At 37.9% G+C, this 72,089-nt stretch overlaps 3 protein-coding genes and 1 pseudogene across 5 annotated transcripts; 2 read left to right on the forward strand and 2 right to left on the reverse strand.

Moving 5' to 3' along the window:
• Positions 1 to 2,499: 2,499 nt before the first annotated feature.
• Positions 2,500 to 4,686, forward strand: LOC142164036 (TATA box-binding protein-associated factor RNA polymerase I subunit B-like; annotated as a pseudogene).
• Positions 4,687 to 30,639: 25,953 nt separating this feature from the next.
• Positions 30,640 to 34,833, reverse strand: LOC107805656 (3-methyl-2-oxobutanoate hydroxymethyltransferase 1, mitochondrial). The gene is made up of 5 exons (XM_016629728.2): positions 34,108 to 34,833; positions 32,574 to 32,780; positions 32,346 to 32,492; positions 31,209 to 31,262; positions 30,640 to 31,105 (listed from the first exon to the last, which is right to left on the reverse strand). Exons 1-5 carry the CDS (start codon positions 34,531 to 34,533, stop codon positions 30,884 to 30,886), a joined length of 1,056 nt encoding a protein of 351 aa, XP_016485214.1. The 5' UTR covers positions 34,534 to 34,833; the 3' UTR covers positions 30,640 to 30,883.
• A 1,391-nt stretch (positions 34,834 to 36,224) lies between these two features.
• LOC107805655 (putative amidase At4g34880) lies at positions 36,225 to 41,726 on the forward strand. 3 transcript variants are annotated; one of them, XM_075221874.1, is made up of 7 exons: positions 36,225 to 36,534; positions 36,646 to 36,929; positions 38,047 to 38,261; positions 39,228 to 39,455; positions 39,548 to 39,743; positions 39,860 to 39,937; positions 40,848 to 41,392. In XM_075221874.1, the coding sequence occupies exons 1-6, from the start codon at positions 36,291 to 36,293 to the stop codon at positions 39,920 to 39,922; spliced, it is 1,230 nt and encodes a 409-aa protein (XP_075077975.1). In that variant the 5' UTR covers positions 36,225 to 36,290; the 3' UTR covers positions 39,923 to 39,937; positions 40,848 to 41,392. The 3 variants fall into 3 exon arrangements, with proteins under 3 accessions (XP_075077975.1, XP_075077974.1, XP_016485213.1); XM_075221873.1 differs by having other exon boundaries at positions 39,860 to 41,392; XM_016629727.2 differs by lacking the exon at positions 39,860 to 39,937 and having other exon boundaries at positions 36,226 to 36,534; positions 40,848 to 41,726.
• Positions 41,727 to 42,642: 916 nt separating this feature from the next.
• Positions 42,643 to 45,619, reverse strand: LOC107805658 (uncharacterized). Its single transcript, XM_016629732.2, has 2 exons — positions 45,358 to 45,619; positions 42,643 to 43,562 (listed from the first exon to the last, which is right to left on the reverse strand). The coding sequence occupies exons 1-2, from the start codon at positions 45,470 to 45,472 to the stop codon at positions 42,814 to 42,816; spliced, it is 864 nt and encodes a 287-aa protein (XP_016485218.2). The 5' UTR covers positions 45,473 to 45,619; the 3' UTR covers positions 42,643 to 42,813.
• Positions 45,620 to 72,089: the final 26,470 nt, after the last annotated feature.

A 72,089-nucleotide genomic window follows, 5' to 3' on the forward strand; every position in this document is an offset into this window, starting at 1 on the left:
ACAAAATATATACAATTTATTAATGTCTTTTTTTTTGAATTTCAATTTAAAATTTTATCCAAACAAACTCGAACCTTCGCCAAATTTCTCAAAATTAAGATACAAACTCTAAAGGATACTTTCAAACATTTGCAACAATATCCAATCCAAACAAAAAACTGCAAACTAGATTTTCGAATTCAAAGTTTTAAAACTTTTTAATGGTTGTCAATGGAATTTTTGTGATGATTGTATTTAGTGAATTTGTAGTTTTTGAAAATATAATTAAGTAATAACCTCTCTAAGTAGGGTAAATAATTTTATAATACAGCCTAAATAGGTAAAAAATTGTTAACTTGTAAAGCACAAAATACGAACCAACAAGCACACTATACGTATTCTACACTGCTCTAAGATAATTTCTCATTCTGTATCCTTATTCTACACTGCTCTAAGTTGCATATGTTAAACTTTATTCTGTGAGTGCCTACCATCTATACGTACTGGTTCCTATAGAATTAGAGTATGTATGGAAGAAAAATGGGGTCATAGCTAACTTTTGTGTCCATAAACCTAGACGGAAAGTCCAGAGGCGGAACTAGAATTTGAAATTTATGGGTTCTGAATTCGTTATCGAACTCATAGCTCTTCTTAATTACTGGGTTCGCCATTAAATATTTATGCATATTTTTTAATATTCTAATACAATTACAGGGTTAAAGCAAAAGCTATATTGGGTTCGTTCGAACTTGTAGCGAATGCTCTCCCTCCGCCGCTGAGCGAAACTCAAAGGTAGTGGTAGAAACTGAACGATTTTGAAGTGAAGCTCACAGTTCACGGGAAATTAAAAGTGTTAAACATATATTAATTTGTTACCATAATAATCAAATTGTAATTAACATCCAAGGATGTGGCCTAGTGGTCAATGAGGTTTTAGGAGAATCATGAGGTCTCATGTTTAAATTTCAGCGAAAGTAATAAAAGACCAGGTGATTTCTTTCCATCTGCTCAAGCCTTGTGAATAGAGTTACCTTGTAATTATGCTGATGGGAGATAGAAGGTACTCGGTGAAATTAGTCGAGGAGCACGCTACTGTCATAAAAAGAAAATCAAATTGCAATTGAAATAACTAATTTTAGCATCCAATGTAGAATAGTTTCGATATTAATACAATTCCTCCATGCTATGATTCAAAGAGCTGATCACTTCTCATTGAGATTGGTTTGCACGTCATTGTTTGAAGCATACACTTCACCATGAAGCGTTAACCTCCCGCTTCACATCGCCTCATCATTTTAACCGATGAAGCATTGACTTTTAATAACATTATGCTTGCCTTCTAAAATGCAATCGACTGTGGGATATTGTTTTTTAGTTGGAAGTAATTTGGTGTCTTTGGAAGGCAAAAAAAAAAATGAGGTTGCAAGATCCAGCGCAAAAGCAAAATAGTGGATCATGTCAGTGGCAACTTGTGAACTCACATGGATCGAACAACTGCGAAGAGTTGAAGTTCGAAGAGAATAGTTATATGAAACTTGTGTGTGTAATCAAGATATATGAATATTTCATATTGCATGGAATGGTGCTTCAAAGAACCAAACACAAAGATATTGATTGTAACTTTATCAAGGAAAAAGATTCTCTTGCGAGACATTATGGCGATGTTCGCAAAATATTGCAGACTTATTCACCAAGTCCTTGTTGTTCCCTGAAGTACATACACATGTAGCCAACTTGTATGCAATTGTCTGCACCTGCCTGAGGGGTGTTACTGTTAGATAACTATATAAGTAATTGTTCTTTGATATAATATGGTAAAGAGTGTAGTAGGTGTTCCACACTGGATACTGTAACTATGTATGTTGAAATTTTTGAAAATAAGATGAGAAAATCCTTCTCTTCACGTGTTCTTCCAATTTCCATTTTATTCTCATGATATTTCTCCTCTTTAATTCTCCTTAATGTACGAAAGGTACTGCTGTAGTCAGATTACAAAATTTTGGATCTTTCTCTTTTCCTTTGCTGGTGCAAGTGTAAAACTTGATGATCCAAGCAATCCATCTTGTTATACATGTGGTGGAATTGGTTTCTGGCATCGGAAACTCAATGGTGGACTTCGATAGCTTCATACTTACGGACAATAGAGATAGAGATAAGAGAATTGAAAATGGATATCAAATGTCACTTTCGGGTCTAATTTTGTAAGTTAGGTTATGTTATTTTCTTTTGTCAAAAACGATTGGAAGTTTGAATAAGTATGATTTCCTTGATAGAGTGCTCGTGCATTACTCTAACTCAAACGAGGTAGGGGTAAGGTCTGCATATACACCACCCTCCTCAAACCCCACTTGTGGGATCATACTAGGTATGTTGTTGTTGTCGAGTGCTCGTGTATTAAGCAAGATCTAATTTTAATTAATTAAACAATTTAACCTCCTTGATTCGACCTAGTGCCACTCGACTAAATAGCTGGTGCTTTGACGCTGCATCTCTGATGAATGGCCCATACAATTAATTAGAATGACAGAGAAGATTCGAAGGTGCTGTGAGGTTTGTAGCAATCTATCCTTTAATGATGTCGTTGATGGATTCTTCTATTGCACTCGTTGCGGCTCTCAAGCGAATGACATCATTGACACAGGTGTTGATGATGACGACCTATTCAATGATGGGGGAATATACTCTGCTAGTCAGCGCCATCAATATTCTCAGGTCAATCAACCTGAACTCTTATCTCAGGTAAAACTTACCCAGCATTTAAAGACTTAGAAAACCTTAGATGAATATGACGAGCATAATGGAGGTGATGGAGTTGGGCCTGCTGTGCTTAGTGATTTTGGATCGTCTCAAAGCTCTTTGACTTATACAGACTATTATTCAGAGATCCAGTTGAGGTATATTATCGGGGTACAAGTTATGATCCAGTTGCAGTGCAAGGCTCGGGTGGAGAAATTTTACATAAGCCCTCTGATTGTTGCGCTTGCTAGGCCTATTTGATTGAGACTCGTGGCACATGAAAAGGTATGAGTCATGAGTGGGCAGACAATGTCATTCACGAATCAGAGTCTCAAACTCAAGGTATTATTTTGATTATCTTTATACACACAAGGTTGGAAATCAGGATATTTTCATTCTGTTCTTGTTTCCCTATGATTTGTTAACAACCATTAGTCACCGAAGCTGAAGTTTTATCGCTGAATTTTAGCCTAGCTAGCATTGCACGTTTGACTAAGTAGTTGCTATGCTTGTTGTCACTTGCATTATACCGAAACACAACTTGTAAAGTGCAAGACTACTGATTCAGCATAACTACTTGGTTCCTAGTGGGCAAACGTGTGTAACGAGAATGAAATGTCATTCTTGAGTGTTGGTCCTTCACTTTTGAATTAATTTATTAAACATGAAGGAACGACATGATCTGTCCTCTCTTACCTCCGGTTTATGATAGGTGGCTGGATTTATGACAAACATCTGAAATTCTGAATCATATACTCAGGCAAAGTGGGTTCATTAAGTTGTGTATGTCTTTAGTGAGAGATTGGGTGTGAAACTCTATGATACTCTGCAGGTTGAGTTTCCTTACTTCACTCAACTTTCCTTTTTTAAGGCCCAAATTTTACTTGGAAAGCGGGCAGTAACCATATGGCATAAATCTTTGAGCAGCAGGATTCCTTTACCTTGTTCTCTGGCTATCTCATAGGGAAGCAATCTTGCCGACAGACATATTGAAGGAAAGCTCCCATATTTTGCTGCTTTTCTTGATTTAGAGAAGCAGCTGGAATTGCCTCCAGTGAACTTCCATGCTATAGCTTCCCATGAGTGGTCTATGCCTCCGATCGAAGTTGTATTCATCAGATAATGAGTTCATTCTGCATGCCTTCTTGTGTTTGCATGATGTCTATACTGATTGTGATAATGAGGATTCTTTATGAGCTCAATGGTGGAAAATGGGGAATGATTTCTTCTTGTTCCAGTGGTTTAGCGTTTGCTGATGAGAATGGAGCTGGAGAATGTAGTTTCAGCTGCAATGCAAGAGGTGCTGCTGCTGCAGACGATTTTACTTCATGTGATTCAAATCCTCATGATAATACATCAGATGTGTATAAATCTACTTTTGATGTTTCTCTCAGTCCTATACTCATCTTTGTTTGTTTAATACTCCATTTAATAGCTGAATTTTACATTATTTTTAAATAAGGCTGGCAAAGCATCAGAAGATGGGAAAACAGACTCCCACACTTATAACGGTTTTCGACATAGTGGATCCAAACATGGCTGCAGCAGCACAGCAAAAGAAAGTGAACGGATGGTGGTGTTTGTAATGCAATTAATTGCTCGCAATGCCGCTTGGAGGGTAAGGCCTATTGCCCTAGTAAAGCATATGGAGATCAACCTTCAGCAGAGTCTTGGAATGAAACGGCATTGAGGCAGCTGAAAGCAGATATTGAAGAAAATCGATTTGTTTATAACCGACAAAGGAAATATGTGAAGAAGGAAAACGGTACATTAGGTAGAAAGAAAGAGGAAGGGGCTTATGTGTATGTTTACTTCGATCTTGTGCTAAGGTTGCACAAATAGATGTTAGGACTATGCATGTTGGAGTATTCGCTTTTGAGAAAAGATTGGAAATGCTAGAAAGAAGAACAGATTATTGCTTATTTAAGAGACTTGCTAATAGATTTTTGTGAATTTTGTCGCAATGAGTAACGAAAATCATCATGGATGAGCCAGTTTTCTTTGGTTTTGTCGAAAGCGTGTGAATTTTGTCGCAATGAGTAACGAAAATCATCATTGATGAGCCTATTGAATTTGCTATTGTCGCAAGCATAAGTTTTGATTTTGGAGTTCGTTACAAATATTATTTTAATTGTATACCCGTTTCATAAGAGATCCTTTAAAAAAGGGTGATGGTCCAAAGTCCAAACTATGACAAACAATTCAGATAATTAGGGTGGTGGCGCAAACTGGACTTTTGACAGCAACGGCTCCCCTTGCCGACCAGAGGTTGAAGCACTGCTCTGTGAAGACAGCACCAAACCAAAGTCAACCTCTACAAAGTCACTTCCTTAGGGAACGTGACATGCCAATATTGCTCCCAAAACAGCATAAACAACCCCCCAGTTATCATTGCTGGCCCAACCAACCAAACTACTTCTGGCAAGGGCTTTATTTACAGTGTCCCAACACCTTGATGTCCCCACTTGGGTAACAAGCTTGCGCTACTAAGCTCGACAATTTTAATGTCTTGTTGAGCACTTTATATACTGGCCCTATTGCTGGTTTGTAGACGGTGTGGTACAGTAGAAGGGGCTATTCGTTGCCTGGTGGACGTGAAATTGCCTGTTTGGCCAAATTTTTGGAAGCCAAAAGTTCGTGCTTATTTTACATGGTTAAGGTATTTGGCCAAGCTTTTTAGAAAAATAAATTGCTAATCTGATATTGGAAAAATGCTTTTTAAAGTGATTAGTCAAAACATAAATTGCTAGTTTCCAAAAGTATTTTTTCAAAAAAACACTTTTAACCAAAAAGAAAAAAGAAAACATAAACCCAGCGTAATCCCACAAATGCGATCCAGATAGGATAGTGAGTACGCAGTCTTAGACCTTGTGCAGATAGAGATTCTATTTTCGATAGACCCTCGGCTCAAAGAAAGCATGACTTTTAACAAAAAAAAATACTTTTTAAAATAAGCACATTTTGAAAATTCGGCAAACAAGCTATTAATTGGAATAATTCTATTCCTTCTAAATTTTGAAAGCCTAAAATCTGTATTTTATTCGAGAGAAAAACAAAAGAATATAGGAGAACTAGGACATGACTCCAATTTCACTAAACATGAAAATACAAGCAAACAGTTTTCCAATAACTTTTTAAAAAAAAATGTGTGTAGAATTTTATCTTGATCTTTTTTAAAGTGGGGTCTTGAACGACACTGAAAGTTCAAGAATTCATCCACTATGGAACAAAAGCTTTACTATGATCATCTACATAAAATCTGTTCAACCGAAGATCCAAATTAAGTTATAAGTCATTGATCTCTTTCTGTCTTCTCTGTTAAATGGATTTCAAGCTCTTCTTAGTTTTTTTCTTTTTTTATTTTGCGACTTTTGTTGGTTCAAGGACGAATTTACTATTAAATTTTCTGTCCTTGAGAACACACAACTTCCACTATATTCCGAAGATAATTGAATTTTGTTGTGAAATGTTGGGCTCAAGTTTAGGAGCAATTTGAGAATAGACATTTTCTTTTGTAAGTGAACATATGAGATCATTTTCTCAAGCGGTTACAAGCTTAAAGGAATGCTTTGGAATGCGAGTTTTATATTCTTTTAGTGGTTTTTGACTCACTGAAATAATTAAGTTAAAGTTAATATTTCTATAGGAAATTTATGGGAGCATTACTACAATCTTGTGCTAAGGTTGCACAAGATGTTAGGGCTATGCATGCTGGAGTATTGACTTTTGAGAAAAGATTGGAGATGCTAGAAAGAAGAATAGGTTATTAATTGCTTATATTAGAGACGACTTCCTAATGATTTTGTTAATGTTTCTCAATGAGTAAAGAAAATCATCATTGATGAGCCAGTTGCCTTTGGTTTCGTAGCAATGTGTGAATTTTATCATCATTGATGAGCCAATCGGTATTGTCTCAAGCAGGAGTTTTGGTTTTGTAGTTCGTTACAACTGTTATTTTAGTTATATACCTTTTTCCACAAGAAATCAATAAAAAGTAATATAGGAAATCTATAGAAACAACACATGAGATCTATGCTCTTTTAATCGATATAATACAGGAGATCTATATGCATTAGCTTTTCGAGGAGGATATTGTTTTGCCAATTTATGATTAACTCTAATTTTAACTGGGATGATTGCATAATTACATATCTGTTTACTTAGAAGTCGTCATTCTATCTATCATGAGTGTCGGGGATATATTAAATATGCACTAAATCCAATTTCATATTTGATAATTTGAACATATTTTTGTGAATGTTATTTGATATAAAAATATATAGCATTTGATATTCTTTTATCATAATTATTATTAATTGCTTGATTAATTTGATAAGGTCCTTGATTAAATTTTGAGACTTGTCATCGTGATGGAGATCATGATAATGAGAGTGAAGTTTCTTATAATTTAATCTAAATTTGCTCTTGATTTTAGGATTATTAATTTGGACATTAGTAATCTGGTTTGATCAATATTTATGTGATCGTCTTTATGGGATAAAGATTAGGTGACACTCGTTAACTAAATAACATAAACAGATGATGCATATAGAGATATGATCATTGAACCGATTTATTGGATAATTTCTAATGGTTAGAATTACCATAAACTGTCAATAGGATATTCTTTTGAAGAATGTGATGTAAGAGTTTCCTTTGACCTGATATCATCATAGTAATTGATAAGTTATTTATTGTGCTTTGATACTAGACACATATGGCCCTAGGGCGATAGTTGAAAGGATATTGGGTACGATTAAATACTTGTAGAATTAGTGATTGATCAAGATGAAATCTGTCAATTCTTGGTAATGATTTTAAGCTCCATGTTGTCATGAATTATAACCGACCAAATTAATATCTTGGCCAGGGCGATTGAATGAAAGTAGAAAAGAGTTTCTTAGGTCATTCAATGGTCGATTATTTTTTACATTAACAGATAGTTGATCGCCTATTAGGATTTGACAGTTGAACCATATCCTAGGGTGATCCAAAGCTATAAGAACAGAAGGAATTAATGCATTATTCTTCTACGGGTTCTTGAGAGTAAATTGTATACTTCATGATATCCGGTCATTGAGGAGTGTTGCTAGACGACACCCTTAATTAGTATATTGATGTGATCAATTTACTACCGATTTAGTATTGATAACGAGTGTTCTGATCTTTGCTTAAGGATGAATTACTTTATTATTTGATAATTAAATTAAATAATTTAATTTAGTCAAATAAATTTAGTTATTAGTCCAAATGAAATATTGTTATATTCTTTGCTAGCACAGAGAATATAATTAATATTGTGAACAAATTGAAGTTTTATATTTGGAATACAAAATTAAATTATATCACTTGACTGAAATATATATATGTGTGATATATATTTGGTACTTATAATTAATATTTATTTATATATGTGTCACGACCCGAAATTTTCCACCGATGGGACCGTGATGGCGCCTAACATTTCACTTGCCAGGCAAGCCAACGTTAGAGAATCATTAAACCAATTCCTTATTTCCATTCAATAAATAACAATAATTAACTAAAATAAAATATAATACGTGCAAAATATATATAAAAAAACTATATTAATTACTACCACCCGGATCTGGAGTCACAAGTCACGAGCATTCTAAAATTGTACTACAAGTAATAGTCTGAAAGAAATATAACTGTCTGAATGAAAGAAAACATTAGGACATAAAAAGATAGATGGGGACTTCAAGGTCTGTGAACACCGACAGATCTACCTTGAGTCTCCGAAAAGCGGACCAATAGCAAATCTCGATCAACCTGAGCCAGTATCAAAATCTGCACAGAAATTACAGAATGCAGCATCAGTACAACCGACCCCATGTACTGGTAAGTGTCGAGCCTAACCTCGACGAAGTAGTGACGAGGCTAAGAAAAGGCACCTACAAATCAACCTGTATAATTTAACAGTGTATACGCAAATAACAGGAATGAAGAACTAAACAGAAAATGTCGGGAGAGAAAATATACTGAGGGGAATAAAAGATAAAGAACTACAACAGAATGATCACCGGAGCAGTCAATATACCATGAATCAATAGGAATAGTGAATACAGTAAGGAAAAATGCACGGCATTACCCTTCGTGCTTTTACTCTCAATCTCACCATAAGATTTATAGAAACGGCACGGTATCACCCTTCGTGCTTTTACTCTCAATCTCACCATAAGATTTATAGAAACGACACGGAATCACCCTTCGTGCATTAACACTCACAATATGACACGGCATCACCCTTCGTGCATTAACACTCACAATATGGCACGGCATCACCCTTCGTGCATTAACACTCACAATATGGCACGACATCACCCTTCGTGCATTAACACTCATAATATTGCACGACATCACCCTTCGTGCATTAATACTCATAATATGGCACGGCATCACCTTTCGTGCATTAACACTCACAATATGGTACGGCATCACCCTTCGTGCATTAACACTCTCCCTTACCATAATGCAATGCATAAATAATAACAAGGAGATAGAATAATAAGTACAAACCTTACTTCAACATTTGGTTCCATAATATCAATCTCAACTTTGAAATAAAAACTCAATTATCACCAGAAAAATCCGTAAACATAATAAGAATGATAATTTGGACAACACTAGTATAACACGAAGCAATTTGACATAGGAATGAGACAATATCAGAAAAACAGAGAAACATAGAAAAACAGGTAAATTGGCGGCGCATAGGTACTCGTCACCTCACATATACGCTGCTCACATGAATTTCACTTAGCAAATAATCTAAGGTTCCTAATTCCCTTAAGTCAGGGTTAGACACAACATTTACCTCGCTCTGAAGGCCACTTAATTCTCAATCACAGATTTTTCTTTGGAATTCACCTCCAAACCACTCGTATCTATTCAAAAATGACTCAATAATATCAAATATTGCTAAAGGAATCAATTGTATTGCATAAATTAAAATTTTTAATTTTTCCTCCAAAAAGTCAAAAAATCGATCCCGGGCCCGCTTGGTCAAAACTCAAGTTTCGGACCAAAATCTTTTTACCCATTCACCCCTGAGCCCAAATATGTAATTAGTTTTGGAATCCGACATCAAATTGAGGTCTAAATCCCCAAATTTCCGAAATCTCTATTTTATACCCTAACCCCTAATTCTACCATGAAAACTCTATCTTTTAGGTTGAAAATTCTAGAAATGTAATGGGTAATTGAAAGAAAATAGTTTAGAATCACTTACCAACAATTTGGGCGTTTGGTTTTTGAGAAAAATAAGTTTTTTGGCAAAAATCCCGTTTGGATTCTGTTAAGTGCTGGGCTACAGTGTTTATCGCGTTCGCGAGAGCACTGTCGCGTTCGCGAAGTGTATGGCCTGCCAAGCCTTCGCGTTCGCGAGTCAGTGCTCGCATTCGCGTAGGCTACCCCTCCCTGGTCTTCGCGTTCGCGAGACATTGCTCGCGTTCGCGATGAAGAAAAGGCCGACTCCCCCTCCCCAGTGCCTAACGCTACGCGTTCGCGAAGGGTAATGCCCCCATCGCTTCGCGTTCGCGACCAAGCCTTCGCGTTCGCGAAGAAGAAATCCTCAGCTGCCCAGTTTACTCTTTGCTTTTGCGAGATTACCTTCGCGAACGCGAAGAAGGACATGCCAGAACACAGATTCTGCAGAAAAACCAGATTTCCAAAAGTCAAAACATCTCGTGGCCTATCCGAAACTCACCCGAGCCCTCGGGGCTCCAAACCAAACATGCACACAAATCTAAAAACATCATACGAACTTGCTCGCGCGATCAAATCGCCAAAATAACTCCAAGAACTCTAAATTTAGCACCAATTCAAATGAAATTCTCAAGAACACTTTAAAACTTCTAATTTCTCAACTGAACGTCTGAATCACGTCAAATCAACTCCATTTCTCACAAAATTTCACAGACATGTCTTAAATATCATAATGAACCTGTAACAGGCTCCGAAACCAAAATACGGACCCGATACTAACAATGCCAAATATCAATCAATTCTTAAAAACAAATAATTTCTAAATTTTTAATTTTCATCAAAAATTCATAACTCCAGGTAGGGACCTCCAAATTCGATTCCAGGCATACGCCCAGGTCCCATAATTCGATACGGACCTACCGGGATGGTCAAAGCATGGATTCGGGCCCGTTTACCAAAAATATTGGCCGAAGTCAACTAAAATTAATTTTTAAGGCAAAAAGTCTTATTTTCATTAGTTTTCAACATAAAAGCTTTCCGGAAACCTGCCCGGACTGCGCATGCAAATCGAGGAGGATAAAAATGAGATTTTTAAGGCTTAAGAGCACAAATTCGAGTTCTAAAACATAAGATGACCTTTTGGGTCATTACATTCTCCACCTCTAAAACAACCGTTCGTCCTCGAACGGACATAGAAAAATACTTGGGCTGGTGAAAATGTGGGAATATATACTCCGTATATCGGACTCGGACTCCCAAGTAGTTGCCTCAATAGGCTGATCTCTCCACTGCACTCGAATTGAAGTGCAACTCTTTGACCTCAACTAACGAACCTGCCGGTCTATAATGGCCACGGGCTCCTCCTCGTAAGTCAAATCCTTGTCCAACTAGACAGAGCTGAAATCTAACATGCGGGATGGGTCACCATGATATTTTTGGAGCATAGACAAATGGAATACCGGATGAAATGAGGTTAACCCTGGAGGCAACTCAAGTTTATAAGCTACCTCCCCCACTCTCTCGAGGATCTCAAGTGGCCCGATATACCTAGAGCTCAACTTGTTCTTCTTCCCAAATCTCATAACACCCTTCATGGGCAATACCCGAAGCAATATTCTTTCTCCAACCATGAATGCAATATCACGAACTTTACGGTCAGCATAACGCTTTTGCCTGGACTGAGCTGTACAAAGTCGATCCTGTATAATCTTGACCTTGTCCAAGGCCTCCTAAACTAAATTTGTACCCAATAACCGAGCCTCCCCCGGCTCGAACAACCCAACTGGCGACCTACACCGTCTACCATATAATGCCTCATAGAGAGCCATCTGAATGCTCGACTGGTAGTTGTTATTGTAGGCAAACTCTGCTAACGGCAATAACTGATCCCAAGAACCTCCAAAGTCAATAACACAGGCGCGGAGCATATCCTTCAAGATCTGAATAGTACGCTCGGACTGCCCGTCTGTCTGAAGATGAAATGTTGTGCTCAACTCAACCCGCGTACCCAGCTCATGCTGAACTGCCCTCTAAAAGTGCGAGGTAAACTGCGTACCTCGATCAGAAATGATAGACACAGGCACATCATGAAGACGGACGATCTCACGAATATAAATCTCTGGCAACCACTCCGAGGAATAGGAAACTGCCACAGGAATGAAATGCGCTGACTTAGTCAGCCTGTCCACAATGACCCAAACTACATCGAACTTCTCTCAGTCTGTGGGAGTCCAACAACAAAGTCCATTATGATACGCTCCCACTTCCACTCAGGAATATCTAACCTCTAAAGTAAACCACCAGGTCTCTGATGCTCACACTTTACCTGTTGGCAATTTAGGCACCGAGCTACATAGGCAACTATGTCCTTCTTCATTCGCCTCCACCAATAATGCTGTCTCAAGTCCTGATACATCTTGGCGGTGCTCAAATGAATAGAATACTGAGAACTGTGGGACTCCTCAAGGATCAACTCACGAAGTCCATCCACATTAGGCACACAAATATAACCCTGCATACTCAAAACTCCGTCATCTCTAACAGTAACCTGCTTGGCACCACCGTGCTGCACTGTGTCTCTAAGGACAAGTAAATGAGGATCATCATCCTGCCATTCTCTGATGCGCTCAAATAACGAAGACCGAGAAACTATACAAGCTAGAACAAAGCTGGGCTCAGAAACATCTAACCTCACGAACTGGTTGGCCAAGGCCTGAACATCCAATGCAAGCGGTCTCTCACCAACTGGAATATATGCAAGGCTACCCATACTGACTGACTTTCTACTCAAAGCATCGGCCACCACATTGGCCTTCCCGGGATGATACAATATGGTGATATCATAGTCTTTCAATAGCTCCAGCCACCTCATCTGCCTCAAATTGAGTTCCTTCTGCTTGAACAAATACTACAAGCTCCGATGATCACTGAGAACCTCGCATGGCATGCCGTAAAGATAGTACCTCCAAATCTTCATCGCGTGAACAATGGCTGCCAGATCTAGATCATGAACAGGGTAATTCTTCTCGTGAACCTTCAGCTGTCGTGAAGCATATGCAATAACCTTGCCACCCTGCATCAATACCGTACCCAGACCAATACGAGATGCGTCATAATATACTGTATAAGATACTGAACCTGTGGGTAACACCAATACCGGTGCCGTAGTTAAAGCTATCTTGAGCTTCTGAAAGCTCGTTTCACATTCGTCTGACCACTTGAACGGGGCACCCTTCTGGGTCAATCTGGTCAACGGGGCTGCTATGGATGAAAACCCCTCCACAAATCGATGGTAATAGCCCGCCAAACCCAGGAAGTTATGGATCTCTGTAGCTGATGTGGGTCTAGGCCAATTCTGGATTGCCTCAATCTTCTTAGGATCCACCTGAATACCCCCATTTGATACAACATGACCCAAGAAAGCAACTGAACTCAACCAAAACTCGCATTTTGAGAACTTAGCATATAACTGGTTGTCTTTCAGAGTTTGAAGAACGATCCGAAGATGCTACTTATGCTCCTCTCGACTGTGGGAGTAGATCAATATATCATCAATAAACACAACCACAAAGGAATCCAAGTAGGGTTTGAACACCCGGTTCATTAAATCCATGAATGTTGCTGGGGCATTTGTCAGCTCAAATGACATCACTAGAAACTCATAATGCCCATACCGAGTCTGAAAAGCTGCCTTAGGAACATCGGATGCCCTAATCCTCAACTGATGGTAGCCAGATCTCAAATAAATCTTTGAAAAAACCTTGGCACCCTTAAGCTGATCAAATAAATCATCAATCCTCGGCAATGGATATTTATTCTTGATGGTGACTTTGTTCAACTGCCGATAATCTATACACATCCTCATCGATCCATCTTTCTTCTTCACAAACAACACAGGTGCACCCCAGGGCGAGACATTAGGTCTAATGAAGTCCTTATCAAGCAAATCTTGCAACTTCTCCTTCAATTCTTTCAACTCTGGCGGGGCCATGCGATATGGCGGAATGGAAATAGGCTGAGTGCCCGGAGCCAAGTCAATGCAGAAATCAATATCCCTATCGGGTGGCATCCCCGGCAGGTTTGCAGGAAATACCTCTGGAAACTCACGAACAACCAGCACTGAATCCATGGAAGGAACCTTCGCACTAGAATCGCTGACATAAGCCAAATAAGCTAGACACCCCTTCTCGACCATATGCTGAGCCTTCACATAAGAGATAACCCTGCTGGCAGAATGGCCAAGATTCCCTCTCCACCCTAATCGAGGCAACCCCTGAAAGGCTAAGGTCACCGTCTTGGCGTGACAATCTGATATAGCATGATAAGGTGATAGCCAATCTATACCCAGTATGACATCAAAATCAACCATGTCAAGAAGTAAAAGATCTACACGATTCTCAAGACTCCCAATGGTGACCACACACGGACGATAAACACGATCTACAACAATAGCATCTCCCTCTGGTGTGGACACATACACAGGAGCACTCAAAGAATCACGGGGCACAACCAAATAGGAAGTAAAATAGGATGACACATAGGAGTAAGTAGATCCCGGATCAAATAGAACTGAAGCATCTCTACTGCAAACTGAAACAGTACATGTGATAACAACGTCAGATGACTCAGTCTCAGGCCTGGCTGGGAAAGCATAACACCGGGGCTAGGCCCCACCACCCTGAACTACGTCCCTAGGACGGCCTCTAGTTAGCTGGTCTCTACTTCTAACGGCATGACCTCCACCTCTAACTGTCTGGCCCCTACCTCTGGCTGCCTGACCCCTACCTTTGGCTGGCTGAGCAGGTGGTGCAGCAACTGGTGCCGGAACCATGGCACGAGAACTCTGATATTGTGAGTTGCCCGTTGCCCGAGGGCAAAATCTAGCAATGTGCCTCGAATCACCACAAGTATAACATAACCTCGGCTGCTATGACTGCTGACCCTGAAACTGACCCTGTCGACCTGAATAACCACCCGGATAACTCTGGAGTGGAGGTGCACTAATAGGAGCTGATGGTGCACTATAGGCTAGCTGGTCGGAATAATGCATCTGAGGGCCACGACCACCTGAGGCACCGTGGGATGCCTGGAGCACTGAATGAAATGGCCTGGGAGGATGGCCTCTACCAAAAGTACTCATGCCTCTAGATGAGGCACCGCTGAACTTACCGGAATGACGAGGCCTCATGTCAGACCCCTGGCCTCCCTGAGTAAGAACTATCTCGACTCGTCTGGCAACATTAGCAGCCGCCTGAAAAGAAATCTCACTCCCAGTCTCCTTAGCCATATGCAATCTGATAGGCTGAGCAAGTCCATCATTAAACATCCTCACCGTCTATCTCTCGGTGGGAAGCAGAAGAATGGCATGACGGTCCAAATACATAAAATGGGTCTCATACTGAGTAACAGTCATACTGCCCTGCTGGAGACGCTCAAACTGACGACGACGTTCCTCTCTCAATGTGATAGGAAGAAACTTTTCCATGAAGAGCTGAGAGAACTGGTCCCACGTAAGAGTAGGCGACCCAGCTGGTCTAGTCAATAAGTAATCTCTCCACCATTTCTTGGCGGAACCAGTCATCTAAAATGCAGCAAAATCGAACCCATTGGTCTCCATTATATCCATGTTCCGTAGGACCTCGTGGCAGCTGTCAAGATATTCCTGGAGGTCCTCTGAAGGAACACCACTGTAGTGAACAGGAAAAAGCTTGGTAAACCTGTCCAATCTCCAAAACGCCTCAGAAGACATAGCTGGCCCATCTCCGACCTGTGCCGCAATAACTAATTGAACTAATCTGATTGGCTGAGCAACTAGAGCCTGATACTGGGGAGCTATCTGCTCCGGAGCGGGAGTGGTAGGAGTCTGGGATCCTCCTCCAGCCTGAGAGACTACTGGTTGCATAGGAAATGCGCTAGTCTGGGCCACACTCTCCATAAGGCCCACCAAACGGACCAAAGCGTGCTGAAGTACCGGAGTAGCAATGAACCCCTCCAGAACCTGAGCTGGTCCGACAGGAACAGTCTAGGCTGGAACCTCCTCGTCAATCTCTATCTGAGGCTCTACTGCTGGGGCTACTGCTCGGATTCTAGGTTGAGCCCTGTCCCTGCCTCGGCCTCGACCTCTGCCCCGCATAGGAGCTATCACTGGAGGCTCTGGCTGTTGCTCAACTGAGGAAACAGTACGTGTTCTCGTCATCTGTGAGAAAATAAGAGTAGAAGAGTTCAATCAGTATTGAGAAAGCAAAATCGCACGACAGAGAAGAATAGAAGTGAAACTTGTTCCTAAATTTCATAGCCTCTGGAAGATAAGCACAGACGTCTCCGTACCGATCCTCCAGACTCTACTAAACTTGCTCGTGGATCAAGAGACCTAGGCAACCTAGTGCTCTGATACCAACTGCCACGACCTGAAATTTCTCACCGACGGGACCATGATGGCGTCTAACATTTCACTTGCCAGGCAAGCCAACGTTAGAGAATTATTAAACCAATTCCTTATTTCCATTCAGTAAATAACAATAATTAACTAAAATAAAATATAATACGTGCAAAATATCAAAAAATAACTGTATTAATTACTACCACCCGGATCTGGAGTCACAATTCACGAGTATTCTAGAATTGTACTACAAGTAATAGTCTAAAAGAAATATAACTTTCTGGATGAAAGAAAACAGTAAGACATAAAAAGATAGACGGGGACTTCAAGGTCTGTGAACGCCGACAGATCTACCTTGAGTCTCCGGAAAGCGGACCAATAGCAAATCTCGATCAACCTGAGCCAGTATCAAAATCTGCACAGAAAGTACAAAGTGCAGCATTAGTACAACCGACCCCATGTACTGGTAAGTGTCGAGCCTAATCTCGACGAAGTAGTGATGAGGCTAAGGAAAGACACCTACAAATCAATATGTACCATTTAACAGTGTATACACAAATAACAGGAATGAAGAACTAAACAGGAAATGTCGGGAGGGGAAACATACTGAGGGGAATACAAGATAAAGAACTACAACAGAATGATCACCGGAGCAGTCAATATACCATGAATTAACAGGAATAGTGAATACAGTAAGGAAAAATACACGGCATCACCCTTCATGCTTTTACTCTCAATCTCACCATAAGATTTATAGAAACGGCACGGCATCACCCTTCGTGCTTTTACTCTCATATCATGGCACGACATCACCAATCGTGCATTAACACTCACAATATGGAACGGCATCACCCTTCGTGCATTAACACTCACAATATGGCATGGCATCACCCTTCATGCATTAACACTCACAATATGGCACGACATCACCCTTCGTGCATTAACACTCACAATATGGCACGATATCACCCTTCGTGCATTAACACTCACAATATGGTACAACATCACGCTTCGTGCATTAACACTCACAATATGGCACGGCATCACGCTTCGTGCATTAACACTCTCCCTTACCATAATGCAATGCATAAATAACAACAGGGAGATAGAATAACAAATACAAACCTTACTTCAACATTTGGTTCCATAATATCAATCTCGAATTTGAAATAAAAACTCAGTTATCACGAGAAAAATCCGTAAACATAATAAGAATGATAATTTGGACAACACTAGTATAACACGTAGCAATTTGGTATAGGAATGAGACAATATCAGAAAAATAGAGAAACATGGAAAAACAGGTAAATTGGCGGCGCATAGGTACTCGTCACCTCACATATACGCCGCTCACATGAATTTCACTTAGCAAATAATCTAAGGTTCCGAATTCCCTCAAGTCAGGGTTAGACACAACACTTACCTCGCTCCGAAGGTCATTTAATTCTCAATCACAACTTTTCCTTTGGAATTCACCTTCAAACCACTTGTATCTATTCAAAAATGACTCAATAATATCAAATATTGCTAAAGGAATCAATTATATTGCATAAATTAAATTTTTTAGTTTTTCCTCCCAAAAGTCAAAAAATTGACTCCGGGCCCGCTTGGTCAAAACCCAAGGTTTGGACCAAAATATTTTTACCCATTCACCCTCGATCCTGAATATATATTTAGTTTTGGAATCCGACCTCAAATTGAGGTCTAAATCCCCAAATTTCCGAAATCTCTATTTTTTACCCTAACCCCTAATTCTACCATGAAAACTCTAGATTTTAGGTTGAAAATTCTAGAAATGTAATGGGTAATTGAAAGAAAATGATTTAGAATCACTTACCAACAATTTGGGGAAGGATAACTCTTGAAAAATCGCCCATCACCGTTTAGGTTTTGAGAAAAATAAGTTTTTTGGCAAAAATCCCGTTTTGGATTCCGTTAAGTGCTGGGCGACAGTGTTCATCGCGTTCGCGAGAGCACTGTCGCATTCGCGAAGTGTATGGCCTGCAAGCCTTCGCATTCGTGAGGCATTGCTCGTATTCGCGTAGGCTACCCTTCCCCGGTCTTCGCGTTTGCGAGACATTGCTCGCGTTCGGGATGAAGAAAAGGCCGACTCCCCCTCCCTAGTGCCTAACGCTACGCGTTCGCGAAGGGTAACGCCCCCATCTCTTCACGATCGCGACCAAGCCTTCGCGTTCGCGAAGAAGAAATCCTCAACTGCCCAGTTTACTCTTCGCGTTCGTGAGAGTACCTTTGCGAACGCGAAGAAGAACATGCCAGAACACAGATTCTGCATAAAAACCAGATTTTCAAAGTCCAAAACATCCTGTGGCCTATTCGAAACTCACCCGAGCCCTCAGGGCTCCAAACCAAACATGCACACAAGTCTAAAAATATCATACGAACTTGCTCGCGCGATCAAATCGCCAAAATAACACATAGAACTCTAAATTTAGCACCAATTCAAATGAAATTCTCAAGAACACTTTAAAACTTCTAATTTCTCAACTGGACGTCTGAATCACGTCAAATCAACTCCATTTCTCACCAAATTTCACAGACATGTTTTAAATATCATAATGAACCTGTACCGGGCTCCGGAACCAAAATACGGAGATACTAACAATGCCAAATATCAATCAATTCTTAAAAACAAATAATTTCCAAACGTTTAATTTTCATCAAAAATTCATAACTCAAGTTAGGGACCTCCAAATTCAATTCTGGGCATACGCACAGGTCCCATAATTTGATACGGATCTACCGGGACCTTCAAAGCATGGATCCGGGCACATTTATGAAAATGTTGACCGAAGTCAACTAAAATCAACTTTTAAGGCAAAAAGTCTTATTTTTATTAGTTTTCAACATAAAAGCTTTCCGGAAACCTGTCCAGACTATGCACGCAAATTGAGGAGGGTAAAAATGAGATTTTTAAGGCTTAAGAGCGCAGATTAGAGTTCTAAAACATAAGATGACCTTTTGGGTCATCGCATTCTCCACCTCTAAAACAATCGTTCGTCCTCGAACGGACATAGAAAAATACCTGGGCTGGTGAAAAAGTGGGGATATCTACTCTGCATATCGGACTCGGACTCCCAAGTAGCTGCCTCAATAGGCTGACCTCTCCACTGCACTCGAACTGAAGGGTAACTCTTTGACCTCAACTCACGAACCTGCCGGTCTAGAATGGCCACTGGCTCCTCCTCGTAAGTCAAATCCTTGTCCAACTGGACAGAGCTGAAATCTAACACGTAGAACGAGTATCCATTATATTTTCGGAGCATAGACACATGGAATATCGGATGAACTGAGGATAACCCTGGAGGCAACGCAAGTTTATAAGCTACCTCCCCCACTCTCTCGAGGATCTCAAATGGCCCAATATACCTAGGGCTCAACTTGCCCTTCTTCCCAAATCTCATAACACCCTTCATGGGCGATACCCGAAGCAATATTCTTTCTCCAACTTTGACTTGGAAAGGAATTAAAATACCATTTTAATTCTTCCTTTTCCATTCACTTATATATAGAGATATATTTGTGAACTTAAAATATATATGAAATCCTATAAGGTGTATGTGTTCCCCAAAAAATCAAAAGAAAATATTATTGCGAGAAAATTATTTCTTGTTCTTCTACCTTTGAGTTGAGATTTTTGAGAAAATTTCAAAACAATATTTTTTGTTCAATTTGTTCGCGGTTTTTATTGATCAAAGAGTTGGCAGTAAAGATCGATCTCGGTGTGGATACATATAGAGTCTTCGCACTATCGAAGAATATTTGAAACGAGACTCTTTTCACCAGGTACGTCTTAGATCCTATCTTTGACATGTAAATTAATTTTAAACACGAAAAGATCTTCCTAGGATTGTTATCGTCTTCCGCTGCGTGTTATGAACACCCCCCGTAATCCTACAATGAGAACATCTTAAAAACCTTATATGGTTGATAGACACCCATTCTTGTTTGGTTTTGACATCTAGGCCCCTCTCTTTCACAGAATTTCAGCTACACGCTTATAGTTGTTGAAATACATTAATTTAAAACCTTTTGGCATTCGTAAATATACACGACAGATAAAGTATGCCATGACATTTTTTTAATTCTTCCTTTTCCATTCACTTATATATAGAGATATATTTGTGAACTTGAAATATATATGAAATCCTATAAGGTGTATGTGTGCCCCAAAAAATTGTAACGACCCGACCGGCTATTTTGAGTATTTACGCTCCTTTCAACTATTTAAAGTCTTGAATAACTTCCTACGAGGTATCATGACTTGTGTGAATTATCGATTTTGATTTTAAGGTATTTCGGGGTTAGCTTGGAAGAATAAAATTTCATGTTGGAAGCTTAAGTTAAAATAGTTGACCGGATGGTGACTTATGTGTAAACGACCCTGGAATAGAATTTTGATGATTTCAATAGCTCCATATGATGAGTTTGGACTTAGGAGCGTGTCCGAAAAATTATTTGGAGGTCCGTAGTGGAATTAAGCTTAAAATGCCGAAAGTTGAATTTTTGGGAAGTTTGACCGGGGAGTTGACTTTTTTATATCGAGGTCAGAATCTGATTATGAAAATTTTAATAGCTTCATTATGTCATTTATGATTTGTGTGCAAAATTTGAGGTCAATCAGACTTGATTCGATAGGTTTCGGCATCGAATGTAGAAGTTGGAAATTTCATAAAACTAAAGTTTCAAGTGAGTTCGCACAAGACCTAACTTAAAATGAGCATAACTATCAGGACACGAAGTGTTATATCGTGTATTACCTATAAAATGAAATATATTTGTGTCTAGTTTCTAACGCTTCAAACCGTTCGTCATTTGGACATTCCTACAAGACGTTATGACCAAATTACTAAAAGCTGGAAAAATGCAATTCTGCGACCAATTATGCAATCGCAAAACAGTTATGCGATCGCAAAACTGCTTCTGCGACCGCAAAAATAAGTCGCAGAATGGACCAGAAGAGCCCAGATTTGGGAACTGATTGTGCGATCGATTTTGCGGCCCGCATACCTATTCTGCGGTCTATTATGCGACCGTAGACCTGCTTTCGGAGGGTTAATTTTTCTATTTTCATAACCCGACCCCATTTTAATAAATAGGCTTTGGGGCTCATTTTGGAGCAAAAATCTGACATTTTTAGAGAGAAGGGAGAGTGTTCTAGAGAGAGGAAGAAGCTCAAGTGCTTTGTTCATCAAGATCATGTTCAAGCTTTGAAATCCAACAAGGAAATATCACAAGATCTTCACCCAAGAGGTAAGGTTCTAACCCCTAGTCTTCAATTTCGAGTTTGGGTAAAGATGGGTGATTAAGAGTGATCCTTGGGTGTAATAATATCATTTATACATATCAATAAGGTTTATGGAAAGATTGTTGAGTTCAAATGGGTATAGATTGGGTTGAAAATTGTAGAAATCTTTAAAAACTTTAATTGAAGATTTGAGGGTCGAGTTGATGTTGGAATTTGGTGAAATTTATATGGTTGGACTCGGGTGAGGACGAGGTTTGTTATTCTGCCATTTTTGACTGGTTTCGAGACGTGGGCCCAGGGGTTGGGTTTGAGCTAAATTTCAGATTTTTATGGGAAATTAGTATTTTTCTTATAGAATTAATTCCAATAAATGTTATTGATTGAATCAAATGAATTGTGGATAGATTCGAGGCGTTTGGAAGCCAATTCACGAGGCAAGGGCATAGCGGAGTAAAGAATTACACGATTTGAGGTAAGTAACACTTCTAAACTTAGTTCTGAGGGTATGAATCCCCGAATTTGGTATGATATAAATTGTTTGGAGGTGGCATACACGATAGGTGACGAGCGCGTGGACGTGCACCATATAAATTGTATCTTGAATAAATCATGTGCAGTTGTAAAGATTAAAGAATCATGTTATTATCTGAACATATGGCACATGTTAGAGGAATTAAGCTGAGGCTAGTAATAAAGATCATGTTTAGGCTATATGCCGATATTTTAGTACCCATGGGGTCGTGATGCTGTTGAATTAATTATTCTAAAATATATATTTCACACTCAGTAATAATTGTCCATTGTGAGGATATTTATGGGATTGAGCTACGCAATGCAACATGCCATTTGGCTTTATATATGTTATTATTAAATGGATCGGGGCTGCCCGCTTGTAGCATGCCAGAATGGCTTTATACATTATTATTATATGGATCGGGGCTGCCCGCTTGCAGCAGGTCTTATAAGCTTTACTATTTTTGGATCGGGGCTGCCCGCCTGCAGCAGGCCTTATAGGCTTTGTTATTATATGGATTGGGACTGCCGCCTGCAATAGGCCATATTGGCTTTGTATTACGCTTGGGCTGAAGGAGCCCCTCCGGAGTCTGTACACACCCCCAGTGAGCGTAGATGATCATCGATATTCGGGATGGACTTCCCAGGGCATGGACTTGCCTAACTTACTGCTTATATATATATTTGGGATGGATTTTTTCAGGGCATGAACTTGCCTTACTTATTTGTATTGTAATGAGTTATGTGGATATGGATCTTGTCATTATCATTTATATTTAGGGATAAATTATCCGAAGGCTGGATTGGCCTTATACGGTACTGGATGACTGATTGTCAGTCGATGTGCATATATATATACGGGTTGGAATACTCCTTGGATGGATTGGCCATAAACAGTACTAAGTAACCGGTTAATTTATGACCAGTATTTACTTGAGGTCTTTCTACTGAGATATCATATGCCTCATATCATGCAGTATTGATCTATTTCACTTGTACTGAGTTTACTGTTGAACTTGAAAGCATGCCTATATTTCTGTACCATTATTTTTACTGGACTGTACCTGCGTAGCTCATCATTTCTTTCAGCCCAGAGGTTAGTCTTGTTACTTATTGAGTTAGTTGTACTCATACTACACTATGCACCTCGTGTGCAGATCCAGGTGCTTTCGGACACGAAGATTGTTAGATTTCAGAGTACTATCAGTTGGAGACTATCAAGGTAGCTGTTTGGCGTCCGCTGACCTTGTCTCTCTTTCCTTCAGTTATTGTATTGTTATATACTTTCAGACAGTGGCTTTTTATCAGTCAGACATTGTATTCATATTAGATGCTCATATACTCAGTGACACCGGGTTTTGGGAGTGATATATTTGAAATTTTGAGATTTCTTCCGCTGAATTAATTATTTTATTTTCAAATTTAAAAGAAATGGTGGTTTATTGGGATTTTTGGCTTGCCTAGTATTGAGATAGGCACCATCACGACAGGTAAGATTTTGGGTCGTGAAAAAAATCAAGAGAAAATATTATTGCGAGAAAATTGTTTCTTGTTCTTCTAGCTTTGAGTTGAGATTTTTGAGAAAATTTCAACACAATATTTTTCGTTCAATTTGTTTGCGGTTTTCATTGATCAAAAAGTTGATAGTAAAGATCGGTATCGGTGTGAATACACATAGAGTCTTCGCACTATCAAAGAATTTTTGAAACGAGACTCTTTTCACCATGTACGTCTTAGATCATATCTTTGACATGTAAATAAATTTTAAACACGAAAAGATCTTCCTAGGATTGTTATCGTCTTCCGCTGCGTGTTATGAACACCTCTCGCAATCCTACAATGAGAACATCTTAAAAACCTTATATGGTTGATAGACACCCATTCTTGTTTGGTTTTGACATCTAGGCCCCACTCTTTCGCAGAATTTCAGCTACACGCTTATAGTTGTTGAAATACATTAATTTAAAATCTTTTGGCCTAAGTAAATATACACGACAGATAAAGTATGCCACGACATTTTTTTTGACAAACTATTTTCTATCCACATCATTTTAGTTCCTTCAAAACAAGATTAAAAAGGTGATGGTTCAAACTATGGCAAACCATTCAGACAGTATGGTGTTGGCGCAAACCGGTTTTTGACAGCAACTACTCTCGTCGCCAAACAGAGGAAGAAGCGCTGCTGCTCTGAGAAGACAGCAATAAGGTGTGCTACTAAAGCACCAAACCAAACTCAACCTCTGCAAAGTCACCTCTTTAAGAGGGACGTGACATGCCAGTATTGCTCTCAATACTGTGCTGCAAGTATTGCTCTCAATACTCGCCCAGTGCCATTGCTGGCCCAACCAAACCACTTCTGTCAAGGGCTTTATTAATAGTGTCCCATCACCTTAATGCCCCCACTTGGGTCACAAGCTTACGCTACTAAGCTCGGCAATCTTTCTGTCTTGTTGAGCGCTTTATATAGTGGCCCTATTGGTGGTTTGTAGACGATGTAGGACAGGAGAAGGGGCTATTCGTTGCCTGGTGGACATGAAATTGGTGTTTGGCCAAATCTTTTGGAAGCCAAAAGTGCTTATTTTAGAGAATTGAGGTATTTGGCGGAAAAACAATAAATGTTTCCAGTAGTAGCATAAATATTTAACCAAAGCTAAAAAAGTAAGCCCCCACCCCCACCCACCCCTCCCCCGAAAGCACTTTTGAACCTTAGCCATCACAAATTGCTAATCTAATATTGAAAACCTTTTTAAAGTGATTAGTCAAAACATAAATTGTTTGTTTCCAAAACTATTTTTTTTGAAAAAGTACTTTTAACCAAAAAAAAAAAAAAGAATCCCACAAGTAGGATCTGGGTAGGATAGTGAGTATGGTGTTATATCTTGTACTGATAGAGTATCTGTTTTCGATAGATCCTCCTCTCAAAACAAGCATGACTTTTAACAAAAAACACTTTATAAAATAATCACATTTTGAAAATTCGGCAAACAGGCTATTAGTTGGAATAATTCTATTCCTTCTAAATTTTGAAAGCCTAAAATCTGTATTTTATTCGAGAGAAAAACTAAAGAATATAGGAGAACTAGGACATGAGTCTAATTTCACTAAACATGAAAAGGCAAGCAAACAGTTTTCCAATAATTTAATATATAAAAAATGTGTGTAGAATTTTATCTTGATCTTTTTTAAAGTGGGGTCTTAAACGACACTAAAAGTTTAAGAATTCATCCAGTGTGGAACAAAAGCCTTAGTATGATTTATCTACATAATATCTGTTCAACCAAATATCCAAATTAAGTTAGTCATTGATCTCGTTCTGTCTTCTCTGTTAAATGGATTTCAAGCTCTTAGTTTTTTTTATTTTTTATTTTGCGACTTTTGTTGGTTCAAGTCTGAATTTACTATTAAATTATCTGTCCTTGAGAACACACAACTTTCACTATATTCTGAAAATAATTGAAACTTGTTGTGAAATGTTGGGCTTAAGTTTAGGAGAAATTTGAGAATTCACCTAGTACGGAGACATTTTCTTCTATTCAAATTGTAAGTGAACATATGAGTTTATTTTATCAAGCGATTCCAAGCTTAAAGGAATGCGAGTTTTCTATCCTTTTAGTGACTTTTGACTCACTGAAATAATTATGTTAGAGCTAATATTTCTATAGGAAATTTATGGGAGCATTACTACAGTCTTGTGCTAAGGTTGCACAAGTTGATGTTAGGATGCATGTTGGAGTATTGACTTTTGAGAAAAGATTGGAGATGCTAGAAAGAAGAATAGGTTATTGCTTATTTAAGAGATTACTTCCTAATAATTAAATTTTATCGCAATAAATTGGTAATCCGGTGCACTAAGTTTCCGCTATGTGTGGGGTCCGGGGAAGGGTCGGACCATAAGAGTCTATTGTATGCAACCTTACTCTGTATTTCTGCAAGAGACTGTTTTCACGGCTCGAACTCATGACTTTCTGATCACATGACAGTAATTTTACCAGTTACGTCAAAGACTACCCCTTCAATGAGTAAATAAAATCATCATCATGAGCCAATTGCTTTTTGTTTTGTCGCAAGCTTGTGAATTTTGTCGCGATGAGTAAAGAAAATCATCACTGATGAGCTAATTGCCTTTGGTATTTGTCGCAAGCAGAAGTTTTGGTTTTGTAGTTTGTTATGAATGTTATTTTAGTGAGCTTTTTGATCAATATTGTCCCTTATCTTTGAGGGTAGGTCTATTTTGGTCCCTCAAATATAACCCTGAGCATATTTAGTCCCTTAAGTATGCTAAAGTGGAGCACCTTTAGTCTCACTGACACAATATGTTCAAAAACTAACGATATTACCCAACTCTGATTCATGAAGCAAATCTTCTGCTCTGAAGCAAAACGTTTCCTCTCCTTTTATTGAATAACACAAATTATCACTTTAATTCCTCATTTTTAGATAATGTCTTCTAAAATTTTGACCTTGAAAATATCCCCTTTTGTGTCAGTTTTCAATAAGAAAATGACACTGTATAGTCGCTATAAAAATAATAGCCGAAAAAATATATAAAATTTGTATACTTTTTTGTATATATATATACATTTAAAAATTTCGATTGAATTTTCCAAAAAGAAAAGTTAAAATTTGAAGGAAAAAAATAGAGCTGCCAGGATCACTTCTAGGCATATTATTGAAGCAAACGAATAACCAGGTTGTATTATCACTTTTAACTCGTGCCAAAAACTATATACATCTGGTAACGGAAAAAGTATATATATATATATATATATATATATATATATATATATATATATACATACATATTTTTTCAACTATTATTTTGAGAGCAGCAATATCATTTTCTCATTGAAAACTGGCACAGAAGAGGATATTTTCAAGATCAAAATTTTAGAAGACATTATCTAAAAATGAGAAATTAAAGTGATGATTTGCGTTATCCAATAAAAGGAGAGAAAACGTTTCGTTTCAGAGCAGAAGATTTTCTTCATGAATCAGAGTTGGGTAACACTGTTAGTTTTTGAACACATTGTGTCAGTGGGACTAAAAGTGCTCCACTTTAGCATACTTAAGGGATTAAATATGCTCAGGGCTATATTTGAGGGACCAAAATAGACCTACCCTAAAAAATAAGGGACAATATTGGCCAAAAACTCTTATTTTAGTTATATACCTTTTTCCAAAAGAGATCAATAAAAAATAACATAAGAAATCTATTCGTCTCCGTTCCCTCATTTATTGTTTCTTCTATACTCATTTGTTATTATGTAACTTGTCGGGATGGTTGATTTGGTTCCGAAAATATTTCAGAATGAATTGGATACTTGGAGGATAAGTTCATCGGTTTTCGATATTTTGTGCAATAAGAATGTGCCGTATAACAAAGAAAGTCTCTTGAAGAGGAAAAATTTCTTAAAAGGTGATGGTCCTAACTTATATGGCAAACCATTCAGACATTATGGTGGTGGCGCAAACTGGTCTTTTGACAGCAACGACTGACGTTGCCAGCCAGAGGAAGCAGCGCTGCTCTGAGAAGACAGCAAGAAGGTGTGCTACTAAAGCACCGAAACCAAACCTCAACCTCTACAAAGTCATCTCCTTCGGAGGGAGGTGACATGCAAGTATTACTCAAATACTGCATAAACACCCAGTTGTCATGCTGGCCCAACCAAACCAACTTCTGTCAATGGCTTTATTTATATAGTGTCCGCATCACCTTAATGCCCCCACTTGGGTCACAAACTTGCGCTACCAAGCTCGGCGTGCTTTACATCTTGTGGAGTTCTTTATATAGTGGCCCTATTGGTATTCTGTAGACGGTGTGGGATAGGGGAAAGGGCTATTCTTTCCCTTGCCACATAAAATGGAATAATTCTATTTCCTCACTAAAAAGTCAATGTCTGAGCATCTAAAGCAATAAATAGTAATAATAATAACTTCAGTATCTCAGGCAAAATATCCAGTATCCACTATAAAGGATTCTATGAATTCCATTGCTTTAATTAGGGTCAATGGATCTTTAAAAACTGACTAAACCGATATTGAACCGTATCGAATTGATTATACTTTTTTTAATAATAAAACCGTAGGTTCTAATAGAAGCTACGAAAAAGGGCCAAAAATGCCCCTAACGTATTGAAAATGGCTCAAAAATACCCTCCGTTAACTTTTCGGTCCGCAAATGCCCCTTACGTTTATTTTTCGTTCAAATTTACCCTTATATCTAACAGAAGGATCAACAATACCCCTAACTTATTGAAAATGGTTCAAAAATACCCTCCGTTAACCTTTTGGTCCGCAAATGCCCTTAACGTTTGTTTTTGGGCTCAAACTTACCCCTATATCTAACAGAACTAACCTGGTCAATTTTTTGACTTTAACTTCGCCATGTGGCATTTTCTTAATCCGCCACGTGTATTATTTGTATTAAATAAAACCCACATGTATCTTTTAAAATATCCAACGACCCTGACCCGCTCCTATATATTTGGACGGTCGGCTAAAAATAATTACATTCGCTAGTTAAATATATAAAAAAATATACATTGATTATATATAAAAATATGTATATTATACATTAATATTTTAATATATATTTTACATGATATTATTTTTAGGAGAAATTATACGGTGTAATTTTTTCTATTAATTATGATCTATAACTCGAATTTATTAAGCAAATCTGACAATGAAACGACAATTTTTGCTAATATTTTAGGTCTATCGTTATACATTAAAACACTATTAGTTCTCATTAAAAAGATCATGTGAAGTCCATTAATGTGCTAAACAGTTGGATATGTATATAATTAAAGGTTTTAAATAATTTCCTTTCCATCTATTTCTTTGCTTCTCCTTTAGAATCATATAAATAGAACATTCTCATTTTTATGTTTGCAAATTAAAATTTATATTTGTTAAACTTGTTAAGATCTGCAAAATTTGAAGGGAAAACTACATCGTATAATTTTTTCTAAAAATAATATCATGTAAAATATATATTAAAATATTAATGTATAATATACATATTTTTATATATAATCAATGTATATTTTTTATATATTTAACTAGCGAATGTAATTATTTTTAGCCGACCGTCCAAATATATAGGAGCGGGTCAGGATCGTTGGGTATTTTAAAAGATACATGTGGGTTTATTTAATACAAATAATATACGTGGCAGATTAAGAAAATGCCACATGGCGAAGTTAAAGTCAAAACATTGATTAGGTTAGTTCTGTTAGATATGAGGGTAAGTTTTAGCCCAAAAATAAACGTTAGGGGTATTTGCGGACCAAAAGATTAACGGAGGGTATTTCTGAGCCATTTTCAATATGTTAGGGGTATTGTTGGCCCTTCTGTTAGATATATGGGTTGGTTTGAGCCCAAAAATAAATGTTAGGGGCATTTACAGAGGGTATTTTTGAGCCATTTTCAATACGTTAGTGGTATTTTTGGCCATTTTCCGTAGAATCTATAATCGTACCGAATAATTACAACAACAACAACCTAGTATAATCTCACTAGTGGGGTCTGGGGAGGGTAGGGTGTACGCAGACCTTACCCCTACCCTGGGGTAGAGAGGCTTTTTCCGATAGACCCTCGGTTCCCTCCCTCCAAGAACTCCCCACCTTACCGAATAATTAGGATATGTTTTTTTTTTTGGAATAAACCGAAAAAATACCGAATTGTACCGAATACAATATATATTAAGCTTAAAGATAACAAAACATTAAATTCTTTTCCTCGGCCCTTTGGAATATAGAAACGACTACAAGACAACCGGTGATTAACACTCATCCCAACTATCAAACATATTATGCTACTCGTATTATAATTAAATTAGTTTCAGCATCTTAAGTAGCCAAGGTATTCCGGCGATTATGAGTGACAACTAACAAAGTATTAGATATCTTTCCTCGCGTATGCTTTAGATTTCTCGATTTAATCTTCTAATAGACTTTATTCTTGAATCCAAACTTGATTCTTTCTCGTGTGATTTATATTTGCTTATCTTTGCTTAATTTATTTTACGTTGTTGTAGAATAGTGGGATGGATCTTTATTTCATCACAAGAGATTTTTACCCAACTCATATGCAAGTTCGTATATTATGACGTTCTAACTTCTACTGCAACTCTTATATGACATTTAAGATAATAATTAACCAAAACATACCGATACTGAAGGAAAACCGAGATAATTGGTATAGTTTCGAAATGTCTAATTTGGTTGTACAAAACAGAGTAACCAAAAATTGATATGGTATAAAATTTTTAAAATAACCAGCCAAACTAAACCATTAACAAGCCTAGCTTTAATGCAATCATCTTTTAAGAGTATTACAACTAAGACATCACTCGAGGTCTCAAAATATAACTTATCAATTTGACTAGACATTTCACCTCATGTACACTGCACACTGCTCTGCTCTCTCTTGCAAAATGGTAGTATATAAAGGCATCCTTTTCTTTTAATTTTTTGGTTTTTCTATAATAATATATTAATGATGTTGCTACCATCACCATCTCTTTTGCCTACTCTAAAAGGAACTCTTATTTCCATTCTGGAAGTACAAATTGGTCTTACTTATAATTTTAATCGACAAAATGAATGCCTCTTCTAGCACAAAAACACCTTTACCACCCCCCTCCCTTCCCAACCCACCTAGGCGAGACGATGAGTTATAGCTCACTCTAGTTCAGAAGGTATATTTAATAACACTTCTTGGCTCCAACCATACTCAAAATATGCTGGTCCTCTCAATCAGGCAGGCGACTTAGCTGTCTAAATCTTTTCAGCGGCAGCAGCTGCTGCTGAAGCTGCATCACTGAAACCCAACTGCTGTAACTCGGAGAAGAAACCATCCATATCGGCTGCGCCTATCTTATATGGGCTGTGAGCAGAGCTAGGAAAGGAACCATTAGTTACTTCTTCCTTGTATTGTAGAAGAGCTTTATTGATAACATCTCCAACTTGCCCGAACTGCTTACAAAACTTAGGAGTAACCTGTAAAAGGTTTAGACATTAGTTCATGGAATATACTTCAGACAAAAAGCACTAAGAGTAAGAAAAACAAAACTGACTTCAGAGTAAACTTAATTGTACTAACCTTGGCATGGTGTGGGTGTTGCATCATCCCAAGTAGATCATGATAAACTAGTACCTGCATTTTTAGGACATGCGATTAAATAATCTTAACTGTCAACTCTAAATTGTCGAAATGATTGTTCTACTGCGGGAGAGTGAAGAAATTGACAAAGCATGCTAATATCATGACACAGGAAATGTAGGAGTGTCATCCTCCATGAGTGGCTTCACAATTTCATCACATGTAATTTCATGCTATTGTAATGAGAAGAGATGAAATGAAGTGGCAATGTCATTCTAGGTAAATCATTCGTCACAGCAAGTCAGGTAAACACAGATAGCACAGCTACTTCAAATGATTCACCAGACATTTTATCCAACAGCAGCAGCTTATTTTGTGGTATAAATCCATGCACTCTAAAAAACCAAAAAGGTTTTGCAAAGAGGTGCTCCCACTGTTCAAACTTTTGTACTTAGATTGTCCCAAAATTGTCTATACTTTCCTAAAAAGGCAGCTTCAGAAGTTCTTCAATATTTAATCGTTTAAAAAGAGTGCTTCCGAACTTACTTTTTATACTTAAAAGATGTTCAAATTCTTCAAAGTAAATTTATCTACACTCTTGAACTCATTTTCATATAAATATATTAAAACTTTCAACTTTCACATTAGTAATAATATCTAAATAATGGGACACTTAAACCCAAGAGTTAAATGTTTGGACTTCCAACTCTCGGTGAGTCATTAGAAGTATTAGTTTCAAGCATTCATGTTTTCTAAGAACTATATAGTACTGTTTGAACTCCATTTCTCTCTTTGATTTTATATACAACAACAACTACTCAAGCCTGTTTTCCAAACTTCAAATTCTCTATTTCAAGTTTGACGTTGAAGCAATGGACCAGATGGTAAAACAAACACTTAATATCTACGGGCAAACGGTCCGACTAGTATACACTTTTGGACTATGCGTCGGTACACCATTTCCCTTTTAATTGGTGTGCGTATGTAGAAAGTGATAAAAAAATCACTCGAAAAAAATTAGAATAAACTTATTACCACAACATAAGAGGAAAAAAAGTAGAAAGTGTAAAAGAATTGGATTAAAACATTTTATTAAAACAATATAATAAGTGAAAAAATGTAGGAATTCCAACCAACCTGACCACTGCAGAAAGGCCCAGCACCAATTCCAATAGTGGGGATCTGAAGAGCAGATGTTGCTGCTGCAGCCACAGGTGCAGGCACACATTCTAAAACAACAGAAAAACAACCTACTTCCTGCAATGCCATGGCAGTTTCCACAACCTGCAAAATACATAAAAACAAGTATAAATGCATGCCTTAAACATACGAGTGGTGTACCCAATCAGCTTTTAATAGGTATACCTTGACTGCGCTATCAACATTTCTGCCTTGAGGCCTAAATCCTCCAAGTACACTGATTGCCTGTGGTGTTAATCCCACATGCCCCATTACAGCAATCCCGGCTTCAACAATAGCTTTAGCTGCTGTAATTCTAGATGGCGCCCCACCTTCCAACTTAATTGCATCCATACCTCCTTCCTTTAGAACTCTTACAGCTGTATCTACTGCCTGCTCATAGTACAATACCACCAATCCATTCACATCCCATTGAAACTTAACAAGAAAAGATCACCCGTGCCCCGATATGAAGAGGCAACATTTAATTGATTGTCGTATGTGCAAGTAACAACCATCAGATGCAAATGCGAGTTCAATAGCGACGTCCTCAAACATTTGAATAAGACAGATAAAGCAATATCTTCAAAAGTTCATTGCTGAAAGCTGTGTTGTCATGAAGTTACAATTCTTGACTTCCTAAACAGGAGTAGCTTATTTCATTTTTATACATGCAATCTGGTTTAATTTCTAGTAATATGTTAAACAACGCAATAAAATTTGTTAGCAGCAGTTGAAATGAAGAACCAGCTGTTCAAGAAATATTAATGTTCCTTCAATTCAATTAGAAGCAGTGAATAATCAAACAGAATTTTTGGATTAAAAAGTTAGCAATTTCACTTCCAAAAGAAGCAATTGACACAGCACCCAATAAAACTATAATTAAGTTACACAAAATTTTTTTTAGCATAACCTGACATGGCAGATATAGAAAGTGATTGAACCCAAATGCAAAAGAAAAATGCAAGGAAAATTATAAATCCATCAAAATGAAAGTTCTGTCCAGAATTGAGCTATAAACGAACACTTGATGAACATTGGAACCAGAAAGTAAAGAAAACTGTTTCTGGTTTCCTGTTTATTCACCGGATATCCCTCTCAAACAGATAGTAGCTAGATCATCACAGACACATGGAAGCAATTGAACCAACTGAATTATATCGCAAATCATAAAGACATAAAAGTCAATTCTGGAAATAATTTAAGCTAGAAATGATCAAATAATGAGTACCAAAAGAACCATATTCATTCTCCACTCTCCTTATTCTTTATCCAATTTCTCACCACTTCAAATAAGTAACAACGTAACATCACATGACTCAAGAAAAAGCATTATTTTACACCACTAATAACAAACGCGTAATAGAGTTCAATCAAAACTTCAATTCTTGGGCAAAATTGAGTAACATATCATCATCACCTTATTAGAAAAAGCACCAAAGAACTCTCTTTTCTCATTATTCTCTTTAATTGTTTATCCAATATCTCACCACTTCAAACAACCAAACAGTCATAACCCCACAAATGCATAAAAATCAGCCGCAGTGACAATTCTCATACAATATTGAGCAACAAATGATTACCCATTGGATTTAACTAATATACACTGACAGAATATACCATACAAAACTTGCTTTGAATAATCACACAATTATGTATAATTATAGGTCAATTTAACCTGATGGTGTAAAAAGAATTACACAAAAGTTAAAACTTTTACCTGTTTAGTACTAGACTCATAAGTACCAAAAGGTAAATCACCAACAAGAAGAGGCCTTTTAGCACCTCTAGCAACAGCTCTACAATGAACAAGCATCTCATCAAGTGTAATAGGCAAAGTGGTGTCATGCCCATGAACCACCATAGATGCTGAGTCACCCACAAGGCATATATCAATTCCAGCCATATCTATATGAACACCTGATGGGTAATCATAACCCGTCACCATTGTTATAGGCTCCCCCTTCTTATGTTTTTGCCTTAGACTCGTTAGAGTCACTCTTTGATTTGGATTTTGGGGTTTTGGCCCACCATATACAGTGTTTTCTGGAACGTTACTCATGTACCTCAATTTTCTGTAATGGGTTTGCACATTTTTTCTCACTGAAGAAGAAATAGTTCTTGAAATTGAAGGAAAAAATACCATTTTGAATAAAGGGTGTAAGATGTGAATGATTGGATTGTAGATATATAAGCATGCAAGGATGGAGAAAGCAGCCCCTATTTGCGCCAACCAAAAAGGACTTAGCTGTGGCGTGGCTGAACCTGGACTATCCAAAAAAGGACCTGAAGTGAAAATTATCAAACACTTTACTAGGAATTTGAAATTTTCGAGACAAGTTCGGTTTAAACTGTTGTACACTGCCGGTGAAGTTGTTCATCGACGGTGTGGCGATTGAGCATACCGATATGAGTTTAATATTGGTGATATTTTCTTTTTCAAGATTATTCCGAGAGAATACAAAGATTATACTAAAATAAGTAAATAACACAATAATGAGGTTGGGACCAGTAGGAACAATAATCCACATATAAAATTCAATATATTGTTAATACAATGCTTGATTTCATTTATCCTTCCTACATAAAACAAATTAGCATTATTCAATATAATGTTTGTTCCACTTTTCTTTTCTTTTTTCACAATAAACGAGGGAAATGCTTTTGAATTGTTTATTAACATGTGCATCACACTAATTAACGTTGGCGGTCTTTTGGCAGAGGCGGATATAGGATTTGAACGTGGCGGGTGCCACAATTTTTTTTTAATATACACCTTAAAATAACTAATATAGAGTTTGTTCGGTTTGCTTATCTGATTTATTTATTTTTTAGTTTATTCAGGCAGTTAATAGGCATTTTTTATTTATAATTAGAAAATTATATTTTTTTCCCAAAATATACTTGCGAGATTTCACTGGGTATGTTGTTATTGTTGTACAAAAATTACATCTTAGACATCAAGAAGCAAATATAATTAGCATTTTAAAGAAGGAATCACACCTTTATTATTAACAATACAAGTAAAATTAATATTTTTACTAGGAAACTGCATCTTTTTTTGTATGCTAAAAGTAAATTTGCAAAAGTAAAACGCCCAAAAATGAGGAACTATCATTGCACTAATCAGAATAAGAACTATCTATCTTCAATAGATAAATTATACCCCATAAGTAAATGCAAAATTAGATAAACTACAAGATCCCAAAAATTAAAATAAAAAATCTCATATTTTTCTAAGCAATACTTGCAAAATATTCATCATAATTTAATAGTAAAGACAGTTAAGTTGTATTTAACCATCATAGAATAACATAAATTTTTATGTTATAATAAAAAAATAAATTATAAAAAATTAATTTGATCTCAATCCAAAATTCCTATCAAGACCCAAGTTTTTGATTTTGCCAAAAAAAAGATTTGAATTAAGAGAAATTGTTATTTTACGGTATTTTAAATATAGGAGGCTCTTTTTTTTAGTGCCTTTGCTAAAGATTAGAGATAAAATAATAGAATAGAGAAAAACATATAAAAGATAATAAACGATAAATAGGAAATTGGGAGGTAGCCAAAAAGTAAAATGATTGGGACAAAGGAAATAAAAAACACAACAAAAAAGGAAAGTTAGACAAGGTTCAAGATAAATTTGAACTTGAATTTTGCGCATGAGACCGGTCATGACACCTTTTTCTGGTTTGCGCGATATGATAATTTTACTGATCCGCCACTGTCTTTTCGACATTGAAAAACGTTTATTGGTGGACCATCCAACGCATTTGGATCTTTTTGGAAAAGTAGTGGTCATTCCTTTGCATCTATATATCATCTTCTTTTGCAACTGAATCAAATACTATAAAGTGAGCTTCATACTAAACAGATATTCTCATAGCTTTCACAAAAAAAATGTCTGTTCTTGCCATTCTATTCATTTGTCTGTGCATGATATTATCCAACTTCAATGGGAATATTACTGAGGCAAAAACATTCTCATTTAAGGAAATAACTGTCAATGATATTCAAATAGCTTTCAAGCAAAACAGACTGAGCTCAAGGCAACTTGTTGAGTACTATCTAAGACAAATTCAAAGAGCTAATCCAGTTCTTAAAGGAATCATAGAAGTGAATCCAGATGCACTATATCTAGCAGGTATCGGTCAAGTAACTTTTGGACGGGTTAATAACTTGTCGAACATTTATTGATTCAGTCCATTTTGACCTGTCTAAATTCAATCGATTTGACACTCCTAGCTACTTGCAGATAAAGCTGACCAAGAACGTAAAGCGAAGACGCCAAAATCACTATCCAGGCTACATGGTATCCCTGTTCTTGTTAAGGATAATATTGCAACTAAGGATAAGCTTAACACAACAGCTGGATCTTTAGCTCTTCTTGGATCCATTGTACCAAAAGATGCTGGTGTAGTTAAGAAGTTGAGGAAAGTTGGTGCTATCATACTTGGCAAGGCAACTATGACTGAGTGGGCTGCTTTTAGATCTGGAGAGTTGCCTAATGGTTGGAATGGTAGACTTGGCCAAGCTCTGGTAAGTCATAGGTCAAATAAAACTTGATTTGTAAGAGGTGTTAAATGTGCGGGTTGTGTCAAATTTGGGTGACTAAAATGAGTCAAATCAATAAACACGTCGTAACTCGAATCACTCAAAGTTTATTTGGGTCAAAATGAGTTAGATAAAGATGGGTCAAATAATTGGTCATAACCAATCCGGCCAACATGACTTAACTTACTTCCTTTTATATTGGGAATTTGCCTTTTGAAAATAATATGAAGGCCAATGTTTTTCCTTAAATTATTAGTAGTTAAGTTCTTCAAAATTTACACAATCTTTAAATTTGATCATGATGAAACCTGTTTGGGTTTGGGTTCCATTTTGACACGAGGCGTTGCACTAATTTGCTATTTTGATCCGTTTTGCCCCTATAGTTCGATATATCATTTCTGGTTCAACTTTATAGATCAAGTCAATAAATGGGCCATAATCCAACTCTTCTAAACTGGAATAGGTTGGGCAGGTTAGTAAAAGATACATTGATTTTGCCACCTCTGTGATTTGTTAAGATACAAAAGATAAGAATGAAAGAGAAACAAAGATTTAAAGTATATAATTGAGGAATTTTCATAAAGCGCTACAGTTTAAAGCCTAGTAAATATAGTTTGCCTAATTATCACTCGTAACTATTGTTCAATTGTTACCAGCTTGTGTCAATTGTATTCGTTCGCAACGAATACAACCTATGTCAATTGTATTCATTCGCGCAATGAATACTGCCTGTATCAAACTGTATTCGTTCGCACAACGAATACAACCAAGGTAAAATAGAGGGGTGTATTCAAAGAATACAACATGTATCAACTATATTCATTCGCGCAACAAATAAAACCAAGGCGAAAAGAAAAACCTAATGCTCTTATTGAGAGTCAAATTCAAGACCTCCGCTTATCAAGCAGACACTCTAACAAACTAAGCTGCGAGAGCTTGTTGCTCTCTTATTTCAGGTCAAAATAATTGATCTCTTGTTTCATGGATTTGCTATAAAATTCAAATATAGTCACGAATGATAAATTTGCTGAAAGTATAGTTACAAAAGGTAAATACAGTGTATATGTTTGACGTTTAGTGTGTTTTACTCATGTTTTTTCAGAATCCTTATGTAGCAAGTGCTGATCCATCAGGATCAAGCACTGGTTCTGCAACATCAGTAGCAGCAAACATGGCAGCAGTAGCACTGGGGACAGAAACAGCAGGTTCCATTCTATCTCCGTCAAGTGTTAATTCTGTTGTTGGAATCAAACCAACTGTAGGCCTCACCAGCAGGGCAGGTGTTGTCCCAATTTCACATAGGCAAGACACTGTTGGGTATGTACAAATTTAAATCTTAAGTTTCATTTAAAAAACAAGAGTTTGTTTTGCATACTTGTGTCTATAAACATGAACCTTTTTGCACTCCTACATCTTCTGAATGATTTTCTCCCTAGTTTTTTTCTCTTCGCGAAACTATTCAATGCCACAGTTTGGAACAAATGTGATAATTTGATGGGGTAAAATGAGAATACTTGCTTTCAGTGGCGGATCCACAGCAGTGTCCAGATGTGGCATCATTGCCTCTTCTTGTTGAGGGTCCTCTGGAACTGCAAAGGGTTTGGACTAACTAGGTGAATCGGGTCATTTCACTAGCACAGCTAGTGAAAATGAGCTAGCTAAGCAAACCCCCTTTACTCACCTCAACAAAAAAATGAAATCTTTCTCCTTTTCGTGTCATAATAATAAGGTAGGTAAGTGTCCAACTCTCAATCAGGAGCTACTGCTTCAAGAATTCAGGAATTAGGCGTTGTAAGTTCTGAGTTGAGAAAGTGAACGTTAAAATATGTATATCTACCTCTATCTGTTATTATTTTCTGCACAAATTTATAAATTTTGACTCCAAAACCTCTATATTCTTCCGAATCTGCCAACTCGCTTTTGGATCCACCAATACTTGCTTTACAAGCAAAACATTTGCTCTTCTGTAAGTCATCCGCTAAATTAAGTCTGTGATCTCCCAATTTATCTATTTAAGTGAGTGAAGGAGAAAGAAGAATAAAAAGTTGATGTTTTAGATAATGAGAAGAAATTTGTCAAAAGTTCACATTGTGTTCAAGACCTAGTGTTTTAGTAATTATCTTGCAAGAAGGTACCTGAAGCAGAAAATGAAAATAACAGAGAATATAGTGCAAACTATTGTAAGTACATTAGAGGTGCAAAATGCAAAAAACTTAAATGAGAAACATGAACAAGGACATATCGAAGATGTTTTTGTTTAATGCATTTTTCTGCATTGAACAGGCCAATCTGCAGGACAGTATCTGATGCTGTTGAGGTTCTTGATGCCATCGTTGGTTTCGATCAAGATGACTCGCCTGCAACGAAACAGGCTTCCACTTACATTCCTCGTGATGGGTACCGGCAATTTCTCAAGGCTGATGGGCTCAGAGGTAAGAGATTGGGAATTACAAAGGACCTTTTTATCTCAGATGATATCAAAGCTTACCAAAACCATTTTAACACCTTAAGGTAACCTTTCTATTCTCACTAGCATATCCATAGTTTAGTACTGTTACTGAATATCCTAATAGCAATGCACTTTTTTCTGGGCTAAATTGAAGGCAAAAAGGAGCAGTGTTAGTTGACAACCTGGAAATACCTAACATCAACTTGGTCTACACTGCTATGTTTGATGCTCAAGACATAGCACTGACCGCCGAATTCAAGATGGACCTAAATGCATACCTTAAAAAGTTAGTCCACTCTCGAGTCCGATCATTGGCGGATGTTATTGCCTTCAACAAGATTTCAGCTTCGGTAAGTACCGTCAATCAATTAACACCTCAGTATTAAACAATGTTGAGGTTAGTTATACGAATCCTTGTAACTATTCTGTTATACTTGGGCCAAATGCATTTAAATGCTGTTCATAGATCAAGGCATTTCTACAAGAGGTTGTTTCCACGGCTCGAACCCGTGACCTCCTGGTCACATGACAATAGCTTTACCAGGTACGCCAAGGCTCCCCTTCATGTTGTTCATAGATTATTGGTCTTTTAAAACTAGGCGTTTTCCTTTTAAATTCCTCACTATTCCTACAGTGGAGTTCAAGTCGCTAAGCAAACTAAAAGACTCATAGTAAACACTAGACTTGAGATAAGTGCAACAACCTCAACTAAGGTTTAATCCAACTATTCCAACATCGCCTATATGAGTCCCTTGTTCTTAGCTAACTTTACATCTTTTTATAGGAGATTTTTGGTCGTTTAAGAGAACTTTTATGATTTTGGTTACTCCTATCAAACCATCTTACATGGCCTTCTCTCTATTGTGCACTCTCTTAGATGTAATCATTTCTAGTCTTATTTAATCTTATATGACCGTGTATTCATCTTAATATTGTATCCCTACCACATTCATTATGTGGATATGTTGGGCCTTAAGAGGCCCAAGCTAGCTGCTCTCACCAAGTCACCATCTTTCCATATTGGCTAACGCTGATTTTGTTTTGTGAATGATATGCAAAATACTCGCATTAAGTTTCAAGAAAAACTTAGCACTAATAGACTCCTATAGATTCAACAGGTTAACCCATTGGTACTCTTATTTTGGATGTTGAACCTAACATAATTCTATTCTTTCTTACTCTACATAATGTATGCAAATATCTACTCAAAAACATTATCGCCTGCCCACCCTGTAAAAAGGCAAAAAATCCACATATGACTTAACATGTTAGTCACACGAGTCGTGATTGAAGCTCTCCGAACTAAGAGATATGTCATCCTTTGTAATCAATTGTTAAAGGAACTTTAACTTTCATTAGTTAATCAAAATTATTTACTAGGTATCATCACTAGAAGTAGAATGGAGATCTATCGTGTTTTCATTCTCTTTCGTTCTTTTTTGGTGTTAATGTAGGAAAACGTCAAAAAATTTGGTCAAGACACAATGTTGGAAGCTGAGAAGACAAATGGAATAGGGAAATTGGAAAGGGAGGCACTGAAGAACATAACAAAAGCATGCAAATATGGGTTTGAGAAGATGATGAAAGATAATAAATTAGATGCTTTGATGTCACCTGGTGCAGGCATTGCTGGTCTTCTCGCAATTGGAGGTTATCCTGGGATCAATGTACCTGCTGGTTATGATAAAAATGGAGTTCCATTTGGGATTTCCTTTGGAGGACTAAAGGGTTCTGAACCTACACTCATTGAGATTGCATATGGCTTTGAACAAGCAACTCATATCAGGAAGCCCCCTCCTCCACATCCTCGCTAGGAATTACATATTCAATTTCAATCTAAAATGTATCCACGTCTCAAGTAATATTATCTACATCTATCTGCAGTTTTACCAAGCATGCAAGAGCTATTTTACAATAGAAATCACATGCTTTTGTGGAATCTCTTAACTATCATCCTATAGCAAAAGAAATAATCAAAAGAGGTAGCGACATTGTCCCACATCCCCACCCTCTCAATCGCGGATTCTAACACAAGGATAACTGCAGAACTGAAAAAGTTACTGCTCTGTAACAGAGTCGGGATGTATATGTACTTTCCAAATGTCGCTTTTTCTCCTGTCTTGGTTGTATTTCTTCTTTTCTTGGTTGTTATTGCTATGTGCTTTAGGATTGTGTCACTGTGTGAACAAGGAATGACTCGTGGCAAGGGTTGTCATCTGCTTCCTTTTGTGGCTCTACTCCAATTCTACAATATTTCCCGAGACCCCATTTGTGGGATCATAATGAGTATGGTGCTGTTGTTGTCCAATTTTACAATATTTGAAAATCTTTGTCTACCTTGCCTCTGTTATCTCTGTTAGTGATGTGAATGATCAATTCTAGACAAAGAACAATTTTATTCGCCTTGCTGCAACAACAACAACATACCCAGTATTATCCCACACCGTGGGGTCTGGGGAGGGTAGTGTGTACACAGACTTTACCCCTACCTTGTGAGGATAGAGAGGTTGTTTCCAATAGACCCTCGGCTCAGGATAGTATAAGTACTACATTAATGAAATACAATATAATGTGAAACACAGTAAATCAGTTAATCTTTGCCATAACTTGTATGAACATAGGGTGTTATATTGGTGCATGGCCCAGTCGCTGAGTTTGTTTGCATCCATGACTGAATGGTTAAAGCGCCCAACTCATATTTGGCGAATTCATAGGTTCATTCCTACTTCGAAATTTGCTATGAATCAATGGAATCTCATCATCCATACATAACGAATTGATGTGGTATATTCATATCATAGTGAACAGTAAGAACTAGCATTCTTATCGAAACTTTAACTCGTGGGGAAGAAAATCGATTTAAAGATGGAATCACAAAACAGTTACCACCAATTAGATAATGTGCAAAACAGCTGCTCCACTATTAGGAAATGTCTCTCATTTTTTCAGCAGCTCATCTTCTCAACTATAAAGCATCTTCCTGATGCTCTTGGAGTTAGCAACTTCTCACAATTTCTTATTGTATTAAATGGTATGCTGTACGCCTAGATATTCTAGTTTTGAGTTTTGACCTCTACCATGGCTTGACAGTTAGTTGCCAAACACAGAGATATTCTGCTTATTGATCTCATTTCCCTTTAATATAGTCTTTCTGCTTGATCTTGGGTTGACTCTTTTACAAGGACATGAATTCAGATTTTTGCTTTCCTTTTTAGTAATCAGCACACATCAGACATAAATCAGAACACCTTAGTAAAAGTCATGTTTTATTCGTATGAATATTTTTCAGATTCGAAACAGATTTCATGTACACAATTCAGCAATGAGAAAAAGGAAGTAGTCAGTGAGTTATTCATTCAAGGCTCACAGCTGGGAGGAATGCAAATATCCCAACTTTCTGATTTTGATCGATGAAAAGCTTCATTTTTCAGCTTGGTAATTGTTAGACTTCATCATATTGCTGATGTAAAGGCCAATTCCAAGAACCAAAAGAGCAATCAGAGTCATGTTCATCACTTTCCTTGGCATCTTCAGCTTCTCAGCTAAAGCAACTCCAGTTCCCATCTTTGCATCATTTTCATGTTTAGTGTCATAACTTGGTTTGTTTTCATCTTCAACATTTTTACTTTTCTCAGCAGGAGTTTTCTCTGGGAGATCTTTAGCTTCTGTTGTTTGTTCATTCGTTTCAGGACTCGTGATCTTTGGTTCTTCTTTTTCTGGTTCTTTTGCCGCGGCATTATCAGTATTAGCCTGCTTAGGCAATTCTTGGCTTTTCGGTTGTTCATCGTCTTTCTTTTGAGCCTGTTGTTCATGATCTGCTGGTTTCTTGGGCTGTTGAGTATCAGGGGTTGGCAATTCTTGGCTTTTCACTTGTTCTTCGTCTTTCTTATGAACCTGTTGTGCATGATCTGCTGGTTTCTTGGGCTGTTGAGTATCAGGGGTTGGCAATTCTTTATCCTTTTTCTCTGCTGAAGTTATCAGTTTTGGTTGTTTAACATAAAGAATGCAATTTTCAAACTTTGCACTGATTTTGTTTTTGTCACAATTTTCTGAAATAGGGAAGTCCTTCTGGAAACGAAGCCAATTGTTCTGTCCAACTGGCCTTTGTCCACTGATCTTCAGAATTCCTGATTTGGTCAGTTGAACCCTCACTTGTTCCTTCTTGAAACCTACAAAAGTTCAATGTTTTGGTAACAGACTATCAAACAATGTGACAAAGGCCATAAAATAACCTACACTGAAATGTGACATTTTCATCCAAAGTATTTCAGCTGGAACAGCCTGGTCGACCCAATAATGATATTGAAGGTGGACATTTTCTAGAGAAAAAAAAAAGGTGTCTTGCTACTACGAAAAGCACAACACAAGCACCCTGTTTCCATTCATTTTATCTAAGAAAAAAAATTAAATATAGACCACGACCCCTAAGTATCATAAAAAATTGAAAAACTTTTTTTTTCCTGGTCCGGTCAATAAAGTCATGAAACTCTTCATTTTTTTATTTTTTATGTTCCCATGAAAATAATGACATTGTTCCCAGGAACATAAAGTATCTGCATTCTTATTTTTTCGAAATATTATATAAAAAAGGTTGTATAATTTTCATTTCTTTGTTCAGAATCTAATATTAGAGAGTACACTCATTTCTTAAAGTCAGGGTTAATTTCACTGATGGTCATCCAACTTATCATTTATTTCACAAAAGTCACTTAACTATTTTTCATCACTTAAAAGTCACTCAACTTTACATTTGTAATTTAAAAGTCATTCTAGTTCAAAACCTACAAAATATCCAATAAAAAATATGACATGGCATTACATTTAATTAAAAAATCTAACAATAATGTCACATAAGCTTAAATAGACCATATCTAAGTTAAACTCATTTCTTCTTCGGCCCGATTTGACCTATAACCAAAATGAGTTTTAATATTTTGACAATTAGAAGGAAAAGAAGAGAACAATTATTTTGTGCTAAAAATATCTTACTTAATTTGTTATGTAATAATCCTAATACCACCACCTATAATTTCATTAAAAATATGAATAAAACTAGAACATAACCAATTTTTGCATCCTTCATATCATTTTATAATTTTTCATGAAGTTAAAATACTACCATATCAATCTCACATAATAATTAAATGTACCATTAACAGACAAGAACAACAAGCTAATAAGAACCTATTTTCACAAATTACTATTCCATTAAAGTCAAAATATTGCTTATTAAGCAATACTAAAAGACAAAAATATTGCTCAGTAAGAAACACCCACAATAAAATTGTATAGTAGAAATTGTCAATATACACCACAATCGTAGACAACGTATAGCGATAATTTGGACAAAAGAAAGAGACAACGTATTGTGTCATTGATCGTAAAAGTACTACCAAAATCTAAAGATAAATTCAAAAGACCTAATTTTTCTTAAATTTCTTAGATTTCTTTTTCTACAAATTAACCACAAAATCAAAGTGCTAGTCCAGTTAATTGTTCAAATATTAAAAACTCATTTTGGTTTTAGGTCAAATTAGGCCGAAGAAGAAATGAGTCTAACTTAGATATGGTCTATTTTTATGTGGCATTATTGTTAGATGTTTTAATTAAATGTAATGCTATGCCATATTTTTTATTGAATATTTTGTAAGTTTTGAACTAAAATGACTTTTAAGTTACAAAGGTAAAGTTGAGTGACTTTTAAGTGATGAAAAATAGTTAAGTGACTTTTGTGAAATAAATAATAAATTAAAGTAAGATAAACTTTTCCACCCGGCAAAATCCAAGCATACCCCACAACAAAAATTGTCAAGAGAATGAGCATTGAGTTTAACTTAACCTCAAAAGTTAACTAATGATATGGGAATTACTCGAGACAGAGACAATAACTCATTTTCTCAATCAAACGCTTAACAGAAACATATAATCAATGACAAGGAAGATGAAATAGTAAAAGTATTGCACCTGTGAGATTAAGGAGAAGAGTATCAGAGTCTTGCTCTTGAACCAACTCTGTAGTTGGCACAAAATCTTCATACACTCGAGTTGGCACAGCAGGTGCAGCTCCTTTTGGATCCATTTTCTGTGTTTTTTCCTTTCTTTTGCTAATATGGTAATTTGTAATCTCTTGTTTATGCTTTCTTCTTGTTGTGTTGTTGGTACAGAAGAGATTGAATATATTGGTTATATATACACAGGAAAATATTGTCAAGAGACCTTTCTTTAGATGCTTTAGACTGTTTTCTTTCAATTTAAATATTCCTTAACTTATTTCCATGCCTTTCTTTGTTTATAGATGCCTCTGGCTTTAGGAGTTTTCTTCTTGCATAGGAAACCAATAATTTTGAGAAATTAAACATATAATTTGAGGGTCCACTTTTTTTAAAGCCTGCTTGTTGAGTACTAATTATTCTTCCCCTTTTCAGTTAACACACTTGTCATAATTATTTGATAAATGATGTAAATATAGTTTTTTCAATTATATGGCAAATATCACTTTTAGCCTGCGGTTGAAACTATTTACATTCCATAGCCGTAAAAGTGTATAAAATTTGTATATTTTCTTGTACATAACATATAGAAATACATCTATATAAAAAAAATATTTTTCGGTTATTATTTTGAGAGTGGTTATACAATGTCATTTCTCTTTTTTTAGTTTAAGGAATTCTTTGTCATGTAATTGAATATTTGTTATGATTAAAGATATTGATTTATCAAAAAATGTTAATTACATCTGGTTACACATTAAACAAGACCTAATTTTCTTAATTACCGCTATCTTTTTTTTTCTTTTTCCTTTTCCTTTTTCCTCAATTCCCACTTTGAGGTCTTAAAAGTTAGTATTCTTTATATTTAAATTTTCGAATATATTAATTCCCTATTGAATTTTTATTTTTATTTTATAAGAAAGCTTTTGTTAGGGACAAACTTTGTCTAACGTAGAGAAGTTGGTATTATTTCTTTCGCATGGGAAAGGGAAGTTTCTTCAAGAAATTGCAGGAATATATTCTTTGGCACGAGAAATTTTGGAATAATTTTTAGTATGGGCTTTCTCAATTCTTCCCTCTCCTTTCATTATTTTTCTATTTCTTTTTTTAAGTCTAATTTATTCATTCTCTTTATCATAAAATAATACAAAATCTTGTAAAATTGACCCCATTGGTCTATGTCAGGCTGCTAATGGGGTTTAAAATAATAAAAAATGAAAAAGAAAAAGAGGAGGAAGAGCAATTCTTGTTGATTACTTACTTTGGCAGGTAATCAAATCTTCTTTTTCTTTTTAAATTCTAATTCAATCAGTTTTTCGACATTGATAAGTTAGGGCGGCCCAACCTCATCGGAGGCCTAAAGCAAAATCTTAATAAGAGGCTTTAATATATATATATATATAAATATATATATATATATATATATATATATATATATATATTATTTAATGAACATCGTTTTTAAAAAAATTAGACAAGTGAGGATGTAGAATTAAAAAAATGAGAACTTAGTTTTATAAAATACAAAAAATTAAATAAATTTAACGTTGATTGCATCACAACTGAAATGGGAGAACCAAGAAAACATACGTGACTCTTTTGTTTTAGTAAGTCTCTTTCTATATTTGGTAACAATTCAACTTTAGATTTTTCTTTTTACCATTAATGAGATGATTTCTAGCCCAAAAACTTCTATGATTTATTTAAGATTACAAGTTTAAAAAGTCTTCCTTTATTTCATAAAATCCATGTCCAGTCAAACACTTTCATATAAATTGGGACGGAGAGAGTATAATTTATGTAAGGAAAATAAATAATAAGTTAGATTATTAGATATAGTTACGTGACCAACTAATGAATAGAGAAATATAATTAAGTAAAAAAGTAAAATAAGATTGACAGAAAACTATTTTAGTTATATTAATTAGAGGAAGAAATCGAGTTATTAAAAATTAATATGACAATAAAGAAATAAATTTATCAATAATAAAAGATAATTATATAAATAATATACTACTATATATAAAGAATACTAGTAATTTTGGACCCTTAAATTTTTTGGGCATAAAGCAAGCTTTAGTTGGGCCGCCGCCCATGTTGATAAGAACTAATGTGATTTTCAAGTCGATGGATAACTTTTTAGTGGTAATCTAGACTTAAACTAATATTTTTTCATTAACATATGCCACGTGGTTATGTTACTAGTTATACCTTTTGTGAACTTCTTTGAATTACACCTATGCCTCTTGAGAAATTCTGTTCAATATTTTAAAAGATTGAAATGCGGGCAAGACGTTTTACTTAGTATTAGCTGAGAAGTAAGTTCCAAAGCAAGGTCTGCGAGCCCCATGAATCTTTAAATTGTATTGTTTTATAAATTAACAAAATAACGTAATAATGCAAAAAATTAAAAGGCTTATAAAATTATAAGAGAAAGAACTTGTAAGAATCTTAAAAGAATATGTAACATACTACTTTAAGTATAAATAATACTCACAATTTTTTAAAGTTTGTCATAGCATACAACTCAAATATATCTCCTTATTCATCAAAACAATATATGGAATAAAATATCATTATTCAATGAAAACTATTTTCAAGTTACACATTGTCAAGAAAAAAAAAGTAGAAAAAAAAATCGAAACAATAGTCATTTCAATATTCACTTTCTAGTTTGGATGTTATTGAAGAGAACTTTTAATGAACCAAGATTAGTTAAAGAACTTTGAGTATGCTCAAGAGTTGGAACAATACCTCGAATTTTAGTGCCACAAAATGCATCACATTTATGGAACTGTCCAACTCTATACATGCTGGACAATTTCATAAATGTTGAGCTTAAACATTTATGAAATTTGCGTCTCTTGAGCTTAAACAAGAACATTTTTGTTTACCCTCAAAATCGGATAACAATTGAATTTATACGTAGTTTTAAGGATACGTCATCTAACTTGATACAAAATGAGAAGTCAGATTAAGATTGAAATTAATGATAAGAAAAGTAAATACAAACCACACCAGTTGAACAATCTTGGCCTTGAAGGTTGATCACCCTTGAGTCGAAAATGCTACAATCGATGTCGGAACAGAGTAATGAGATAATAATAACTAGAAATGATAGTTTATTGCTTTGAGATGCGAGTTATAATATGTTTTACAAATAATCAGACCCCCTTTATATAGTTGGGGAATCCTACTTTAGGTACAACTCTATATAAGGTAAAAACTTTCATGATTTACTAATTAATCGGTTTCATTGATTCGTGCCGAGATTTCCATCGTGATGTGCGACCGGTTACGGATATTTCGGCCTTCCGTTATTTTGGTTCGATGATGTTCTCTCGAGCTAATTCGGAGTCAGAGTCAGTTTCGGGGTCACGGACTCGATAATCTTTGAAGGTGCATGTTCTACCCTCGTACCTAGGTTCGATGGAATCCAGGGTCGATCTACAATCCATTATATTTTATCCCCGATACGTTATGCAATAGGCGAGCTCGATTTCTACCGTATATAGAGAGTTTCCTCATTTTTTCAGAGAGTAAATGACGAGAAATGATATGAACCTCAGATTCTCACTATACGATCTTCGGATTCTCACTCTGATAAATGACGACAAATTCACGACGTAAGTGATAAGAATAGTTGAAACATCTAGTCGGTCCAGTCTTCGAGGCATTGAATGTGTGTCAGTTAATGGTCTGCCGCTTCAGGATACGAACCGCCGTTTGAGAAAACTATAAATACCCTTTTCATCCATTCATTAGAACTTTTACATTCAAATATTTGCACTTGTGTTTTAAGAAAACTTCATCACTCTCATCTTCAAACTTCTTTCCTTCTGGTTTTCTGAAAGCTTTCATAAGTTATCTGCTAATTACACCTCCTCTTTTATCAGCACCCTCCTTTCTCCTCTATTTAGAAGCAATGGAAAAGACTTCAAAATTCGTACCTCAAAAAGAAACTCCCTCTTCCTCGAAACCGACTGAGAACGTTTTGCCTGTTGTTACTGAGGAACCAACACAGGAACCCCTTCTAAAGATGTTTGTCCCTACGGGGTGTCCAACGAAGCCGATTTCAAGGTTGAGAAAACCTCCTCGGTACCGGGCCGATGCGAACCGGTCTCGAGATATATATGTTCGGTCACCGACAGTGTTCTCGACAAGGTCAAAGAGGACTGCAACTGGGTCGGTAAGCACATAGTGATTCGTACGCACAAGGAAGTAATCACCACCCATGTGAAGGGTTTTTTAAGTGTTTACACTTATCCCTTCATGTTGGGCCCTTTAAACCCGGTCATCATCGCCTTTTGTAAGAGGTACGAGGTGACCCTAGACCAAATTCATCCCTCCTTCTGGAGGATAGTCATCCTCCTCCGCTTTTTTGTAAACAAGATCGAGGGGTGCCCCTTCACCATCGATCACCTCATGCGTCTGTACAGTCCCCGACTCTATCGAGGGGGGCTAATAAAACTTGCCCGTCGGGCTAGTAAGGCTCCGTTCTTGAGAATTGACGAGGATCGGGATTGAGACTAGTTGGGCCAATTTGTTCGAGTGAAGACCTCGGACTTAATCCCGGCCTCGGACATGCCATTTCTTGAGAAATGGAACATGAAGTGTAAGTATAACCTTGCCTTTAAGATTTGGTTTATCATTTTTCTTTTGCCCTTCTTCTTATCTATTCTTTATGATGCAGCTGTTGATCGGATGCCGGATGCAGTTCCTCTACTCAAGGAGTGGGTCGAGGGCATCGTGTCGCAAAAATCTTATTCTGAGCGCGCGTGGCGTGAGCTTTCGAAGGGCCGATGGGAGGCCCGTTCTCATGGTGAGATTCTTTCTTTAAGTTATATTCAACTTTACTTCCACACCGTTGATTTCTAACTTGTTTCATTTTCCTTTTGCAGGTTTACCAAAAGATGTTGAAATTCCATCTGGTGACGATGACGTCTTCACCGAGCCCCCTCCTCCAAAGCAGGATAAAGAGAAGAAAAGAAAAAAGGCTCCAAGTTCTCCGAACCCTGAAAAGGATAAACCGAAGAGGCGATTGGTGCGAAAAACCCAAGGAAGGCACCAGTTATCGAGTGTCGCTTCCGGATTCACTTTACCGATGAAGAGATGAGTCCGATGGGGAAGAAGGGGCCTTTGACTTGATAGATAGCGTGCCTCATCAGCCCGAAGGTCAAAGAGCTTTCGAGCCGGAGGGGGGTGAGGTTGTCCCTCATCAAGTTAGAGAAACCGAGGAGGTCGGGGCCGGATCCTCGCGAGCCATGGGCAATGCCTCGAAGGAGGCACTTGGCGTAATAGAGGTTTCCAAGTCACCCTCATTCACAGAATCGATGTTTAACGAGGCGCAAGCTGCTAAAGGATGCCCCGCCGAAGGGACTCATGAAACACATGACCTTTTCCGCGGTATCTTTGATGGCGTTGACTCGACGGCCACGGAAGACGCTACCGGTTTGGAAGACTTAGATATACCGAGGAAAAGCCAATCCCCAGAAGCAAGCGGGTCCTCTTCGAGCCCGAGATTGGTCAGTAAATTTCCTGCTCCAAGTGCATATCCCGGTCGGAAACGTACCATTATTGTTTCCCTTCCGGAGGATGCTCAGATTCTTTCTCCCCCCGTAGGGGTGTCCAGCTATCTTCTGTGCCTGGTGACCAAAGATGATCAAGCTAAGATGAACGAGGTGAATGCACCTTGCCTTTTCAACAAAGCTCAACAAGCGTTGAACCGGGTAACTTCATGCTTTCCTAAGTGAATTTTTTACTTATACTTAGATTTTTTCGCAGATGACTTGGCGTTTCTTTTCTTGCTTGTAGGCTTTGGTGCTTCATCACGAGATTGTTTTGAGGCACCGAGATGGCCTGAAACAACTTGAATCCGAAGTTCGAGAGTTTACTGAGAAGAGAGATGCCTTTAAACTTCTTAGTGAGAAGATCGAAGGGGAGGCTAAGAACCTCCGTGCTGAGCTGGAGGTTGCTCGAAAGGATCATGCTGACTTGGTAGAGCAGGTAAAATTTTTCTAAGTAAGTGATGATGAATTTGATTCGGTGACTGATGGTCAAAATCCGCAAGTCCAACAAAAACTCAATAGGATTAATCAGCTTCGAACTGAGATGGATGTAGTCAAAGCTGAGACCGATGAATATAGAGGCAAGATGGATCGTCTGGCCTCGAAAAAGAGGTTGTTCGGGCACAGCTAACTTGAGTTGAAATCCAACTAAGAGCGGCAAAGGAAAGGGTCAAGATCCAGACAAAAAGGGTTGAGGAGCTTCAATCTTGGCTAGGTTCGGCCGTCTCAGATCGATATAATCTGGCCAAAGAGCTTAAAACGGCCAAGTCAGAAGTCGTCGTGGTCAAGGCTGAAGCTGATGAAATGGTGGCCTAGTAAAAGGCTGATGCCAAAGCTGCTCAAGACCAATCGAAAAATATAGTCGAGCATATGAAGTGGCAATCTCGTAGGCAGGCCCTCGAGGAAGTTCACACTCGAGGTTTTGACTTATCTGCGGAGATTGAGGATGCACGGTGTTTGAAGCCGAGGCCAGGAAGTTGGCCTATCCTGAGGAGGATGATTCCGAGGGCTCAGTTGGGTCCGAGGATGGAGAAGACCCCGGAAATACCTATGACGAGGTGAGCTCCGGCCAAGATTAGGTCACTTTTGTTCGATTTTATTCCTTTTTGTACTTAATACTGTATGTCAAGGCTGCTCGGCCTTTGTAAAGACAATACTTCGTAAATTCAACTTTTCTATTTCTTTTTTGGTGATTCTCGAGTTCTTTCCTTTGATTTTCTTTTTATCTTTTACAAAGATTGAAATGCCTTAGCATTAAGTAGTCATGTCCGGAATCCTGAATAGGCCTGGCTTTTGATTTCGTTATCTCTAAAGCATCATGGGACCCGGTATGTCCAAGAACTTTTTCCCTCAAATACTTATGCTTTTTAGGATATGACTTGCCGAGAGTGTGTTTTTTGCAAGCTTTTGTTTTCTCGGGTTTTGTTAACCCAGAACGGCCTTAGCCTTTTGTTTTTTGTGTCATCTTTTTGTTGAGGCCGTTTTTTGCCCTTGTAAAAAGTTTCAACAGGCAGTTCGGCCCTTGTAAAAGAAATTTTTGATTATGAATATAGGGCTTTTCCCTTCAATAGCTTTCAAATTTTCTCTTTGCCTTTTTCTCTTTGCCTTGTTTATTTTTACTTGCAAAGATCTACATTTTTGATTGTTTTTACTTGCAAAGAAACCTTGCCTTCAACTATTTCGTTTTAAGGCAACGTAGGGTTTCGGTGTGACCGAAAGTTATCTTTCCCCAAAGTACATAGACTTTTAGTCACAATCTATCGAGGATAGCATTTGGAACCGGTTAAGAAACGTTTAAGGCCTTGTTGTTTTTATGACGGGCTTCGGACATCTCTGAGCCGAGTGTATATGGTCGTAGCCTTTATAGTTCGGGTGTTGTCCCGTGTTAATATCATTATCCCGAGTTATCCGGGTTTGCCTAAGATGGCAGTCCCCGATTGGGGGTGGCCTTAGCCTATAAAATTTGGGGGTTGCCTAATAGGTCTTATACCCCCGAGGTCTAATAGCTTGGACCGTCCGAGTTTATTTCTAGATCGCAGTCCCCGAGTGAGAGAGTGATTATTCGAACTCAGGTTAAGGTGGCCCTTGGGCTCATTTCCTTTAGGGGATCAGAACCAGGGAATTCCTTAAGAAATGTAAAGGAAAATTTTTTAAAGGATAAGATGTTTGCAAGGAAGAGACTTCTCTTTATTCTTGTGCATAATAGTAATGTATGTGTACATGCTTTTTGACAGGGTTCGAGCAGTGTATGCGGGCACGGTTCATTTGACCGTTTGGCCCTTACATCGAATCCTAGCGATCGAGACCCTTTAATCATGAATTCTCTTTCCATGCTAAAGTCGGTATCGGAGGGTAATGCCCCCCCAGTGTTCGAGGTTGATCGAAGAGAGATCTCGAATACTGTTTTGATCACCGTCATCGGTTCGCTATCGGACTTTGATTCTATGTTAGCGTGATTTACTTGTTGCCTCGTTAAAAACCTTGCCGAAAAACCCATTTGGGACAAAATCGGTTCAAGGGAAAAAGAGTGCAACGCATGCGTTCAGACCTAAAATCTCGTACTTTTCCTTGTCGATCACCTACAAGAGTTAGTTCGAAATATAAGTAAAAGTAAATGGTTGGGGTCGTACCTTAGCAGTAATATTATTTCAGGTGAGCTACATTCCAGTTGTTAGGTAGTTGCTCGTCGTTCATTGTTCCGAGCTTGTAGGTTCGTTTTCCGGCGATCTCGATAATTTGGTACGGTCCTTCCCAATTCGGCCCCAATTTCCCTTCATTGGGGTTTCGTGTGCTTAGCTTGACCTTTCTTAGTACCAAGTCCCCGGTATTGAAGTATCGAAGGTTGTCCCTCCGATTATAATATCTTTCGATCCGCTGTTTTTGGGCGGCCAACTGGACAAGAGCTGCCTCGCGCCTTTCATCTAATAGCTCCAGGTTCGTACTCATAGCTTCGTCGTTCGATTCCTTTGTCGCATATCAGAATCTGATACTCGGTTCCCTGACCTCGACCGATATCAAAGCTTCCGTGCCATAAACCAAAGAAAATGGGGTAGCCCCGATACTGGACTTCGAGGTTGTATGGTATGCCCACAGGACTTCGGGTAATATTTCTTTCCATCTTCCTTTGGCGTCGGTTAACCTCCTTTTAAGGTTTTGGAGTATAGTTTTGTTGGTAGATTCAGCTTGTCCATTCCCACTAGGGTGATAGGTTGTCGATAGGATCCTTTTGATCTTGTGATCTTTGAGGAATTTGGTTACTTTGCTTCCGATGAATTGTTTCCCATTACCGCATACGATCTTGGATGGCATTCCGAATCGGCATATGATGTGATCCCAAATGCAATCGATGACCTCATTTTCCTTGACCTTTTTATATGCTTGGGCTTCCACCCACTTAGAAAAATAATCAGTCATAAACAATATAAATTGAGCCTTACCTGGTACCCTCGGAAGGGGGCCAACAATGTCCATTCCCCACTTCATGAACGGCCATGGCGATAAAACCAAGTGGAGCAGCTTCCCGGGTTGATGGATCATTAGAGTGTGTCTTTGGCATTCATCACATTTTCGAACGAACTCCTTTGCTTCTTTTTCAATGTCGATCCAGTAATAACTGGCTCTAATTATTTTTCGAACCAGCGATTCGGCGTCCGAATGATTTCCACAGGTACCTTCGTGGATTTCCCTAAAAACATACTTAGTATCGCCAGGACCTAGACATATTGCAAGTGGGCCATCAAATGTTCTTCTCAACAAGGTTCCATCTTCGGACAGGCTAAATCGGGTCACCTTTGTACGCAGGGCCCTTGACTCTTTTGGATCCGAAGGAAGTTTACCGGATCTGAGATATTCCATGTACTTATTCCTCCACTCCCAAGTTAGGCTCGTCGAGTTGATCTCGACGTGGTATTCTTCCACCACCGATCTCATAAGTTGTACGACTTCTCCCGAGTTGAACTTGTCGTCTTCGACCGATGACCCCAAGTTAGCGAGGGCATCGGCCTCGCTGTTTTGATCCCGAGGTATGTGTTGCAAAGTCCATTTTTTGAACCGATGTAATGTCACATGTAATTTGTCTAAGTATCTCTGCATTCATTCCTCTCTGACCTCGAATGTTCCATTAAGCTCTTGGCTAGTTCAAGGCCTGCAATCATGGCCTCATATTCGGCCTCGTTGTTAGTCAATTTCACAGTCTTAATAGATTGTCTAATTATATTACCTGTTGGTGGCTTTAGTACGATGCCAAGTTCGTACCCTTTTGCGTTTGAGGCGCCGTCCGTGAAGAGGGTACAAATTCTCGAGGAAGTTCCTGAGTTAATCAATAACTCTCTTTTGACCTCGGGTATTACGGCCGGTGTAAAGTTGGCCGCAAAGTCTGCCAAAATTTGAGACTTAATGGCGGTCCGAGGTCGATACTCGATATCATACCCACTTATTTCTATGGCCAATCGGCCCGAGAGTTTGGGCTTATGCATAACGTTTCTCAATGGGTAAGTAGTTACGACACATATGGGGTGACATTAGAAGTACGATTTTAGCTTCCTAGAGGCACTTAGCAAAGCGAGCGCCAGTTTTTCCAGGTGAAGGTACCTAGTTTCGGCCTCACCTAAGGTTCTACTATCATAGTAAATTAGAAATTGCGTACCTTGCTCTTCCCGAACTAGGACTCCACTTACCGATATCTCCGAGACCTCCATGTACAAGTATAGTTGTTCGTCCGTCTTTGGTGTGTGAAGCAGGGACGGGCTCGATAAATAACTCTTGAGTTCCTCCAAAGCTTGTTGGCATTCCGGGGTCCATGAGAAGTTATTCTTCTTCTTCAATAGTGCAAAGAATCGGTGACTCTTGTCGGATGACCTCGAAATAAATCACCCCAAGGTGGCTATTCGACCGATTAACCTTTGCACGGCCTTTACGTTGTCCACGACCGTGATATCTTCGATGGCTTTGATTTTATCGGGATTGATCTCGATTCCCCGATTTTATCCCATGAATCCGAGGAACTTACCCGACCCCACTCCAAATGCATATTTTTCTGGGTTCAGCTTCATGTTGTACTGTGTCAGTATGCTGAATGTTTCCTGCAAATGTCTCAAATGGTCCTCTGCTCGAGAGACTTAACCAATATGTCATCAATGTAAACCTCCATCGGTTTTCCTATTTGTTTCTCGAACATCCGATTTACTAAGCGTTGGTATGTGGAACCAGCATTTTTTAATCCAAACGACATTACATTATAACAGTATGTGCCATATTTAGTGATGAAGGAAGTTTTTTCCTGATCACCCGGGTCCATCCATATTTGGTTGTACCCGAAATAGGCGTCGAGAAAATAGAGGGTCTCGTGGCCGGCCGTGGCATCGATCATACGGTCGATGTTGGGCAAAGGAAAAGAGTCTTTGGGACATTCTTTATTCAAATCTTTATAGTCTACACACATTTTTAGTTTATTCCCTTTTTAGGGACTGCTACTACGTTTGCTAACCAATTCGGGTATTTGACCTCCCGAATAGACCCTATTTTAAGAAGTTTAGATATCTCATCCTTGATGAAAGCATGCTTGATCTCGGACTGGGGTCTCCTATTTTGTTTAACCGGATAAAACTTCGGGTCCAGGCTCAGCTTGTGAGTGGTTATCTCCGGTGGGATACGTGTCATATCGAGGTGGGACCAAGCGAAATAATCTCCGTTATTTATAAGAAATTGAATGAGCTTTTACCTGAGCTCGGAGCTTAGCCCAGTGCCCAAATATACCTTTCGATCGGGCAAGATTTCTCGCAATATGACTTGTTCCAGTTCCTCGATTGTCAATTTAGTGGCGTCGAAATCATCGGGGGCTATAAAAGATCTGGGAACCCCATAATCATCATCCTCGACTTCCTCTTATTTGTCCGAATCTGCCGAAGATGGTATCAGTGATTACTATTTTGCCCCTTTTTTGACTACCTGGTTTGGGCCCTTCGATGTTGAAACTGTAGATGCCGGTGTCACCTCTTCAACCGCGAACGTTTCTTTTGCAGCCTGTTGTTCCTCGTAGAGTGTTTTAACTCCGTCAGGTGTTGGTAATTTCAATGCTTGGTGCAGCGTCGAAGGCACCGCCCTTATGTTGTGGATCCATGGCCTTCCGAATAGAGCGTTGTACCTCATGTCCCCTTCGATCACATAAAATTTGGTCTCCTGGATGGTCCCGACGGTGTTTACTAGTAACGTTATTTCATTTTTAGTGGTCTCATAAGCCATGTTAAATCCGTTTAGAACTCGAACTGCATGCACGATTTGGTCTTGCAGACCGAGCTGTTCTACGACCCTTGATCGAATGATGTTGGCCGAGCTACCTGGATCAATTAACACATGTTTAACCCTAACTTTATTTATGAGTACAGATATTACCAGTGCATCATTGTGGGGTTGCACGATCCCTTCCTCATCTTCATCATTGAAAGATAAAGTTCCTTCCGGTATGTAGTCCCGAATTCGTTTCTCCCTAGTACTGGATACTTTGGTGTGCTTCAACATCGGCCACTGTAGGATATCAACTCCTTTGATGATCATGTTAATGACGTGTTGAGGTTCTTCTTGTTCTGCCTATTTGTTAGAATCCCTATTAATGATTCTTGGCTCAGTCGAACAAGAACTCTCGAAGGTGCCCATTGTTGAATAAACGAGCTACTTCCTCTCTCAACTATCGACAATCCTCTGTTATGTGACCATGAGTGCCATGATATTTGCATATCTGGTTAGGATTCCTTTGGGTTGGATCGGACTGTAGGGGTCGAGGCCATTTGATATCTTTGATGCACCCGATAGATGATACAATGGCGGCAGCATCAACATTGAAGTTATATTCCGATAGCCTCGGTGTGTCTTTGGACCTGTCGAAGCCATTTTTGGTCATAAGTCCCCGGCTGCTTTCACCTCGGTCATTTCTCCTTTCGTTTCTCATGGAGTTTTGCCCGGACCCGCTGCTTCTCTGACCTACGCTATACGGTTGATACCGATCCCTGTTTGGCCTCGGTTCGCAATCGATATCTCTCTTGACTCTGTCGAGGGTTTTGACAGGATAGACAGACCCCGAAGGGGCCCCGAGTTGATCATCTTCGACTCTAATTTGCTATTGATACCGGTTATGCACGTCGGCCCATGTAACAACGAGGTATTCTATTAAGTTCTGCTTCAGCTGCTGTGAAGCCACCGAGCTCCGAATATTAATTCCCTGAGTGAAAGCTTGAACAACCCAATCATCAGCGACCGGCGGCAGATCCATTTGTTCCATTTGAAACCGGGACACAAACTCTCTGAGCATCTCGTTATCCTTCTGTTTAACTTTGAAAAGGTCAGATTTCCTAGTCTCGACCTTGATGGTACTTGCATGTGCCTTTACGAAAGAATCTGCAAGCATAGAAAATGAGTCAATAGAATTATGAGGTAAATTGTGATACCATATCATAGCTCCCGTCGACAGGGTCTCCTCGAATGTTTTCAACAGAACAGACTCGATCTCATCGTCCTCCAGGTCGTTCCCTTTGATAGCACATGTATACGAGGTTACATGCTCGTTTGGGTAGGTCATTCTGTTATACTTGGGTATTTTGGGCATACAGAATTTCTTGGGATTGGCTTTGGAGCCGCGCTCGATGGAAAATGTTTTTGCACGAACTTCCTGGAATCCAGGCCCTTCAATATCGGAGGTGCTCCTGGGATTTGGTCTACCCTGGAATTGTAGGTTTCCACCTTTTGGTCGTTAGCCTCGATCTTCTTCTCCCTTGATTCTATCCATTTTCTCAGCTCCTCGAGCATCTTTATGATCTCGAAGTTAGCCTACGATTCGTGCTCGTTCAACCTTTCCATGACCGGTTCATCCCTGCAGGTGACTTCCGGGGGAGGATCGGGCTCAAACCTACTCGGTGCACGGCTTTGGTTCTGTAATTGAGTATTGCCGCCTGTTGAGCCTGCAACATTTCGAAGATCACTCGTAAACTGATCCCTCTCCTTCAACGTTTTGCGTGTTTCGAGTCGCCGATCGGAATCCACCACGAACGATATTTTTGGGGTCGGAAGGCATGTTTGCATCGATAACCACATGCGAATTAGCGTCAATCAGATCTGCGATTGGAATTCCAGCGGGATCAGCAGGTGGTATCTCGTTACCGGGTGCTATATTGTTATTTTCACCTTGGTGACCGGACTCGTTGTCAACATGCAGAGGTGCTGATTGAGAGTTTGACATTTTTGTATTTTAGCCTAGAATCAAAGACACTTCAAAGAGCATGTGTAAAGAAGTGTGTGTTCTGGAGATTTGTATCAAATAACTACTATTATCTTTAGCCTCACGGTGGGCGCCAAACTGTTTACCCTCAAAATCGGATAACAATTGAATTTATACGTGGTTTTAAGGATACGTGATCTAACTTGATACAAAATGAGAAATCAAATTAAGATTGAAATTAATGATAAGAAAAGTAAATGTAAACCACACAAGTTGAACAATCTTGACCTTGAAGGTTGATCACCCTTGAGTCGAAAATGCTACAATTGATGCCGGAATAGAGTAATGAGATAATAATAACTAGAAATGATAGTTTATTGCTTTGAGATGCGAGTTACAATGTGTTTTACAAATAATCAAACCCCATTTATATAGTAGAGGTGTTCTACTTTAGGTACAACTCTATATAAGGTAAAAAATCTCATGATTGGCTAATTAATCTATTTCATTGATACGTGCCGAGATTCCCGTCGTGATGTGCGACCAGTTACGGATATTTCGGCCTTCCGTTATTTGGTTCGATGATGTTCTCTCGAGCTAATTCGGAGTCAGAGTCAGTTTTGGGGTCACGGACTCGATAATCTTTGAAGGCGCATGTTCTACCCCCGTACCTAGGTTCGATAGAATCCATGGCCGATCTTCAATCCATTATGTTGCATCCCCGGTACGCCATGTAATAGGCGAGTTCGGTTTCTACCGTATATAATTTGTCTCTTCGTTCTGAAAGAAGTTTCATAATATAAAACTTTGTCTAAATATTTTTTTAAATTATTAAAATATTTTGCCTGTTGATACAAAAGTAGTAATATGTCGATAGATAAAATCGTCAAAATTTCATCAAATATTTACCGACTAGAAACAGTCAAAATATTCCAAAACTCAACAGTTCCATCTTGCACCAACGCAATCTAACAAGTCCATAGAAAATTTCTGATGGGTACCTTCTTTCTATCGAATTTTGTTTTCAACGAGTAGTATTTCGATAGTTCTTTGCTATTGAAACGCCATTGGTAGTTTAATCACCTTTCCGAAAAAATTTCCAGAAGTTTATTAGTGTATATCCTTATCCTATTGGAAAATCATATAAATCAGTCAAGTCGAATTGTTTAGGTCATAGATGCAATCCCTAGTCTAGATCTAAACTTTATTTCTTAAAATTTTCTAAATTTATTTGAAAAATCTAACTATTAATTAGGATATTAGAAGCATTAAACGCAAGGTTAGATAAACAATGCACTCTTTAATAAAGAATCAATAAACTATAGTAATAAAATTCAAGTTTGTACAATAAGATCCATCTAAACCCTAGAGAAAAGGCATTTAGTACATAATAACAATAACAATAACAACAAACCCAGTGTAATTCCATAAGTGGAGTCTTGAGAGGGTAGTATGTATGCAGACCTTACCCCTACCTTGTGAAGGCATAGAGGTTGTTTCTAATAGACCCTTGGATTAAGAAACGCTAAACAGGAAGCAGCCAACAGTAACAACAACAAGAAAAAAAAAACAAAGACACTAGATGTAATAACAAGGATATAAGAAAGGAAATACAAGAATACTACTAGCAGTACTGGTAAAAATGACACAACATGGAATAACAAAGATATAGGAACACAAAATTGTAAGAATAATACTAATACTACTGGTAAGATTAGGAGAAATTCTCGACTACCTATCAACTTTCTATCCTAATTTGCGACCCCCACACCTTCCTATCGATTGGCACGTCCTCGGTAAGCTGAAGCAATGTCATGTCCTGCCTAATGACATCTCCTCAATACTTTTTTGGCCTACTTCTACCATTTCTTAGACCCGCCATGGTCAACCTCTCATACCTCCTAACCGGGGCATCGATGTCTCTCCTCATCACGTGCCCGAACCATCACAGCCTCGATTTCGGCAATTTATCTTCCACAGGGGCCACTCCTACCTTGTCCCAAATAGCTTCATTCATAATCTTATCTTTCCTGGTATGTCCACATATCCATCTCAACATCCTCATTTATGCTACTCTCATCTTCTGGACATGGGATTTCTTGACTGGCCAACATTCAGCACCATACAACATAGTCGGTCTAACTCCCACTCTGTAAAACTTGCTCTTAAGTCTTGGTGACACATTCTTATCATACAAAACACCATATGTGAGCCTCCATTTCATCCACCCCGCTCCAATACGATGTGTAACATTTTCGTTAATCTCTCAGTTGCCCTGGATAACCGACACAAGGTACTTGAAACTATCTCTCTTGGGAATGATTTGTGTATCAAGGTTCACGTACACTTTTGTTTCATGCGTCCCCTCATTGAACTTGCACTCCAAGTATTCTGTTTTTGTCCTACTCAACTTGAAACCTTTAGACTCTAGGGTCTGTCCTCCAAACCTTCATCCTAGTGTTAATTCTGTAGCGCGTCTCGTCAATTAGTACTATATCATCTACAAATAACAAACACCATAGCACCTCCCTTTGGATGTGTCGCACCAAGCACATCTATCGCTAGAGCAAATAAAAATGGGCTAAGAGTATATCCCTGATGTAACCCCATCAACACTGGAAAGTGTTCTGAGTCTCCTCTCACAGTCCTCACCTGAGTTTTAGCACCATCGTACATATCTCTAATCACCTTAGTTTACGCTACTGGGATATCACTCACCTCCAAATATCTCCATAGAACCTTCCTCAGAACTTTTTCGTAGGTTTTTTCTATGTCAATAAATACCATATGCAAGTCTTTCTTCTTCCTATACTGCTCCAGCAGTCTCCTTATAAGATGAATGGCTTCTGTAGTCGACCGCCCCGACATGAATTCGAACTTGTTCTCATAAATAGACGCACTTCTCCTCAACCTCCTCTCCACAACCCTCTCCCAAACTTCATAGTGTGACTCAGCAGCTTGATACTCATATAATTGTTACAATTCTACACATCACCTTTATTCTTGTACACCGAGACCATCAAGCTCCACCTACATTTAGCGGGCATATTCTGCGTCCTTAAAATGACATTAAATAATTTAGTAAGCCACTCCAAGCTTGCCCGACCTGGGTCCTTCCAAAATTCCACTGGAATCTCGTCTGGCCCCGTCGCTTTGCTCCTGCTCATCTTATGCATTACCCCCTCAACCTCCTCAACCTTAAAATGCCTACAAAAATCAAAATCATATTGGCTCTCTGAGTTCTCCAACTCACCAAGCACGATGTTCCTATCCTCGTCCTCGTTCAAAAGTTTATGAAAGTATGTCTGTCACCTAAGCCTAATACATGTCTCATCCACTAATACCTTGCCTTCCTCGTCTTTAATGCACCTTACTTGATCCTGGTCCTGGGCCTTCCTCTCTCTAATCTTAGCTAACATGTACAGCCTTTTGTCACCGCCTTTACCCCCTAACTCCTCATATAGACGCTCAAACGCTGCAGTCTTAGCCTTAGCCGTCGTGACCGCAAATATTGCCTCTTTCTTAGCCTTCTTATAGCACTCTCTATTCGTCCTCCTCGACTGCGCTCTCTACTAGCTTCATATATGCTGCTTTCTTGGCTTTCACTTTTTTCTTGAACTTCTTTATTTCACCACCAGTCCCCTTTGTGACCTCTCGCATATCCATTTGTGACCTCTAACACCTCTCTAGCAGCTTCCCTAATACAGTTCGCGGTCGTGGTCCACATACTACTCGCATCCCCACTACTCCTCTAGGCCCCCATAGTCACCAACTTCTCCCCCAACTCATGAGCTTTGTCCTTAGTCAAGGACATAATTGAAAAAAAAAAATATATAGAGAACCCATTTAATATCATCACTCTTAAGTATGAAATAAAAGAGTGAGAAGAAGGGATTTTATGATACAAATCTTGTTTCCTCCACGATTCTTCAGACTTTTAAGCTTTATTGCTATTCAAAAAATGGAATTTTGTGCCTTGGACATGTCATTGAATTTATCGATTTATATTTGTAGCTGAATATATTAAATGTGATGTATTCAGAGAAATAATTCGAGATTCAACATGAAGGCCTTATATAATGGTTTTGCGCGTGGATACAAATTTCTATTCTTTTTTCCCCTTCAAATCATCTAGCTTCACTTCTTTCTCGGTGTAATATTTTTCTTATTAATTTTCCAAGTACTCATTGCCTTTCATTTCATTAAGGCTTAAGCTCTATCAAAACTAAACAATATGTGTCAATTAAAACAAATTTATGTTAAAAATCAAACAAAACTCATTTTAAAGTTTGCATGTTTAAGTCGATAGATATAAAAAAATATTTATCATCATATTTGGCTCATCTACAAATTGTAAATTTTGAATGTTCCTCAAATTTTCATCAAATCTTATTTAGGCAAATATACATTTACTTGTTTTATATAGTTAACGAAAGATCAACTAAGAAAATTACATGTACTTTGATAAGGTTTCAAAATAAACAAATAGTACAAAATCTGGAGCAACTTGTTTCATGCCGATGTTTCTTAAAGTATGTTAGAAAACTCCAAATCATGATTATGTATTTGAAAGAATGCAGTAAATTTATAGCTATTTCAGAGAAAAATTCTCTTTTTATGTATATTCGTTGATCAATATACACTGGTATTTATACAAATAGAATGTACTACCTAGGTATCCTGTGTGTTTTTCCTATTGGCTTCTTTCATATCTAACTGTACAATTGCATCCGGAGGAAAATACAAAATAAAGGACTATACTTCTATACAAAAAATAGAACTCTCTAGAAGGAAATTTAGGCAACATTACTCCCAAATCTTGTCTTTTCAATCATATGCTTATCAACGCCCACCTGTGATACGACATGTCTTTCACTTGGATCAAACATATTTGGGCCTAGCTTCAGCTTTTGTATGACTTTGCTTTGTCACACATTTGGGCTTAGGCCTGTCTTTAGAACCTTTAGATTGATTTTCAGAAATAGGCCCATTATCATGAATTAATATCTCCCCCCCCCCCCCCCAAAAAAAAAATAAAAATTGGTGGGGACAATATGCACGCCCAATTTGCCCAAAGTGAAATTAAACCAGAAAGATATTCGTTGACGGACAAAATGACAGTTGAGCTCGACATATTTTGTCTGTTCATAGAATATGAGACTTTTTTGGCAATATGGATCGCATCCTATCTATCGGAGAAGACCAAAGCTGGAAGCGAAGGTGGAGCTCCAAGATCTGAAAGCAATCGAACTATATAAGTAATCTCTACAATCACATATCTCATTGATCGATACTCGGCTTCTGCAGATGAAAAGGAAATCGGTTTGTTTCTTCGACTTCCAAGAAATTGGAGATCTTCCGAGGTAGATAAAGAAAACACTGATGAATTTCCTTGTATTAGGGCAAGATCCCCAATCTGAATCACAAAAAGCTAGCAAATTTAAAGATAGATTCTAGCTCGTGTAAAGCCTTAGACCCGGATCATTGAGAAGATATCGCAAACAATGAAAAGTTGCATCGAGGTGAGGAAGACGAGGATCATGCATGTATTGAATGAGGTTTTTTTTACAATAAATGAAATATTTGAGCGAGTATGAATAAGAAAAATTAATTTTCCAAGTATGCAACGATATAGAGTAGGATCTGGAAGTTGTTCCCCTGAATTGAGAAGAAGCTTGCAATTGGGATCAAGTGGAGAAGACGTTGCCTTGAGTTCCAGACATCCAAATTCTAATAATAGATCAAGGGTAAATTTTCTCTGACTTATAATTAATCATGTAGATTCTCGTAGAGTTTTCATGCCAAGAAAAAATGAGCACTTCCCAGATCTTTAATTTTAAATTCAGCATCTAAAAAATGCTTTAAATCATTGAGTTATGCGTCATCATTGCCAGTTAATAATATATCATCAACGTAAACTACAATTACAGAAATGGTACTCTCAGATTGCTTAAAAAAATAAGGAGTAACCATTCAAAGAGTGAGAGTATCCCTTAAAATTAAGAGCTACAGTGAGTCGTCTAGCATACTATTATCAGGAGGCTTATCGAAGTCCATAGAATGATTTTCTGAGTCTGCAAACATGATTAGATGAAGGAGGTTCTAGGCCAGTAGAGAATTTCATATATACCTCCTCCTCCTCCTCTAGGTCACCATGCAAAAAAGTATTATTGACGTCTAATTGGTATAATCCCCAACCTCTCTTTACTGTAACTGCCAAAAAATATCTAATGGTTGTCGTCTTAACCACTTGGAAAAAAGTTTCCGTGAAGTCAATCCCTTCCCTTTGTGTGTCTCCTCTAATCTTCAATTTTTATTTAAGCCTTTTTACACTTCCTTCAGACCTATACTTTACCTTATACACCTATTTTCAAGGTAAGGCCTTCTTACTACTTGGAAGTTCAACTACTTCCCAGGTTTGATTATTGACCAAATCACCAATTTCGTTATCCATAGCTTTTTGCCAATCAGAATGCATAATAGCTTGAGAATATGTATTAGGTTCAGTAATGTTGTAGAGTGAATATAAAATATTTTGATTGGTGGTGGAAAGTGCAGAAAATAAAATAGAAGGTGGTGAGATTTTAGAATCAAAACAAAAATCTAAAATGTTAGTATAAAATATTGCATTAACCACATAATCATTAAGGTGAGCCGGAAGTTTGTGTGTGTTTTTAAGATCTTCTGAGTTCTTGAAGAATAGGAGAGACTTCTACTGAGTCGGGATCAGGAAAAATACAATTACGTGGTGATAATCCGAAGAGAACTAGGTTCAATTGATGAGGACTCTAGTAAAACTTCAGGAGCAAGAATTGTGATACCATATTGTGCTGAATCCTTAGAAACAGTAACAAGTTGCTCAAACCTTATTTCAGGACTATTAGGATTGAAAATAGGGAATTCATGTTGCTTAGGAGCAAAGGGATATAGGTTCTCATGAAAAATAATATTCTGGAAACTGAATTCTCCTTGGTTTGTAGATTAAGAACTTTATAGCGCTTCTTTCGAAAAGGATATACCAGGAAGACACTGCCCCTGGCTCTAGGATCTAATTTGCTTTTGTTGTATGAGAGAGTGGATACATAACATAAACAACCAAAGTAATTAAGGTGTTCATAGGAAGGTTGCTTTCCAAAAAGGATTTCATAAAGAGTCTTGTATCCTATAATCTTAGAGGGAAACCTATTATTAGGTAAGTTGCTGTAAAAAATAATCTCCCCAATATTGAACGGCAAATATGACTGAAAAGTAGTGCCCTACAAGACTCTAAGAGGTATTTATGTTTTCTTTCTGTCTATTTTGTTGTAGAGCGTAAACACATGTGGTTTGATGAATGATTCTTTTGGTAACAAATAATTTTGAATGTATGGGACACCTCCCTAATTCTAAAGCATTGTCAGATCTAATGATCTTTATCTTTGAATTAATCTGTCTCTCTGACATACTAATAAAAGATTTTAAAATATTGAAAGCATTGCTCTTTGTACTCATCATGAAGGTCCATATTCTTCTACTAAAATCATCCACAACAATTAAGAAATATTTGTATCCTTGGTAAGTTGGTGCTCTATAGGGCCCCAAGTGTCTATGTGAATTAATTCTAATACATGTTTGGTTGAAATAGAGCTCAAAGGAAATGGTAACTTGGATTGTTTGGCAAGGGACAGATTCTACAAGGATCTGAAACTTTGTTATTTACTTTCAAAGAAATAGTTTTAATGTTCTTCGTATTTGAATAAAGAATGTGCCCTAGCCTGATATTCCATTAAGATTCATATGAAGCATTATGAAAAGAAGAATAAGCTAAAACTAAAACGGATTGAATTCGAAATACATAATTCCTTAATAGTGGTCTAAGGTAGTCAAGTTTGACTTGAGTTAACATTTTGAATAAACTATCCCGAAACTAGATTTTGATAGTTCCATTAGGTTTGTACGATAATTTTGAAATTGGGAGTGTGTTCGGATCGAATTTTCGGTGATCCGGGAGCATTTCAACGCTTAATGTTGAAAGTTGGTGCCTTGAAGGTTTTAGAATTTTTAAATTTGTTTTGAAGAAGAAATTGGTGTTATTGATGTATGTTTATGATTCAAAGCCTGGAAATAGGTTCGTATGATGATTTATGACTTGTATGCAAATTTTGGCATCATACCGAGTTGTCTAACTATGATTCGATGCGTTCGGAGCTAGTTGAAGAAGTTTAAAGTTCATAAGATGATTAATCTGGTTTTAGGGTACGATTCTTAGTTTCGATATTGTTTTATTCTTCTGAGACTTAGAGAAGGTCCATATCATATTTATGAACTTGGTGGTGCATTTGGACGGGGACCCGGGTGGCTCGTGTATGTTTTGGACCACCCAGAGTTAAGTCCAAAATGAAGAATTTGCTGGTTCTAGTTTCCTTCTTCGCGAACATGGAGGTTGTCTCGCATTCACGATGAAGGATTGGGAGATGGGCCATCGTGTACTTCGCGTTAAAGAAGGCTTGGGACCACTGGCCTTTGCATTCGCGATGGAAGTCCGGCGTTCGTGTAGAAAGAACTAGGTCTGAAGGCTAGCTGATCATTGCCCTCCGCACTTGGGAAGGGAGGAACGCGTTCGCGAAGCTTAGGCTGGGTTAGCCTTCGCGATCACGAGGACAAGGACGTGTTCGCAAAGAGTCCTTTCTAGGCATGGCAATTTTTTCCTTCGCGGTCACGAAAAGGGGATGTGTAACTACCTGACCAGTATTTTTGAGTATTAGCATTCCGTTCAGCTATTTGGAGTTTTGATTAGTTTCGTATGATGTATTATGACTTCTATGTATCGTCGGTTTTGGTTTTCAGGTGTTTCAAAATTTGTTTGGAAGAATGAATTTCATTTTTAAGTTGGAAGAGTTGACTAAGTTTGACTTTTGAGTATTTGACCCCGGATCAGAGCTTTGATGGTTCCTTTAGGTTCGGATTGTGATTTTGGACTAGGGCATATTCCCGAATTTGCATTTGGATATTTGTAGAAGGTTTCAGCACTAATCGGCAAAAGTTGGAAATTTGAAAGTTTGGAATGTTCATAAATTTGACCGAGAATTGACTTTGGTGATATCACATTCGGATTTTTGTTCCGGGAATTGGAATAGCTTCGTTATATCATTTGGGACTTGTGCGCAGAATTTGAGTTCTAACCGAGTTGATTTGATATGTTTCGACACGCGTTTTGGAAGTTGAAAGTTCAAAATTTCATTTAAGTTTGAATTGAGGAGCGATTTGTCGTCTCGATGTTGCTATGTGTGATTCGAAGCCTTGAGTAGATCCGCATTATGTTATGGGACTTGTTGGTATATTCGGACGGGGTCCCTGATAAGTGGGGATTTTTACTACTTATTAGCGCATTTTAGCTTTCGTTTTAGTCCAAAAGCGTTTAGTTGTCTTCCAGAAAACTGATGAAATGTGCTTAATTACAGGAATATTGGAAGATGAATTCCCGAGATCAAATCCAACTCAAGAAGGAGTAATCTGAACTCAAGGACAAAAAAAAGGCACAAAAGCTCAATTGTACGGACCGCAGAATATCATCTGCCGCCGTAGGTTATGAAGGAAAATCCATCAGAGACTGGTGCAAAGTGCGGTCTACACATGAATTGTGAGGCCGCAGATGCTGGGTCAGGAGCAAAGTTCAGAGAATCTGTATTTCAAGTCCATCAAATGTTCGGACCGCACAATTATTATGCGGCCGCAAAAGACGGGCTATGCGGCTGTAGTTATAATTTTGCGGACCACAGAAGAGCAAGATGCGGCCGCAACAAATCTGCGGACCGCAGAAAGAGTGTAGTGTGGTCGCAGTTCAGAATTATGCGGCCACAGACTTTTAATCATGTCAAGCTGAAGAAAAGTGTGGACCACATGGAATTGTGTGGCTGCAGAACCTCTGAAAGGGAATTTTTGTCCGAAATTTCCAGCCCTGTATAAATAGACAAGTTTCACATTTTTAGGTTAAATTTTGACATCATCTGCTATAGTAGTTGTTTCCTTTTACTCTTTTTAGTAGTTTTTCATATTTTGAGCTATTTGAACATAGATTTTATCATTTTAATTAGCAATATGAGTTTTAATTATCATTTCTTCTTCTTTTTCTTTCATTTCAAGCATGTGTAGCTAGATCTTTACTAGGGTTGTAACCCAACCCTAGTGTGTAAACTTAATGGGCATTTAATTTAATGCTTGTCTATGGTTGGATGTTTATTATTTAGCCTTGTTCTTGCTTTTATTTGTAAAATTAATGGTTGCAAATATTAGTTCATGCCTATTTGACTTGGTCTCTACTTGAGAAAGAGAGACTTAGTCTAGGAAAACTTGGCTAACAAGAAATTGGGTCAATCGAGAGATTGACAATCCCAGTTAAAGGGTTGAACCTAGAGATAATAACAACCTGACTTAAGCTTTTTATCAACCATTTTATTCAATACCCAATTGGATTTGAGAAATTCAAATTGGACAAAATCACTCTCTGACCGAGAGGTATTGAGTGTTGATGGCTATAATACACCCCGACCAATAAAACAAGCTTTAAAGTTTATATCCCATTAGGCAAACACCTAGGTGAAGGTCATAGCCCTAGGCCTTTTTACAACATTTGAAAAACAATAAAAATAATTTCCTAGTTTTATTTCTTAAATTGCAACCGTAGTTTAATTTAGACTTTAAAACAACCCAATCTTGTGGAAGTGCAAATTTAGATATACAAACTCACACGCTACGATATATACTACTAACTCCCATACATATAGCTCCCTGCGGAATTTGACCCCGACTCTTGTTGGGTATTATTATTGCATCGACCATTTTCATAACCTCGAGTTGAGGTGTGAACTTGGACGAGATCAATTTTTGGCGCCATTGTCGGGGAGCTACAAAACAGTGTTAGCTATATAATTAGGTGTGTTTTTAGGATATCTTCTTTTTCTTCCTTGTTACTAACGTATTGAGAAATTATAGGCGCAATCATGGCAAACAATGAGCTCGAAAACTTACCTTTGAGGGATATGGACGCTGAAGATGATCAAATGGAGGAGTTCACTCTTGAACCTCAAGCCAATAGACGAGGCCGACCGCCTCATGAAAATGTCTCGTTCCACCCCCACCTCCACCACGAGTGGCTCCACACCGAGTGTTGCCGAATGAAGGATATGCAAGTGTTATAGACTTTCCCCCTATTAGGGCGGGCAACTTCTAAATAACTAACGTGATGCTCACGTTTCTCGAGCAATGAGGGTTCTTCACTGGTGCACCGGGTCAAAATACATATAAACACTTGAAAGGGTTCGTAGATACGTGTTGGGGGAGTAATCAAACTAATGTCTCCGAGGATACTTTGAGGCTAAGGCTTTTTCACTTATCTCTACGGGGGAAAGCTTTATATTGGTTGGAACGTTTTCTAAATCATTCCATTCATACTTGGGATGAACTAGCGGAGAAATATATTTCTAAGTACTTCTCTCCCGGGCACATGGCTATTCTTCGAGATGAAATTCTAACATTCAAGCAAGAGCCCAATGAACCACTACACGAGATATGGGAAAGGTATAGAACAATGGTGAAAGAGTGCCCTAACAATGATATGACGGAGAACATAATTCAACAAACTTTCTATCGGGGGATTAATACCACCAACCAATGTGTAGTGAATCAACTTGTCGGTGGGAACTTCATGACTACGCCTTATGCGGAGGCGTGTGATATCTTGGATGAGATGGCGGGTACTTCTTCGGCGTGGCAATCTCGGGCTAATGTTCCACAAGGTAACCCCAATGTGATTCACCTTCACAAAGAATTGCATGACCATGGGCAAGCCATAGTCGTGTTGACTACCACCATGAACCAATTGGAAAAGGCTAAACTTTAACAAGTGCAAATCCCGAGGCAAGTCAATGTAATGGAGGGAGTAAATATGATGGAGAACAAGCGAAGAACAAGAAGTCCACAAGTGCAAAAAAGAGCGGACAATTTTGTGCAAGATGATAATGGATTCGATTAAGATAGTTCTTATAATGACCAAGAGGAAGAGTACAATATGTGAACAACTTTCAACGGCAAAGAAACAACTTCCAAGGCCCTAGTCAACAACAATGGAAACCTTCAAATAATCAAGGCAATTGGAATTCTAACAACCAAGGTAATTGAAATAGTGGAAACAATCAAGCAATTGGAATAACAACAATCAAGGCAATTGGAGTGGAAGCAATAATCAAGGGAATTAGCATAACAACAATAACCAAGGTAATTGGGGAGGCAACAATTAAGGTGGGTGGAATAACAATAAAGGAAATCGGGGGTCGGGTGTTTAAAGGCACCCGATGTATCAACAACTGAGCAACCCACCTCCTTATCCTTCCATGGTCCTAGTTCGTCCAACAATTACATGGTTCGTATTGAGAATATGTTCAAACAAATGATGGAGAAGAATTCCGATTTCGATGCCCAACTTACTTCACACAACACATCGATCCGCAATCTAGAGGTGCAAATGGGTCAAATCTCTCAAGCTTTAAATTCTCATCCTAAGGGGGCACTACCTAGTGACATTGATGGTGAACTCGAAGGGTGGGAACAATACGGGGCATGCCATGGCCTTTACTACAAGGGGTGGAAGAGGTAGGAATGCACCCACCTCAAGTCAAAGGCCAATTGTGGATGATGAGCAAGTGGTAAAAGAAGATGAGATCCCGAGCAATGTGGTACAAGCAAATGATGAAGTTCTGATTGATATAGATGACATGGTGGAAGAGACTCAAGAGGAAGTAAACCCTTCTAGGGAGCATGTGATTGACATACTGTAAGCGGTAGTGCAAAAGGATAAGACATCATTGCCTAAGCCTCCTCCTCCATATCCTCAAAGGCTCGCCAAGCAAAATGTCGAGAATAATTAAAACGTTCATTGATATGATAAACAGTCTCTTG

This window comes from Nicotiana tabacum, chromosome 9 (genome assembly GCF_000715075.1).
Source record: "Nicotiana tabacum cultivar K326 chromosome 9, ASM71507v2, whole genome shotgun sequence".
Lineage (NCBI taxonomy): Eukaryota > Viridiplantae > Streptophyta > Magnoliopsida > Solanales > Solanaceae > Nicotiana > Nicotiana tabacum.

Excerpts from the sequence above, each read along its gene's own strand:
- LOC107805658 (XM_016629732.2), bottom strand. The coding sequence starts at position 45,472 with ATGGATCCAAAAGGAGCTGCACCTGCTGTGCCAACTCGAGTGTATGAA. Across the intron at positions 43,563-45,357 it reads TCTTCTCCTTAATCTCACAG|GTTTCAAGAAGGAACAAGTG; the intron begins GTGCAATACTTT and ends GAACTTTTGTAG.
- LOC107805656 (XM_016629728.2), bottom strand. The coding sequence starts at position 34,533 with ATGGTATTTTTTCCTTCAATTTCAAGAACTATTTCTTCTTCAGTGAGA. Across the intron at positions 32,781-34,107 it reads ATGAGTCTAGTACTAAACAG|GCAGTAGATACAGCTGTAAG; the intron begins GTAAAAGTTTTA and ends TACTATGAGCAG. Across the intron at positions 32,493-32,573 it reads ATGTTGATAGCGCAGTCAAG|GTTGTGGAAACTGCCATGGC; the intron begins GTATACCTATTA and ends TGTATTTTGCAG.
- LOC107805655 (XM_016629727.2), top strand. The coding sequence starts at position 36,291 with ATGTCTGTTCTTGCCATTCTATTCATTTGTCTGTGCATGATATTATCC. Across the intron at positions 36,535-36,645 it reads AGATGCACTATATCTAGCAG|ATAAAGCTGACCAAGAACGT; the intron begins GTATCGGTCAAG and ends AGCTACTTGCAG. Across the intron at positions 39,744-40,847 it reads TCAACAAGATTTCAGCTTCG|GAAAACGTCAAAAAATTTGG; the intron begins GTAAGTACCGTC and ends GTGTTAATGTAG.